The 72,089-nt window shown below is 36.4% G+C and overlaps 1 protein-coding gene across 1 annotated transcript; it reads left to right on the forward strand.

Annotated features, from left to right (window-relative positions):
- The first annotated feature begins 36,360 nt into the window (after positions 1 to 36,360).
- On the forward strand, positions 36,361 to 37,507 carry LOC131046380 (uncharacterized). Its single transcript, XM_057980117.2, has one exon. It carries the CDS (start codon positions 36,418 to 36,420, stop codon positions 37,417 to 37,419), a length of 1,002 nt encoding a protein of 333 aa, XP_057836100.2. The 5' UTR covers positions 36,361 to 36,417; the 3' UTR covers positions 37,420 to 37,507.
- The last annotated feature ends 34,582 nt before the right edge of the window (positions 37,508 to 72,089 follow it).

The raw sequence follows: 72,089 nt of genomic DNA on the forward strand, positions 1-72,089 counted from the left end.
AATAGATAATATTAAACATAATTTAACAAATCTAAAATTAAATTACTTGCATATTCCATCAAAAGAATACATAAAATAAGGTGTACAAAATATGATACCACATAGCTTTGTAGGCCAAAATTGATCGTTGAGAGTGTGACATTATCAATGTGGGATATTTGATCCCCTATCAACACCTACCAAACAAAAAAATTGTCAAGTATTAAAGAGAGTTAGTATATCTTATAATTTTTTTTGAATTCAAAGTACTATTCTATTTTTACATGTTACAAAATTTATACCTCGGGCATTGAAGTTGCAGCTGCAATAACTGCTAGAGGAATATCAGATGGTGTATTAACACTCGTTGTTGCATCCTAAAATGCATATTGCTTGTATCAATTTAAATCAATCTATAAATGAAAATTCATTTAGAATTACAAATTTTAAGTGACTAATAAATAAAATGTTATGAATTCAAATCAATACACCTGTCTCTATGGCTAATTAGAAAACACCATGTCCATCAATTCATCCATTAGTACCACATCCTCAATCATGTGGGTCTGACATCTACTCCCACGAATCGACATGGAACTATCTGCATTGGCCTCAACATCCATCCTTGTGCATATGCCTTAGCAAGTGGGACACACATGCTCAATGGGTTGACCAGTGCCAGTTGCCTTAGCTAATGGATCATCATCTGAGCCAAGAGGTTGTTCTAACTATGTCCCATATTGGATGATCACATTAATCAATGTTGTGGCTGCCTGAAGAGTCTCTAGCTCCATTAACTCTTTCAGGGCTACTGGGACCGTCATATGTACCTTGGGTTTGGGTGCTAGGGGAAAATGAATCTATGGGTCTAATACCCTACGGGCTCCAAGTCTATGTTGGCCAGAGCTGCCACCTCTACCATGGAACTCTCTCATATCAAAATAATTAGACCACTCATTAAGGACAAAATCACAATATACTTTCCTCAAAAAATATAATGGAACCTCAAAATTATTACAAGGTGGTTCGCCAAAGACCATCCACCACCTATTCTAAAAAATATTCTTCATCTGCACATTGGTACACCAATGTTTGGGAAACCTCTTTGCATTAAGAGGTAAGGACTCACTAGATCTAGGATTAACAAAAAGAGAACATATTTGTGCATTACTTATCTTTTTTTCTTTTCACTGCATCATATAATAACCCATCAATATAATAAGTGTGACACCTATACTTATAGTTTCCCCATTTTGTAATCTAACTCGAAACTACAGTGGCACCACTAGCCAATGTTTCTAGGCTAGTGGCACAGGATAAATGATGCTCAATATCAGATGTTTTCAATCTAGCAATTAGTCTAGTTACTTTATCAGTGTTTTGCCCTAACTGATTAAGCAAATCCTCCTATGTAGCTGCTTTATTGTCTAAAGGAGGAGCTGGAGGTGTATCCTGAGGGTTTTCTTGTGGGTTTTGAGGTGCGTCTTGTTGTGGTTCTAGATTTTTAGAATCTGACATTGATAGCAAAAAATTTAAAAAACTAATCAAAATCAACAAATTTAAATTGAAAATGTAAATAAAATTTATCAAATGTACAAAAAAGAAAAAAAAATGCATAATCAACCTCTTTCCATGGTGTCTAGCTGTGAAAATACATAGCCCATGTGCGGTTTGGAAGGAAAAAATCCCTTAAACTTGCTCTCAACTGTGGGATAAAATGATACAGTCAACTATGAAGAAAACAATTTATTGACAGGGACCGCGTACGCGGTCCTCTAGGAGCTAAAACTACATAGGGATCCTAGTTCCTAAAGAACCGTGTGTGCGGTCTAATTTCCTAAAGGATGGCATACATGGTTTTGTCCCTTTAGGCTTGGGCACAACAAACCTAACCGCGTACGGGGTTTTTTTTAATTTTAAAACCGCGAACATGGTTGTTGTTTTTTCAAAAAAAAATTGGTGTGCGTCCACTTTTTTGCACACCATCTTGGTGCACACACCCTCCATCACATCTAGCATAAAATTTTCCAAGGTCTTCATCTCTTTTAATGTAACATTTACTTCCAAAAAAATTTAAATATCTAACAGTAGGAGCATGACCAAACCATAACTCATAAGGAGTCTTACCAATATCACCTTTGATATTTACTCGGTTAAGAGTATATACTACAATACTCATAGCTTCTCTCTAATACACATGTAGAACATTTCCTTCAATCATCATAGATCTAACAGCTTCTTGAATTGTTCTATTCTTCCTTTCCAAAAACCCATTTTGTTGTGGTGTCCTAGGAGCAGATCACTATCTCTTAACTCCATTCTCTTCACAGTATGCATTAAACTCACCAAAAGTGATTTCTCCACCTCTGTCAGATCTCAAACATTTTAGCTTCATTCTAGCCTCTATCTCAACCATAGCTTTGGAAATCTTGAACTTCTCCAATGCTTCAGACTTCTCCCTTAAGAAAGTAACCCGCATCATCCTTGACTAGTCATCAATCAACAAGATGAAATATTTGTCACCTTGCAAGCTTCTCACTCTAGAAGGACCACACAATTCAATATGCACAAGATTCAATAATTCATTAGAATTATATTATTTTTTATTATATGTAACTCTTGGACCCACTTCCCTAATTGACATTCCTTGCATACCAGATTAGAAGGCTTCATCAACTTAGGTAGATCTCTTACTGCTTGAGTAGAACTTGTCTTAACCATGCTATCAAACTCTACATGACACATCCTTCTATTGTATAGCCAAGTTTCATCAATCTAAGCAATCAAGCAACTTTTATCATCAAGATTCAAATGAAAGATATTACCCATTTATCCTTAGTACCTGATCCAATCTTAATTTTGGAGCTACTCAAGATCTTACATTTGCCATCCTTGAATTGAAAGTTATATCCCCTATCAACCATCTGACCAGCACTCAAAAGATTATTCTTTAAACCTTAAACATATAAGACATCATCAGTGTTATGCTTACCTTGAAGAGAAATAGAACCTCTACCATGGATTACACAAGCTTTGTTATCACTAAATCTTACCACACAACCATCATACATTCCCTTATTCACAAACTTACTCTTATCACCTATCATATGATGTGAGAAACCACTAACAATAATGCATTCATCTTTCTCTTCAAATTTCACAGCTAGAGCTTTCTCATTAATGTAGCTAGTAGAATCTATAGTTACGAGATCATATTCCTTGATAGAAATGAACACAAAGTCTGATGAATCAATGGTGAACAGTTAGTACCAAACCGGTACTAAGAGGGGGGGTGAATCAGTACTGAGAAAAACACTTTTCCTTGAACCAGTTTGATTGAGAACACTGCACTTTGACTAGCAAGCAATAACACCAATCTAAACTAGATTACTACCGGTTAAACACAGTGAAAGACATAAACTGGTAACTCAGCTTTTGACACAGTATAACATCTTATTTCTACTTCACCCATCTGCATACACTAGTAATACTTCAATAGAAATGTAAAGACTTACTGGTTAAACATGCTTTACCGCTTAATAGAGAATAACAAAGCATCATATGAAAAGCATCACACATAACACACATATTTTTCACGTGGAAACCCAACTGGGAAAAACCACAGTGGGGATGAATACCCACAAGAAGTTCTTTGAACCCTTTTGAAGTTCGCTTTGTTAGGAGCCTGGTTCGGTTAAAGACTTTATAATAGGTTCTATTAGGAACCAATCCTGCTAGAGATCACCTGGTTAAGGGATGACTAAAAAACCCGGTTAAGGGTTAAACCCTGTTAGAGGTTACCTTGTTAGAGGATTTTTTTAGAACTCAATGATTTTGAGTTACCCTATTAAATGATTTACAACAAGTTGGTTGAAGCTACCCTATTAAGGGATTTTCCAACTGTTGAAGTGGTTAGAGGTCAATAGGTATTACAATGATCTAGTAACAGCACTCAATGCCAATGCAGATCCGCTTTAGTTCCTTCCTTCTGCACTCACACTTTGCAGGTATCTATTCTCTTATCTAGTTTAGCAAGAATCGTGTATCTTTGCACTTAGATATACACACACCATTTGCCAACAACCTCAACATGAAAAACAACATCGATCTTATAGGAAACAGATAGGTTGGTAGCACAAACTCTAAACCCTAAACTTTTAGGTTAAGAAATTCAGTCGGTTCAATCCTAACCATTGATCATATTGTATTGATTACAACATTCTTGAACAGATCTCAAGATGTTCATCAGCGTTCCTTCTTCACCACTTCTTGGAGGCTGATAACCCATCACACATTCTCCATCATTTATAGAGACTTCGCACATTCCCGAGGTAGATAGGATCAATCTCCTTCATGCAAGATCCTTCATGCGCACAAGGCTAATGTGGAAACACAATCTATTCTTTGTTACAATGCTAATCACACAATGTCATTGGTTGAATCACACATGCATAGAACACTTCATCCGGAAACTCTGAAGCTAAGAATACCAACCGGTAGTCATACCATACGAAACCTTGATACAAAACATTCCATATACTAGTTCACATTCCAACATTCCGGTTCACTTTTTCACATATACCAATTCACAACATCATATCGGTTTTCTTTCAAGTTCTTACTTCAATATACAAAACATTCATATACCAGTTCACATTCCAACATACCGGTTCACTTTTTCACATATGCTAGTTCACAACATCATACCGGTTCTCTTACAAGTGCTTACTTCAATATACCGGTTCACTCTTCATCATATTGACATCAATGACAACATACAATATCATCATGGCAACAATCTGCCCCTTTGGCATTGATGGCAATATACAAAGATATCTCTAAGCTTCACATCCTCTCCCCCAATACTATAGATATCTTCTCCGCTTCACATATTCTCCCCCTTTGACAACAATGCCAAAGTGAAGGCATAAACATCTATGTTCTACTATGCTGCTCCCCCTCAGGAGTAGCATCCTTCAACACACCAATCTTGAGAAAAATATATCAATTTAAGCCCTAAATGATGTGGAGCACACACCTTTAGTTCACCTCTTGAAGGGGAAGCACCCCTAATTCACCTCTCAAATAGGTAAAAGTAGCCTTTGGTAGAGGCTTGGTGAATATGTTTGCTAACTGCTCCTTACTAGAAACATGTTCCAGTACAACTTCTTTGTTCTAAACCTTTTCCCTTAAGAAATGATACTTAAGCTCAAAGTGTTTGGTTCTAGAATGTAAAACCAGATTCTTGGAGATGTTAATCACACTTTTGTTGTCACAAAATATACTTACTGGTTCAAATACAAGAACTTTGAAGCCATTTAATACATGCTTCATCCAAATTGTCTTGGTGTAATTCATAAGTGTTACAACATACTCCGATTCTATTGTAGACTGAGAGATACAGCTTTGTTTCTTACTCATCCATGAGACTAGTCTTCCACCAAGAAAGAGTGCACCACCGGTTGTGCTCTTCCGGTTGTCCATATTACCAACCCAGTCAGCATCTATAAACACTTTCAGGTTGAAATCATTATTGTATGGATACCATAATCCATAGTCAATAGTTCCCTTCAGATATCTCAAAATCCGCTTGACTGCTACCAAGTGGGATTCTTTTAGGCTTTTCTGGAACCGTGCAGCAATGCCCACTACATGTCCAATGTTTGGTCTGCTATGTACTACATAGTGCAATTTACGAATCATTGATCGATGTTCCTTCTCATTATCAACCCTAAGTCATCCTATTTGGATAATTTACAACCAGTCACCATCGGTGTACCAATCGATTTGTTGTCTTCCATGCCAAAGGTCTTTAACACCTCTTTGACATATTTGGACTAAGTGATAAAGATTCCATCTTTCATTTGTTTAATATGTATTCCAATGAAGAACTTAATCTCCCTTATAAGTGACATCTCAAACTCCTTTTTCATCTCATCTACAAAATCATGACTCATCTTGTCATCTCCTTGAAAGATTATTTCATCAAATACCTCGCAGATTAGAATCTGATCTCCTTTTGACTTCAAGTAGATATTACTATCCTCACTTGTTCTCTCAAATCCAATCTTCACAAGATGGGAGTGCAAGCGTTCATACCATGCTCTAGGTGCCTGCTTTAGTCCATACAAGGCCTTATGTAGCCTACACACCATGTCACTGTCTTCTGATAGGGAAAACCCATCTGGTTGCTCTATATACACCTCCTCTTCTAGTATTCCATTCAGGAATGCAGACTTTACATCCATTTGATATACTTTAAATCCCTTGAATGTTGCATATGCAAGAAGCATACGAACTCCTTCCAATCTGGCTACTGGAGCAAAGGCTTCTCCGTAGTCTTCTCCTTCTTCTTGGGCATATCCTTTACACACCAATCTGGCTTTGTTTCTAACCACTGAGCCATCTTCATTTAGCTTATTTCTGAAAACCCATTTGGTGCCAATGACATTTTTATGCTCTGGTCTGGGTACGAAAGACCATGTACCATTCTTTTCTATCTGGTCAAATTCCTCTTCCATTGCCTTGATCTAGTCTTCATCTTTATGTGTCTCTCTTAATGTTTTAGGTACAAATTCAGAGATCATGCAAGAGTTTTCTCTGATCTTTCTTCTTGTAAGAATTCCTGCATCCTTGTCTCCTATGATCTTCTTTGGATCATGATTCATCTTTATATACCTAGGAATGATTTTAGTTGTTTCCCCTTTCTTTTCTTCTTCATCCTCATCTTCATCAGCATCAGCATCTACCGGTGTAGGAGCACTGTTACTGGTTCTTGATTGTTTTGCAACTAGTTCCTAGAAGGTTACTACCAGTTCATCTCCTACTTGCTCACTGTCGGTTTCCTCAAATTTCTCAGAGGTTTCATCAACTCTAACATTGATGCTTTCAACAATTCTCTGAGTCCTATTGCTGAAAAATTTGACAGATTTTCTCTTTGTGGAATACCCTAGGAATATTCCCTCATCACATTTAGCATCAAACTTGCTCCGATGTTCACTCCTCTTGATATAACATTTACTACCAAACACTCTGAAGTAGCTTACCACTGGTGTCTTACCGGTCCAATACTCATAAGGTGTTTTGTCCTTACCCTTTTTGATGAGTACCCAGTTCATTATGTAGACTGTAGTGCTCACCACTTCTCTCCAAAAGGTGTGAGCAACCTTTCCTTGGATCAACATAGTTCTAGTTGCTAGTTCAACCATAGTTCGGTTGTTTCTTTCTGCTAGGACATTCTATTGTGGAGTCCGGGGGGCAGACAGTTACCTCTTGATGCCATTCTCTTCACAGTATTTTTTGAATTCACCAGAGATGAATTCTCCTCCTTGATCAGTTCTTAAGCACTTAATCCTCTTACCACTTTCTTTTTCTATAACTGCTCTGAAGGCTTTGAACTTTCCAAAAGCTTCAGATTTGTCCTTCAAGATTTTGACCCACATCATCCTTGAGAAATCATCAGTAAGAATCATAAAATACCTATCTCTTTGGACACTCCTAGTTTTCATAGGACCACACAAATCAATATGCACAAGATCAAGTAAATTTTGTGCAGTGAAAGGTTTACCTTTGAAGGTTGAGGAAGACATTTTCCCTAGTTGACACTCTCTGCACAAAGGATTTTTTGTTTTTCTCATCATAGGCAATCCTCTAATTTCCTTGATCTTACTGGCCTTCACAGTATTGTCAAAGTTTACATGGCAAAGTCTCCTATGCCATATCTAGCTATCCTCAAACTTAGCCATTAGACATGTACTGACATTAGCATTTACCTGAAATAGGTTACCTTTGGTTTGCATGTCGATAGCCATCAGTTCACCATTCTTTCCTTTGATTTTGCACACTCAATTTTTGAATTCTAGAGTGAGTCCATTATCATTCAGTTGAGCAACACTCAAAAGGTTGTGTCTGAGACCTTCTACCAAATACACATTGTCAAAACTGCTTCTTCCATTCAGAGAGATGGACCCTCTTCCTTTTACCATACATGGTGCATCATTACCAAAATGAACCACACCACCATCATACTCTTCTAGAGATAGAAACTTACTCTAGTCACCAGTCATATGGTGAGAACAGCCACTGTCAATAATCCACTCACTAGAATTATCAAAGTGGGAGATAAGAGTCATCTTGTCTGACACATCTTCCTTGACCACTACAAACACAATATCTTCATTTTATTCATCTTCTAATTCCTCATCAATGACACCTTCATCAACTGCTACAAAATAGTTTCTCCAGTTTCCTCCTTTCAACTTCTTGAACCTCTCTGGTTTATCCTTGATGTCCCCATTAGGGCAGTTTACAACAATGTGTCCTATCCAGTTACAAGAAAAGCATTTCAAAGGAAGCTTACCTCTGTATTTACCGGTTCCCTTGGGAATTATCTTGGCAAGAAGAGCTTCAAATTCCATCAGGATCTCCTCATCATCCATTTCTCTACTTTGTCTTGGTTCACCACTGGTACTAGCTTCTTTGCCTTTTCTAGATGGTGCAACAGATGTTGTGAAGGCTGATTCAGTCTTTTGAATACTACCATCATAATTATTTAGCTCATAAGTTGTTAACTTTGCAATGATGGAGTCCAGGGATACCTTTGTCTTGTCTACAGACCTCAACTCCTAAATAGCAGCAACCCTTATTGCATAGACCGGTAATAAAGATCTCAAAACTTTGCTAACAATAGTGGAATCTTCCATTTTACCACCTGCACTCTTGATATCTCCAAAAAAAGTTTTTTTTCTTATTCCATATTGTTGAATGGTCTCTCCTTCAATCATCTGCATGTCTTCAAACTTTCCCCTAAGGCTTTCTTCCTTAGCTTGTGTCACATGCTCATCACCGCCATAGATATTCTCAAGGGCATCCCATAATTCTTTGGGATTGTCTTTGTCCTGAACATCAATAAACTCCATGTCAAATAAACTACTAATTAGGGCTTCCATGACTTGCCCATTCTTCTAAATCTCTCTCTTTTGATCATCGGTGAGAGTAGCGGTAGGGATAACATAAGCATTCTCAACATAGCTCCAATGTTGAGCACCCATGCTTCTAATGTATATCTTCATTCTGTCCTTCCATATTTTGAAGTTGTCTTTGTTGAAATTTGGACCTTCCCTCTTCATCATTAGAGTAGGATCTTTACCTCAAGCGGTTAAGCTTACAACACAAAGGACCTGGAGGATGCTCTGATACCAATTGATGAATCAATGATGAACAGTTAGTACCAAACCAGTACTGAGAGGGGGAGGGTGAATTAGTACTGAGAAAAACACTTTTCCTTGAACCGGTTTGACTGAGAACACAGTACTTTGACTGGCAAGCAATAACATCGGTCTAAACCAGATTACTACTAGTTAAGCACAGTGAAAGACATAAACTGGTAACTCAGCTTTCCACATAATCTAACATCTTATTTCCACTTCACCCATATGCATACACTAGTAATACTTCAACAGAAATGTAAAGACTTACTAGTTCAACATGCTTTAGCTCTTAACAGAGAATAACAAAGCATCACATGAAAAAGATCACACATAACACACATATTTTTCACGTGGAAACCCAATTGGGAAAAACCACGATGGGGATGAATACACACAAGTTGTCCTTTGAACCCTTTTGAAGTATGCTCTATTAGGAGCCTGGTCTGGTTAAAGACTTTACAATAGGTTCTGTTAGGAACTGACCCTACTAGAGATCACCCAGTTAAGGGATGACTAAAATACCCGGTTAAGGGTTAAACTCTGTTAGAGGTTACCTTATTAAAGGATTTTTTCAGAACTCAATGATTTTGAGTCACCCTGTTAAAGGATTTATAGCAAGTTGGTTAAAGCTACCCTATTAAGGGATTTTCCAACTGTTGAAGTGGTTAGAGGTCAATAGGTATTACAATGATCTGGTAACAACACTCAATGCCAATGTAGATCCGCTTTAGTTCCTTCCTTCTACACTCACACTCTACAGGTATCTATTCTCTTATCTGGTGTGGCAAGAATCACGTATCTCTGCACTTAGATACACACACACCATTTTCCAACAACCTCAACATGAAAAACAACATTGACCTTATAGGAAACATATAGGTCAGTAGCCTAAACCCTAAACCCTAAACTTTTAGGTTAAGAAATTTAGTTGATTCAATCCTAACCATTGATCATATTGCATTGATTACAATAGTCTTGAATAGATCTCAAGGCATTCTCCAATGTTCGTTCTTCACCGCTTCTTGGAGGCTGATAACCCATCACGTGTTCTCCACCATTTACAGAGACTTCGCACATTCCTGAGGTAGATAGGATCAATCTCCTTCATGCAAGATCCTTCACGTGCACAAGGCTAATGTTGCAACACAATCTATTCTTCATTACAATGCTAACTCATCACACGATGTCATTGGTTGAATCACATAGGCATAGAACACTTCAACTAGAAACCCTGAAGCTAAGACTACCAACTGGTAGTCATACCATACGAAACCTTGATACAAAACATTCCATATACTGGTTCACATTCCAACATACCGGTTCACTTTTTCACATATACCGGTTCACAACATCATATCGGTTTTCTTGCAAGTGTTTACTTCAATATACAAAACATTCCATATACTGGTTCACATTCCAACATACCAGTTCACTTTTTCACATATACTGGTTCACAACATCATATTGGTTCTCTTGCAAGTGCTTACTTCAATTTACTGGTTCACTCTTCATCATATTGACATCAATGACAACATACAATATCATCATGTCAACATAGTCTGCACATATGCCAACAAAGTCATCTCTAGAATTTCCTTTATCAGATTCATCATCTTCACACATTCATCAGTAGAATAATAAGACTTCTTCTGGTATTTAGGCTTATAGGGCTTAAATTTCTTCTTAGGATTCCTATCTCTTTTCAAATGCCTTGATGCAAAATGTCCTATCTTATTTCATGAAAAAAATTTAAGAGGCAACTTCCCTTCATACTTACCGACACCTTTAGACAATCTTCTAGCAATAAGTAATTCAATCTCCTCAAGCTCTTTTTTATCATCTTCGATCTCTTTCTCATATCTAGATACCCTTGTAGAATTTTCTCCTGGATCATATCTCTACTTTTCAAAAATAGTAGCTTTGAAGGTAGATTCAGTCTTAGGAAGAGAGTCACCAAACTCACTTAGCTCAAAAGTGGCAAGTTTACCAACCAACATGTCTCTTGTCACAATCTGGATCTCATCAATAGTAGCAGATTTATGTTTGTAAGCAAGAGGCAAGGATCTCAACACTTAAGCAACAATCTCGGGTTCTTTAAGGACTCCACCAGCACATTTGATTCTACACACAAGCTCATTTACTTTTTTCATAGAAGAAGTAATTTTATCATCTTCAAGTTCTAATTTTTTCCTTTCAAGCTTTGCAACTTAGCAACTTTCACATGACTATCACCTTCATGCAAGGTCTCCAACTTTTCACAAATCTCATGAATGGTATCAAGATCCATCACATTAGTCATCTCAAAGTATATCAAAGCTTAGCTTGTGGATATCCAAATCATGAAATACTCAAACTAAAAGATTAGCTTGTGGATATCCAAATCATTTATGGATATCCAAATCATTTATGAAAGCTTGTGGATATCCAAATCATGTTTCGGGAAAGAAAGCAGTGTTGGGGGATTGTAGGACATTGGCTGATAAACTAAAATATTACCTTGTGGATATCCAAATCATGAAATACTCAAACTAAGGACACACATAAACATCCAAAATACATCACACGCATCCACAACCAGAGATATTATAATTCTAGTGTGCAACAAATAGATTCACCAAAACTGCCAATGTTGAGCAACTGAATAACCATCCATAATATTATATCTCATAACTTGATCAAATCATCATGCGGACCTCTGAAAATTCTACTAAATCAACTAGAGATGAGTATCTTGAAACCCATTAAATTGCTTCATCTCATCTACAACATACAAGCTCAACCAACTCAACCAATATGACTACAACATAGAAATACATATTGACTTCACATATGTTGACATCAATGACAACATATCAGCCAATGTCCAACAATCTCCCAACACTGCTTTCTTTCTCAAAACCTAATCCAAGTTTGGGGTTGTATGAGGGCTTGCCTTAGTCAATCCCTAGGTTGGGACTCAACCCTATAGAATTGATGAAATGGAATATAAGTCTGAATTTGAATACTTCAAAGGAAATGATTGAATTGAAACCATTATACCTCCACTTGTGATGCAATTCTCTTAAGATAAGTTCTCCATGTGTTGATGAAATAACATGATTAAAAAATCATGAAATCATAAATAAAACAATGCTTGAAGATACCTTAAAAAATCGTGTTGCTCCTTCAATTAGATCTACTCTTGAAGTCTTGATGATAAGATGCTCATAAGATGTGTTGTTCTAAAAATCTAGCTAAGAGAGAGAGAGAGACCTTTATACCTCATCAAGCATTTTAGGGTGCAAAACTTAGAGAAAGACAACATGAGAAAATATTTCCTGCCTAACCATGTTGACCATTAATTAGTTTAAATTTGAACCAAAACGTCAAGGAGTGGGGCACCTTGATCAGATTTCTCTCAGGAGAAAGACAAGTAGATGCCTTTACTCCCTCCAATATAGGCCCAAATTCAAACCCAAGGTCGGAAATGCCCAGGAGAGGTTATGATTAAATTTAAATTGGGTTGTGATGTTGGGGTGAAATATAAAAGGCCACACATGTTAAAATAGGGCCTAGATAGGTGATAAATGAGGAGATAAAAGAATTAAAGGGCATACTTATGATTAAGGACCCATGTAATATTTTTGTGAGATTTAACTGAGGACTTATAATATTAATTAAAATATTAATTTAAATAAATAAAAGGTCCTATAATGAATCAAATAATGATAGATACTAAAATGAGTGCAAGGAGAGTGTGAAATTAGACACCCTAATTTAAGGTATACAATTTACAACACTAGATTTAGCCCCCACTTTAGCGGAGTATGATCTTATGAGCATACTGATGGTAAAGTAGAAATGAAGAGATAGAGAATCTAAGAGAAAAGTAAACTAGGGACAAGATAACACTAAGGGATGATCAAGCCCCCAAGCATAGGTAATATCAATCCAGACAAGTAAAATTCAAATACACACAAAACAAATAATTTCAGGACTAAAACACAAGATACCAAGTCAACTAGTTGAAGAGACCTCTATAATCAAAATGTCTCAATCGTTAATATCATTCTTGATATGTTATTTCAAGAGCACATGTGAAGTTATAATAAGAACAAGGATGCACACCAATTGAAGGGAGAAGATACCATGATCCAATACTAGCAAAGTGTGTTATGCTATAAGCACATGGTAGAGAGAGAGAAATAAGAGTTGATGGGCCAGCAAGTTGTGTTATGCTAGTCACCTCATCTTAATAATATACACAACAAAGAGGTCAAATGGTCTAGCAATCTATATTATGCTAGTCAACCAATCCTAAGAATGACCAAGGCAAGCATTGTATCCAAGAAAAATCACTAAAAATGTTGTGAAGGAGAGTCATCGGGCCCTAGCAATTTGTGTTATTCTAATAGACTCATCCTAAAATATTTGAATAAGAATAATGAAACAAAGCACAATGGTAATTAGGAAATCCCATAATTAGCACAATTGGAGAGTAAATAGGATGAGTGGAGGAAGAATAGGATGTGAGATGTCACTTAAGGTTTCACTTCCTTTTGACAAGGGAGGATGTTGAAGATAATTTTAGCTAATTAAATATGAATAATATTTAATTATTTTAGCAATATGGTGATGAAATGGCATGATGATGTGGGAGGTGAGTTGTAAAGGTGATGTGAATTTTAGGATTGAAGAATTAGGTTAGATGGAAAATTAAATAATTAATATTATTTAATTAGGATATATTTTAGATGAATTATGATGAATTTAAATTATTTGATTAAATAATTAATAATTTATTTCAAAGAAATAAGATAATTGTATCAAATAAATAAATTATTCAATTTTTTTATTGATAGAGGTATAAAATAATTAAATAAATAATTAATATTTATCTAATTATCTCTAGTCATTTTTAGGTGTTTACATTTTGCCCCTCTTTAAGACTGTAGTGTCCTAACATTCCACCCCCTGCAATTTTGACCGCATTTTGGGCCCTTACCTTAATAGTCTCCTCCCCATGCTTAATCGGGACCTATTTATGCCTCTTTTATGCAACTAAGCTTCATTTTTCCACTTTGCACCTTGCATGGCCCCTGGTTCCTAGCCTAAATTAGGGTAGGACCAGGGTGCCACGCCCTAGTCCTCCCTAATCAGGACCTATTTTGGCCCCTAAGCCCTATCTCAAATTTCAATAGGAAATAAATCCACCATGTCGGCCTATGTTAGAAAATTAAATGTTTGATGATAGGTAGGTATATAAGGAGGTCTTCTCCTCTCATTTGTATGGACAAGCATAAGGTGAATATATATTTCATGAAGGAAAAATTGGATCTCAAGTGTTGAAGCATCAAGCATTCAAGCATTCATCATCTAGCATTCCTCAAGGCTGGATATTCTTCATCTATTCATTGGAGCAACATTACATCAATCATTTTCAAGTATGTGTGTGTGTTAGGGTTTTGTCATGTTCATACCATTTCATACAACATATGTGATTACATTTAAGAATCAAAGCACCGTCATCATTTATTGTAGATCTCAAGGTAAACCTTTCCATCATTTTTTTTAAGCATTTGCGGTATTTCATTCAAGGTTGATTCCAAACTAGGGTTTGAATTAGGAAAACCCCTATTCCCAACCCCTTTCTTCTTCTTTCTGTGTGCAGGAAGCAAGTGCACATCTTTACTTCTGAAATTAAGCTTTAATTGGAGAGACGAAAAAACCCTTTTCAATGCGTGGAAAGTTCAGAGGGCCGATAGGAGGGTGAACTAGTCCGGATGCATGGTCCCTATAACTTTTGGTAGATTTGGTAGAGTAGCTCCGATTTATCTCAAACTTCTCAGATCCAGGTGCACGATGAAGTCCTAAATCTATAGCTCACTGTTTATGCTTACTTTGTCTTCAATTTCAACACTTTACTTATTCAAATTACAAAAGAGGATCAAACTAATTTCAAACACAATCAATCTACTTAGTATTCAATCCTTGTATCATTTAGGATTGTATCTAGTAGATTCATCCTCTCGTTTGAATGTAAAGTCCTTTGAGTGAAAATCAACTTAGTGATTTTGGTAAGCCCCGACTTTTCCACTTTACATTTTGGTGAACCCAACTCCTTACACCATTAATTCTGATTTTTGTTTTCAGATCTGAGTGTATGCAATTTAAAATTCAAATTTTCAATTACAAGTTTGATTTTCTTGCAAATTTTAAGAATTTAGAGGTTAATTTCATCAAAACCCTAATTTTTATTTTCAAAATTGAGCTTGTGAATTGCTTAATTTGGATTAATGATTTTAGATTTGAACATTCATTCAATTTGCAAATTCAAATTTTCATTCACATGATAAATTCCATAATTAATTTTTAAAATTAAGTGGTTAATTTCAAAAACTCTAATTTTAAAATTTTAAAATTGAGCTCAAGTGGGTTGTTTAAATTTTGAATTTTCCTCTTCAAATTTGGTTGCTAAATTCAAATTCAAATTCAAAATTACATCCTTGGATCAAATTTCAACTTCAAATTTAAATTTTTAAATTTAGTAGTTAATTACACAAACCCTAATTTCTAGATTTAAATTAATTTTGGTGCATTTTTCAACTTTATGAAATTTCAAATTCCAATCTAGCTCTATTTTTAAATTTAAATTTTCAATTAAGTGGTTCTTTCTGCAAGATCCTAAATTTAAATTTAATTCTCTTGTGGATAATTTCAAATTAAAATTTTTAAAAATTAAGAGGTTAATTAAAAGAGCCCTAATTTTTAAAATTAATTTAATTCTTTCAATTCTCAAATTTCAACATTTCAAACTTTAAAATTAAGAGGTTATTTAACAAACCCCTAATTTTAAAATTAAATTTTTATTGGATAAATTCAAATCTCTTAGTGGGTAATTTTAAATTTAAATTAAGAGGCTATTTCAAGGCCCTAAGTATAAATTTAAATTTCCTAGGAGGTTGCATAATTTTTCAAAAATTGAATAATCCTTTTTTCTAAAATTTTGAATTATTCAAATTTCAAATCTCAAATTTCAAATTCTCATTTCACATTTATCAAAATTTAAAAAAAAAAAATCAAATTTGAATATCATCAATTTAATTAAATTAAGTGGTTTTATTTATAAAATCTTAATTTATTTTCAAATAATTTGCTTGAACTTAAATTTCAATATTAATCATGACAATTAATGGACTTGATCTATTTGCAATTTCACATATGATTACATTACTTTTTACGTACATTTATTATAATCATGTGTTGGATAATGGCTTCTTTCACTTCATGTTACTTCTTTTCCTTCATAGAACTTGAACATATTGCATTTTTCAGATTTCCAAGTTGATTCATTTTCATAGATTAGATCTCAAAGCTTTCATTTTTCATATATGTTGTGCTATGGTGATATTTTGGGGAAAATACATTTCATATGTAGATCATCTAAAAGCTTTTGTAGATCCTAATCCTAGAGATGACAATGAGAAACCTAATACTTGTACCTCCCCTAGGGTATCTAATGTGAATGAAGAAAGAGCTAATACTCCTATCAATGATCTCTCTAATGGGGAGAAAGAATTGAAGAGTAGCATGTCCCCATCTTCTTCTCATATACATACCCTTGTGTAAGGGGGGAAAGGTCAAAATATTGGTGTTTGCATCTCTCTAGATCCTCCTTATTCTCCTCGAGCCTATCTTAAACATAAAAGCATATGTAGAGAAGATGATGTCATGCATTTCATTCATGATCTCTCTCCACATATAAAATTAAGCAAAGATGAGGCCTTAAATGATAAGGATATTCCTTCCCAATCTACCAAAGAGGATATGCATGATGAAAGAAAGGAAAATCCTCCTTTATAGGATATTCCTTCTTCATCTACTAATCCTTTCATTCCTTCTAAACATCCTTACACTATAAATTTCAAATAAATTTATTATAATGTTCTCCCACCTTCTCAATTAAAATATTCTTATAGGAGTGGCTTTAACATATTATCAAAACAAGGTTTAAGAGCATAAGGACTTGGAAAATTTGAACAAGGAATTCGAGTCCCTATAAACCCTCCTACGCAAATAACTAGAGAAGGCCTAGGAAATGATAATAAATATCCTATGGATGAACTCCTTAGGATTCAAGACTTCAAAAAATCATCTTGCAAGATAAAAATCCATTAGTGCTCACAAAAGAGATTCCTCTTCAAAAGCTCATTTTTGTTCATTTCATCAAACCCATGATCACCATGTCGATAATTGTCCCGATTTTCAAAATTCAATAAAAGAACTTATTGATAGTGGTAAAGTTAAAATAATGGATGGTAATCCTTCCTATTCTAATAACAACTCTTGTCCTCAATCTCAAAAGAATTAAACTACATCTATTAATGATCAAGAAATATTAGCAACTAGAATCTTTTGTAGATTGAAGAATGATAAGAATATTGATTTTCCTTTCATTAGACCTAGTTACAATTATAAGCATAAGAAAGGTGATTTGCATTGTCTTTTTTGTAATTGTTATTCTCATTCTCTTGGAAAGTGTAAAGCATTGAAGCAATTTGTTCAAGAACAATATGATCATGCTCGTATATGTCTTTCAATAGATCTCTTGCTCTCTTTCTAGGTGAAAAGGTAGTGCTTTAGCACTCCTGTAAAGCGGAAAAATCAAACCCTAGTCGTTCTCCCCTCCCCAACTCCAAGGAGAGAGAAGGGAGAGTCACTAGGGTTGATGGTTTTCGCTTAGGGGAGACTTTACATTCAAAAGAGGGGTTGAAACCCACAAGATCCAATCCCACGCAATGCAAGATTGGATTCTAAATGAGTTTCAAGGGTTGTGACATCAAGGATACCCTCTTTTGTAAAGAATGTAGATAGAAAGATTGAACTAGGAATGCATGTAGAAGCAAGAAAGATTCACTTATAAATAGAGATATGGATATGGGATGAAGCTGCGGACCTGGAATTAGTAGTAAAATGTTGAGACGGTGTTGTTCTGCAAATTTGAGCGAAAGTTGACGGGACGATGGCACCCGGCGTGCACACGGTCCTCCGAAAAATCCGCGAAACGAAGGGGGATCTGTTCGTCTCTGCACAAGGATTCCAGATCTTCAATTATAGCTGCGTACCTGCAACCGACACACAGAAAAGAGAGGACGATTGGGGGGTTAGGGATGAGGGGTTTCCCTTTAGGTCAAACCCCGGTTTTGGAATTAACCAAGAAATGAGAATGTTGTAAATGTAAATGTTTGTAATGTAAACAAGTACTGATACCTTGTTGTAAGAATGTTTGTATTCTTACATACGAAGGTGTAATGTATGTAGTATGTTGTATGTTGTATGTGATCTCCTCTTCAATGGTTGAATCCTTGTCTTGAATGCAACACTTAGCCTTGAATGGAGACTTAGAATGCTCAATTGCTTGAAGGAATGCTTGAATGCTTGAATGCTTGAAGGTTTGAATATCGCTTCCGCATCTTGTTCACATATGTCTTCCTCTTTTTCTTCCTCCTTTCTAGGAGAGGAAAAGTAGTTTATATACTTGTCAATTAGGGCTGATAAACTGATTTTTCCGACCTTAGGCTGACTAGGAAACATTATTTTCCAAATTGCAAACTTAAAGACCCGATGCCCAAAAGAGACTGGGCCCAAAATAGGGCCAGGGACCAGGGCGCTGGGTGCCATGGTCCCACCTCCCGGGACAGCAGGGTGCAAGGAGGGATCATGCCAAGGTGCAGAAAAATGCAATTTTTGGTGTTGTAAGCAGGTTTCGGGGTCTCCATTCAGGTTCAACATTGTGTCGCCATCGTGAAGACCCAAACACAGTCGAAATTGCAAGTGTCACAATTTTACGACGCTACATTTAGCCCCCACTTTAGCGGGAGTATAAGCGTACGCTCATACTTCCGGTAAAGTACAAGGAGACAACATTGAAAAAAACTTTCACCACGTCAAGGAGGCAAGATACACCAAGCCCCCAGTGGACTAAGGATCTTACGACTTTGATTGACAAAGTAAAAGGGAAGATCACGAGGGAGAACCATGACTGTCAGTAGTAAGGTTCCCTCACTATGAGTCATGCAAGAAAGATATCAAAAATTTTCAAGGCAAAGTTAAATTTGTCAAGAAATTTTCAAGTATCTTGAAAAGATATGGACGGGATGTATGCCCCCCTATGTTAAAGTGATCGCACACGCCTCACCGGGGGTGATTGCTTTAAGGTAGTGATACATATAAGAAATGAGAAAGGAGCAAATTATCACAAGGATTTAGCCCCCAAGTGTGAGATAAGCCCAAGGACAATAGACACAAAACACAAAGAATGAGGTGACTTCACTTTCCTCGAGGTCAGTATGTTGTATGATAATTCATGTATATCATATGTATGTATGCATAATTGTTCTTCATTCCCCAATCAAGGAAGATCACCTAGAAGAAGGGAACACATGTGTCTTTTGACTCAACATGAGAGAGACCAAAAGAGATCTCAATGTTTTGCATCATCCTCAAGTAGACAACACTAAGGACAACAAATAGAAGAATGAGAATAACACATAGAAGAAGTAACAAAAGAGAGGAGGAGAGAGTCTGCTATGCTAATGAACTAATCTAGCACGTCATCTACCCCCCGATCTTGTTGATCAATATTTCGGGAAGGCAGGAAACACGCTAGAGGAGGAACATCCAACACAGCAGATGGAACTATCACAAGATCCAAACAAGGGCTATGTTCATATCCCAAGCCACGGCGTTCTTGTCTAGGAGCTAGGATAAGTGCTTTAGAAAATTCGTTAGATAAATGGTTATCAACATCAACATATTCATATTCACTATCAGAATGAACAGGAGTAACATTTTCATCATGAATAACATTTTCATCCATATCATCATCAAGATTTATAAAAATAGGATCTTTAACTCGCACAGGATCAAGACCATTATGCATCTTATGTTTAGGAGATTTTGGCTCAATCGTTGGCTGAGGAGAAAATGGAATAATATTGCTTGAAGGTGTTTTTGGGGATTGCAAAGTTTGAGAAGCAGCTGGCTGAGCTCTAAGATGACGCTTTCGTTGGCGTTCACGTGCAGAATGATTTCGTCTAGTCTTAGTAGGGATTTGCAAAGATTGAGGAGGAGGAATGTTCTCATCCTTATCACTTGGGTGTTTAGGTTGGTCTCTTAGGTTGAACAATAGGAGAAGAGGAAGGTCTCTTCTCTCCATAAGAGGAAGGAGGAGGAACTGCTCCATATAAGGGAGGAATATTTGGTTTAGGAAGGAGACCAAGTCCATTATGACGAGGAGGTATAGGTCTACTTTTAGGAAGTTTATTAGATATAGGCATAGTCACATTCATAGGAATGGGTTGGGAATCTTCTTGAGGAAAGACATTAGTTTTATCTTTCAAAGGAAGAACTTCCTTCTCAAGAACGATAGGAATGTCAAGTTTTGGTGTTCTAGGTTCACTTATAGATAGGATCATATCTTTCTTCCACTTTTGATAAGATTTGAAAAGATGATCACTTCTCGGAGGAAGAGATTGGAATTGTTTAGGCCAAAAGTAATCAATAGGAATGCTATAAGTTCTTTCCGTAGGTTATAAAGAGGCTATGATTGATAGTAAAAACTTCACCATTATGGGGAAATTTCAAACACTTGTGAATAGGAGAAGCAATAGCTTTCATGGAAGACAGCCAAGGATAGCCTAGCTTCACATGAAATTGTTCGGACGATGGAATAATAGCAAAGTCCACATCAAGGGATTTGTTATGAACCTCAATAGGCAATGTAATAGAACCAATTGCAGGAGAAGAAAATGCATCAAATAGTTTCACAACCACATTTGTTTCATCATAGATCACTTGATTCAATTGCAAAGTAAAAAGAAATTCTTTAGTAATGATATTAACCATACAAGAAGGATCAATAAGCACTCCACGGCAAGGTGTATTCTTGACTTTTGCAACTATATATAAAGGACCATCAAGTGCCCTGATAGTTTCACTAGAATCAAAGGTGATGGAAGGTTCTTTACGGATTTTCTGCTGCTCTACAAAGTTAATCACATTCGGAGTCATAGACACAAGATCATCAGGTGAGATAGAGGAATCATTAGTATCAATCGCATTAGAGGTATGAGAATGCAATGGATGAGTAAAAATCTTAAGATTTTGGTTAGGAGGAGCTACAGATGTGTTGCCTTTATCATTCACATTAGAAATAGAGATAGTATTATTATCAATCAAATCTTGAATTTTACCCTTTAAAGAGAAACATTTTTCAGTATCATGCCCAGGTTGACGATGAAATTGACAAAAAGATTTGTTATCAAAATAGGGTGAGTTAATCTTTGCAGGATCTATTTACCTTATAGGAGGAAGAGTAAGCACATTTTGTTCCAATAACTTATTCATAATACTATGCAATGATTCATTCAAAGGAGTAAACTTTCTTTCTTTCTTGAAAAACTTAGAAATAGGAGGCACACCTGATGCCGCATTCACATTGTTGTTGATGATGTTTTCATTGAATTTAATGGACTCTCTATTTGGTTTAAACTTCCCAAATGGTTGTTGACTACTATCACCCTTATCACTCGGAGCCATAGGATTTGCTTGTTCCATTTGACTCATAGTCAGTTGATAATTGTGAAGAGTTGCGCACAACTGTTGGAAAGAAGTAAACTCAGAAAATAGAAGTTTTTGTCTAATATCTTTTTGGAAATTAGAAAGAAAGATTCTTTGAATATCATTGTCAGGTACTGGAAAAGAAATTTGAGCATACAAATGCTTATATCTACCAATGAAATCAGTCACTTTTTCTTTAACACCTTGTTTACAATGCATTAAATCAATCAAAGTAACTTTAGGACTTATATTGTTTTGAAATTGTTGAATAAAAGCATTTGCAAGTTGTTCGAAAGAAGTAATAGAATAAGAAGGCAACGAGCAATACCATTGTAGGGCTTTATCTCTCAATGTTCTAGTAAACAGTTTTGCAAGCAACCTTTGGTCATAAGCAAAATCGGTACATATTGTTTGAAAGGTCTTAACATGTGTTAGAGGATCACCCTTACCATTATAAAGCTCCAAATGCAGGATTTCAACATGTTTAGGGGGGATAGCTCGAACAATGTCAAGAGAAAGTGGGCTCGCAACATCAAATGTGGGCACACTAGTCTTAGATTGATTCATAGAGGCAATTTGTTGCTGTAAAGAAGAGACAGTTTGTGCAAGATTGTTAATGGTCGCTTCAATCGAAGAGTTCATATTAGACGTGTTAGATTGTGATGGAGGTATTATGTTATTGAAAGAAGGTATTGATTGAGAGTAAGGTAGTGGGACACTATGATAGTTAGTCATAGGAGATGATTGGAAAGGAGGAACACTACAAGGAGGAATGGAAGGGTTAAATGAATTGCCCCCTTGTGTCATGTTTATTTGTGGAGATATAATAGGAACACTCATTGAAGGAATGAATGAAGAAGTCGGATTGAATGAAGGAAGAGGGTTGATTGAAGAAGAAGGATTGCCCCCATGATTAGTGATCATAGGAGGAATGTCTTGTATTGAAGTAGTCATTATGTTTGATGTAAAAGTAGGTATACTAGCAATAGGAGTTGTCAAAGGAATAGAATGATTAACTTGAGTAGGAGGTTGTGTATAACCTAAAGTTTCGGCACAACTTTTCATAGGCATCACATTTGAATCCACAATGTGTGCAATACCACGCAAAATATCAATTCCATTCTTATCACTTTGAACCATACGTTTTAGACCCTCAATTAATGAAAGAGCTTGACTATCGGGGTATTCTTGAGACATCCATTGTCGAAAATCATCAAATTGGTTATCCAATTTTGAAAGTTGTTCTACAGAAACCTCATGGAGAGCTTCTTCATCATTAAGAGGATTAGAGGAATTACCCATGTCCTCGTTAAAAAGGCCATTCAAATTAGGTTCCATCTCCTCAGTAATTAAACCTTGGAAGGACTTAATTCTAAGGCTTCGTCTAACGGGAATAGTGTAAGTAGGGCTTATTGTTGTAAAACTCATGCACTAAAGAGAGAGAGAAGATTTTGAATTTTAGAGGTAGCAAATTTCAATAAAATCAGCCAATCTCCTAGATTTAAGCTATTAAATGCAATCAGGACAATCTCTCGAAATTTCGAAAAAAATGTCAGGGACCGTGGTGAACGGAGTGCACACGGTCCTTGCAACTTTTTTCAAAATTTTCAGGGATGAAAGTTATGATGATTTTAAAGCTAATCTGAAAAAATTGAGTGATTTTATGATCTGTAGATAGGCCAAATTAAAGTTGCAATCTCAAAATTGAACCCTACCAAGATTGTTGAAAAATTGCAAATTTTGAATTTTGAAAAAGAGAGGGAAACTGAAATTTTGAATTTTATGATTTTAGAGGGAATGCTGAAAGCAATGCAGGCTTTGAAATTTAAAAATTGACTCGATTTCATGCAAAATTCGAATTTTGAAAATGGAAATCAAAGTTGTTGCAATTAAACACTTAATTTCAAAAGTCACAAACTGCAAAAATTTGAATAAAACACTGAAATTCCGAATGAATGCCAACACACTTTTCAGATTTAAGACTGTAAGAAACACAATTTTGATATGAATTTTAATTTCAACATATTTTGAATGATTACAAGCCTCAATCCAAGCAATCGCTAGACCAACTACGACTTTAATTTTGAAGGTGTTAAAATTGATAAAATCAGCCAAAATTCTGGATTTTAGTAGAAAAATACAATAAGATCTAGCTCCCGAAATTTCGGAAAAAATGTCGGGGACGATGGCGCTCGGGGTGCACACGGTCCTCGCAACTTTTTTCCAAATTTTGAGGGATGAAAGATATTGTGATTTTATTGCGGAATCCAAAGTTACAGCCGATTTGGAGGTGTTTTGATCAATGAAATTATCAGTCAAAGGTTGAATCAAGAAGGTCTTAAAAATTAGGGTTTTGACATTTAACCACTTAATTTTCAAAATTAAAGCACAAATATGAATTGACAATTTGCAATAGAAGGGTAAATCTGAAACAAGCATTAACAATTAAACATTCCACAAGTTTAATTACTAAAAAGAAAATTTTAGGGTTTTTATGCAATTAGCCTTTTAAAATTTGCAAAAGATCAAACATGGAAATGTAATTAAGGAAGCAAAAAATTTCAGATCTAACCATGAATAATCAGAATGAGGATGTTCACGTCAGGTTCACCAAAGTGTAAAGTGGAAAAATCGAACCCTAGTCGTTCTCCCCTCCCCAACTCCAAGGAGAGAGAAGGAAGAGTCACTAGGGTTGATGGTTTTCACTTAGGGGAGACTTTACATTCAAAAGAGGGGTTGAAACCCACAAGATCCAATCCCACGCAATGCAAGATTGGATTCTAAATGAGTTTCAAGGGTTGTGACATCAAGGATACCCTCTTTTGTAAAGAATGTAGATAGAAAGATTGAACTAGGAATGCATGTAGAAGCAAGAAAGATTCACTTATAAACAGAGATAGGGATATGGGATGAAGCTGCGGACCTAGAATTAGCAGTAAAATGTTGAGACGGTGTTGTTCTGCAAATTTGAGTGAAAGTTGACGGGATGATGGCACCCGGCGTGCACACGGTCCTCCGAAAAATCTGCGAAACGAAGGGGGATCTGTTCGTCTCTGCACAAGGATTCCAGATCTTCAATTACAGTCACGTACCTGCAACCTACACACAGAAAAGAGAGGATGGTTGGGGGGTTCGGGATGAGGGGTTTGCCTTTAGGTCAAACCCCGGTTTTGGAATTAACCAAGAAATGAGAATGTTGTAAATGTAAATGTTTGTAATGTAAACAAGTACTGATACCTTGTTGTAAGAATGTTTGTATTCTTACATGCGAAGGTGTAATGTATGTAGTATGTTGTATGTTGTATGTGATCTCCTCTTCAATGGTTGAATCCTTGTCTTGAATGCAACACTTAGCCTTGAATGGAGACTTAGAATGCTCAATTGCTTGAAGGAATGCTTGAATGCTTGAATGCTTGAATGCTTGAATATCGCTTCCGCGTCTTGTTCACATATGTCTTCCTCTTTTTCTTCCTCCTTTCTAGGAGAGGAAAAGTAGTTTATATACTTGTCAATTAGGGTTGATAGACTGATTTTTTTGACCTTAGGCTGACCAGGAAACATTATTTTCCAAATTGCAAACTTAAAGACCCGATGCCCAAAAGAGAACGGGCCCAAAATAGGGCCAGGGACCAGGGCGCTGGGCACCATTGTCCTGGGGGACCAGGGCACTGGGCACCATGGTCCCACCTCTCGGGACAGTACGGTGCAAGGAGGGATCATGCCAAGGTGCAGAAAAATGCAGTTTTTGGTGTTGTAAATAGGTTTTGGGGTCTCCATTCAGGTTCAACGTTGCGCCACCATCGTGAAGACCCAAATGCAGTCGAAATTGCAAGTGTCGCAATTTTAGGACGCTACAACTCCTTTCACCCTCATGTTTCTCCTCACCCTATTACATAAGTAGTGAACTTAATTGGGGGCTCTATGTCATTAGAGATGATTCTTCTACAACATCAAATATCTTAGGGATAGCAACATGATTTTCCACCTCTTTCTCTCCTCTTTTTAAGGTTTCACTATTTTCTTTGTGATTGCATTATTCATAATTTTATGTCCTTTCTTGCATGGAATTATTCTTCATGTGAGCACATGTTTGTTTCTTTGATGGAACCTATTTCTTTCTTGAAATGGTACATCTTTTATGAATAATATCTCCTCAAAGAACTTTTGTAAACCTTTTTCTTCCTCTTTTTAAAAATTACCTCTTCTTTTGTGTTGTTTTATTCATTGTGTGATGCCCTTTCTTTCATAGAGTTATCCTTCATGTGAGCACATATTTTTTCCTTGGTCAGCACCCATTATTTGTTTGAAACAATGTGTCTCTTATGAATAACCTCTCTTTAGAAGATGTGTAAGCTCCCTCTTTGTCATCTTGCTTGGGGGGCAAGGATGGTTTTTTCTACCTCTCTCTTTCTATCTAATGTATCACTATTCCCTTTAGGGGTTTCTTTTTTCATGTGTTGATATCCTTTCTATCAATGGTATGTCTCTTATGAATAATCCCTCCTTGGGGGAATATGTGATATCTCTCTCTCTCTCTCTCTCTCTCTCTCTCTCTCTCTTTGAAGATTACCAATTCTTCTAAGATACATTTCACATAAACTATTTGTTGGCATAACTAATGGTGTTGGCACAACCAGTACATCAGTTAGTATTGTCATTGATGATCAACACGTACCAGTGAATAAGGCCAATCTCATAGGCAAGAAGATGTGCTAAAAATCAATGGTTTAATCATGGCTACAAACAGTATGGAGGATTTATTGCTTCCCCAATATGCATCATTGGCACACTTAAGCAATGTGTTGTTAGAAGAATAATCACTTGATGGTAAAATAGAGTATCCAACCGGTTAGTGAAGCACTTGATAGGTATTGAGATCTGTTTCTTCAAACTGGCATATGAAATGATGATGCAGTCACAAGAGGTGATTCAGATTATAGTTTAGTATTCTTATTCATGATTAGAACACTCTGGACAAATAGGTGATCAGTCTAATTGATGATCACTGACCGGTGGAAAAAGGTGAAGAGTTACACCGGTGAACTGGTGATACAGTTTCAAGGATGGTATCCTCTGGGAATCTCAAAGAAATGATCGGTAAGCTGGATGTGATGACCAAAGGTGTCATTCATGGCGAGATATCATCAAGAAAATGGATAGTGAAGCCTACTACAGTTAACAATCAATTAAGGTGAGATTTGTGTGGACTTTTCGATTCGCATTCAAAAAATAGAAGACGGCCCAGAGGTTGGTGAAATTATGAGTTACAGAGGCAGTCCAGGATGAGTTGTTGGTGAGATTGATGGACAGTGCACAGAGAGAGTGCGAGAAGATTTGGACTGAGTTTTGTATAAAGTTTTCTAGCGAAAACCAAAAAGTTTGATCGTAAAAATTGTAAAGTGCAATTCTAAGGAGAGGTGATCTAGCAAGATGAGAAGAAGGTAGAAATACTAAGTGAATAGCAGAGTGGTGATGAGAGTATGCAGAGCTTGGATAGTGTGAAGAGCAGAGAAAGAATGCAGAGCACTAGAAGAGTGCAGAGAAAGTGTGATGCAGAGCACCGGTAGAGTGCAGAGCAAGAGTAACCGGTGGTCAAACTGAAGAGCTTCATTTGAATCTGATTAAGCTAAGAGTAGCTATTATAGTAGATCATTCTCTCTATTGTTTTCCAATAACTACAATAGTAAAATCCCTTAACCGGTTGGAATTTAACAGGTCTCTTTGTAAAATCCCTTAACCGGGTGACATCTTAAATGATGATCCTAAGCCCTTTAACATGGCTACCTCTAACAGGGAAAAGGTTCTAACAGGCCTTAAAGAAAATCCCTCAACTAGGTGGCACCTAATAGTGTCTTTGTAATCTTCTAACAGGGATGTCTCCTCATCAGACGTACTCCAGAAGAGTGCAGATTTTGTAAGTTTCTACTCACACCGTGGTTTTGTCCCATTTGGGTTTCCACGTGATAAATGTTGGTAGTCTTGTGTGTTACATTTTTGTGTGCCTATTTCTTATCAATACTGCTTATACTGATAAGTGTTAAGTTTGAATAAAAAGTTTTAATTAAGTTTAAATCTATAATAATCAGTATAGTGTTGATTCACCCCTCCCCTCTCAACATCAGTTGGGACTAACACTTGGTATCAGAGCCTTGGTCCTTAGATTCAAAAGAGCTTAACAACTTAAGGAAAGATCCAAGATGATGCAAAATGAGGGCCCCAAGTTCTCGAAGGAGAATTACATATTATGGTGTGGTAGAATGAAGCTCTACCTAAGAACCCTAGGAGATCATTACTGGAATCATGTAATCATAGAGTACAATGAACCTATAGGGGTTCTCACTGCAGATCAGATCAAAGAGAAACAAGATAACATTGCAACTATGGGTAGGATTGCTAGTTTTCTATCTGATAATGAGTATGTTGAGGTTCAAGATCTGAAAAAATAGCCTATGAGATGTGGAATAAGATGAATAATGTCTATGGAGGAGATCATCATGTACAAAAGGATAAGGTGGATAGTTTGAGAGGCAAATTCAATGAGATGAGCATGCAAGAAGGATAAAATATAGAACAGTATAGCAAAAGAATAAAGGATATGGTAAATTCCATCAAAAGTGGTGGAGGAAAACTTGAAGAAGATGATGTGGTCAGCAAAATATTGATAACCTTGCTATCACAATATGCCATAAGGGTTTCTGCAATTCATGAACTTAGATCTTTGGGAATAGTTAATGTTACACTTGACTCCCTGATCGGTAAGCTGACTTCCTTTGAACTAAGCAACTATGATAACAGTATGCCTAAGATTGATGCTTCCTTCAAATCTTCCATGACACTTGCACCAACAATGAGAAGAAAGAAAATGGAAATAGTTCTGCTACAAGAATAGGTCATTCTTATGAACATAACAACTTGTTATCTAAATATCAGGAACAAGATGAGCTTGAAGCCCTAATAGAAAGAAGGTTTCTAAGAGGAAAAGGGAAGTACAGAGCTAAACTACCCTTGAAGTATTTCTCATGCAATAAAATAGGTCATATTGCATCCAGATGTCTTGACAATGATTGGAAGGATAACTTCATAAGATACAAAGAGAAGAGAAAGGACTGCTATCTTGTAGAAGAAGGAGTTACCGATGAAGAATCAGAAAGATATGATGGAGAAGGGATTGCATTTGTAGTGGTAAAGGAAGATAGCAAGTGATATGGCAATCATATCTAGTTCAAATCGGTGTAGAGACTGGGTAATTGACAGTGGTTGCACTCACCACATGACTGGTGACAGGAACAAATTCCTCAGCATGGAGGACTATGATGGAGGACTAGTGATATTCAGTAATGATGCTCCTCATGTGGTAAAAGGTAAGGGATCTATAGCTCTAAATGATAAAACCAATTATGAAGATGTTTACTAGGTAGAAGGGCTAAAGTATAGTTTGTTAAGTGTTTCACAACTTAACAATAAGGGTTACCAGTTGGAGTTTAATGAAGGAATATGCAAAATAAGTGATAAATTAGGAGGTCTAATTGCTACCAGTAAACAAACCAAAGGTAATTTGTTCTACCTAGACACCACTGTAGGAAGTTGGCTAATGGAAAATGTAGAAGACAGTTGGTTGTGGCACAAAATATTGTGTCATGTTAATTTTGATAGCATATCAAAGGTTAGTAGAATGAAGTCTATCAGAGGTATGTCTGACAATATGAAACCTGAGAATGCTATGTGTAAATATTGTCAGCTAGGAAAGTTGACCGGATATAGTTTTAGCAGCAAATCTTATTCATCTGAGAATGTGTTGGACCTAGTGCATACAAATTTGTGTGGTCCTATGAGGACTAAGAGTTTCTATGGGGACTAGTACTTCATGTTGTTTGTAGATGATTTCTAAAGAATGGTGTGGGTTGTATTCTTGAAAGAAAAATCTAAAGCCTTTCACATGTTCAAGGTCTTCAAGGATCGAGTGTAGAGAGGAACTAGTAAGAGTCTAAAATGCTTGAGATTGGACAGAGGAGGAGAGTTCAACTCTCAAGAGTTCATAAATTACTATGAAGAACAGGGGATTATGAAGCAGATGTTTGCACATAGAGCACCTCAACAGAATGGAGTTGTTGAAAGAAGAAACAGAACTCTAATTAATTGTGCAAGAACTCTGATGATACAAAAGGATATTCCACATGTCTTCTAGAGAGAAGCAATGAGTATTGTTGTGTATATCTTGAACTGGATTCAGGTGAAGAAGGGGACAAATAAGACTCCCTATAAATTATGGTGTGGATATTCACCTAATGTGAGTTACTTCAAGGTATTTGGAAGAAGGTATTACATCTAGAGGGATTAGTACTCTGGAAATTTTGATCCTAAAAGTGATGAAGGAACCTTCTTATGTTACTCCACAAAGAGTAAAGCATACCGGTGTTTGAACAAAAGGATCAGTAAGATTGTGGAGAGTGCAAATGTCAAATTGGATGAGTTCTCTTAGAAAAATGAACAGGATGGCAAGAATGAACCAAAGAACTATCAAGGATTTGTTTACATTATATCAAACAAACCTACTATAGAGAATCCTAATGTAGCTGCAAATGAGGAAACATGTGAAGTAGAACCTACACAATCGGTAGAAGAAGCTCCAAGAAATGAACCAGTACAGCCAAGGTATGTCAGAAATAATCATCTTGCTAACAATATTATTGGTGATAAAAATGTAGTAGTATTGACTAGAAGAAAAACAAGGGAGAGTACTTGTCTGCTCTCTAAAATTGAGCCCAAAATAGCAAAGGAAACTCTAAAAGATGAAGACTAGATCAAAGCTATGGATGAAGAAATGGAGCAAATTGAGAAAAATGAAACTTGGATCCTTGTGCCCAAACTGGAGAACAAAAATGTAATAGGCATGAAGTGGGTGTTTAGAAACAAAATGGATGAAACCGGTCAAGTAGTAAGAAACAAAGCAAGATTATTTTGCAAAGGGTATGCACAGGAAGAAGGTTTGGACTATGGAGAGACATTTGCACCGGTGGCCAGACTGGAAGGAGTCAAATCTTGCTTTCTTATGTTGCCTATAGGAAGTTAAAGGTCTACCAAATGGATGTCAAATTGGCATTCTTGAATGGTGTTCTAGAGGAAGAAGTGTACATTGAGCAACCGGAAGGGTTTGCTTCAAAAGATGGAAGATACATGGTATGCAAGCTAAAAAATGCTTTGTATGGGCTAAAAAACACCAAGAGCTTGGTATGAGAGGCTGCACTCATACCTGATAAGTATAGGTTTCATGAGAACCAGTAACAACAGTAACTTGTATTTAAAGATTGGACAAGAAGGAAATCATTTGATTGCAAAAAAAATTGTAGATGACATCATCTTTGGAGGAGATGATGAAATGAAGAAAGAGTTTGAAATGTCCATGCTCGGTGAAATAAAATTCTTCATTGGCCTGAAAGTATCTTAGCTAAAGAATGGTATATTCATTAGCCAGACCAAATATATAAGGGAAGTATTGAAGACCTTTTGAATGGAAGATTCCAAACCTATTGGAACTTCGATGGTTATAGGTTGAAAGCTCTCCAAAAATGATGAGGCTAATGAAGTAAATGAGACATTATATCGACCCATGATCGGTAAGTTGCAGTATGCAATACATAGTAGACCGGATATAGCACAAGCAATTGGCTTGGTTGCTAGATTTGCTGGATATTGAAAAGAGACTCATATGGTGGCGGTTAAGAGGATATTTAGATATCTTAAGGGGACTAATTAGTATGGTCTCTGGTATCCACATAAGGGAAATTTCAACTAAGTGTCTTCATCGATGTAGATTGGGTAGGGAACATTGACGACAGAAAGAGTACGAGTAGAGGTGCATTATTTCTTGGAGATGGCATTGTGTCATGGACAAGCAAGAAACATAATCGTATCTCTCAATCCATAGTTGTGGTGGAGTATGTAGTTGTTGTAATCAACTATATATAGGTAGTATGGATTAAGTAGATCTTGAAAGGTATCCAAGAAATGGTGACTGAACCAGTGTTGATACATTGTGACAATACAAATGTCATTAACATATCAAAAAACCCGGTAATGCACTCTAAGACCAAGCATATTGCAATAAAATATCATTATCTTAGGGAACAGGTGTAGGAAAAAGAAGTTAGACTGGAATATGTGGCAACCAAGGAATAGGCTGCAAACATATTCACCAAGCCACTACCTAAGGATACTTTTGAGTATCTCAGAGGTAAGCTAGGGGTAATTCCCCTGTATACTCTAAGGTAAGTGAAGATCAGAACAACATCAATCTGGTATGACTTTCCTGAAGATTTTATGTATTTAGATTTATGGTTATCGACCACTCCTGTTAGGGGGAGCAGTCATTGTAGTATGTGCATTAGGTTATCTAGACTACACCTTTGGCATTGATTTCAAAGGGGGAGTGAAGCCAGATGTAACATGAAGGACATGAAGGAAGATGAAGTCAGATGTGACATGAATGGAAGCCAGTGAAAGGGGGAGTAAGATCTTTACTCAAGCACAACAGAAGAAGAAGTGATTGGTTGCTAAAAAGAGAAGTTTCCAGTGTTTCCATCAATGCCAAAGGGGGAGATTGTTGGCATAACTAATGGTGTTGGCACAATCGGCTCATCAGTTAGTATTGTCATTGATGACCAACACTTACCAGTGAATAAGGACAAGCTCATATGCAATAACATGTGGTAAACCTTAATGGTTTACTCATGGATGCAAACAGCATGGAGGATTTAGTGCTTCCCAAATATACATCATTGATACACTTAATCAGTGTGTTGTTAGAAGGCTAATCGGTTGAAGGGAAAAGAGAGTAACCGTTCGGTCAGTCAAGAACTCGATAGGCATTGAGATCAGTTTCTTAAAAATAGCAGATGAAATGATGATGTGGTCACAAGAGGTGACTTAAATAACAATTTAGTAGTCTTATGCATGATCAGAACACTCTGGACAGACAAGTGATCAGTCTAATTGATGATCAATGGCCGATGGCAAAAGGTGAAGAGTTACACTAGTGAACCGGTGATACCGGTTGAAGGATGATATCCTCTGTGAATCTCGGAGTAGTGACCGATAAGATGGATGTGATGAAAAAATGTGATTGAATCATGGTGAGATATCAGCAAACAAATGGATAGTGAAGTCTACTATAGTTAACAATCAGTTAAGGTGAGATTTGTGTGGACTTTTCGGTTTGCATTAAAAAGACAGAACATGACCCAAAGGAAGTTAAGGATGAGTCATTGGCTATGTTGATGGAGAGCGCACAGAGAGTGCGGGAAGATTTGGAAATTTTTTAATTTCAAATCTACTGAGTTTTGTATAAAGGTTTCTAGCAAAAACCAAAAATTTTGATTGTAAAAACTGCAAAGTGCAATTATGAGGAGAGGTGATCTAGCAAGATGAGAAGAGGACAAAACTGTTAAGTAAATAGTAGTGGTGAAGAGAGTGTGCAGAACTTGGATAGTGTGAAGAGCAAAGAAAGAATGCAAAGCACCAGAAGAGTGCAGAGAAAGTGTGATGCAGAGCATCGGTAGAGTGCAGAGCAAGTGTAACCGGTAGTCAAACCGAAGAGCTTCATTTGGATTTGATTAAGCTAAAAGTAGCTATTGCAACAGATCATTCTTTCTGTTGTTTTCTAATAACTACAATAGTAAAATCCCTTACCCTGGTGAAATTTAACAGGTCCCTTTGGTGAAATTTAACAGGTCCCTTTGTATAATCCCTTAACTAGGTGACATCTTAAATGATAATCCTAAGTCCTTTAACAAGGCTACCTCTAATAGGGTAAAGGTTCTAACAGGCCTCAAAGAAAATCCCTCAACTGGGTGGCACCTAACAGTGTCTTTGTAATCTCCTAATAGGGATGGCTCCTCATCAGGCATAGTCCAGAAGAGTGCATATTTTGTGAGTTTCTAATCACACTGTGGTTTTCTCCCATTTGGGTTTCCACATGATAAATCTTGGTAGTCTTGTGTGTTACATTTTTGTGTGCATGTTTCTTATCAATACTTCTTATATTGATAAGTATTAAGTTTGAATAAGAAGTTTTAATTAAGTTTACATATATAATAAATGGTATAGTGTTGATTCACCCCTCCTCTCTCAGCATCGGTTGGGACTAACACTAATGTATTTTCTTGCATTGGATATTTTCTCATTATTCTTACACTTGGGGGGCAATGATTGATTTCTCCTCCTCACTCTCTCCTCTCTAAGGATCTACTTTCCATTTGTGGAGTGGTGTTTTTTCATGACTGGGTGTCATTCCTTGTGTGAAGTTATTACATTTGCTCAAGGATTCTCTCTTATACAAGAGGTGTAAGTCCTTGGCTACAACCTCTTCTTCACGTGGCAATGTATATCTATCATAAACTTACCCCTCACTTTGAGTCAAAAGTGTGTCATCCTTAATCAAGAATCACTTTCACCTAGCAATAGGAGGAAGGTATGAATTCTTGTTCTCCTTCCCTTATTTTCGGTAGAATATGTTATGGAACTACAAACACAATGGAAGAAGAGAACATGTGCCTTTTTTAGTCAATATAGAAGATATCCAAAAAGAGATATCAATGCTTTGCATCATCCTAAAGTAGACAACATAAGGAACAACATATAAAATAAAAGAGATACAAATAGAAGTATGTTATGATAGATTCGACCTCTTTATTATCTTGCACCAACAGAGTAACAAGGGTCATCCAAACAAAGCCTAACATAACACAAAAACATATCAATCAACACATCATGGGGGAAGCATATTACAAACAAGCAAACAAACAAGAGAGGATCTAAGGGACGAATGAAGCTAATCAAGAAAATCATTTTCCTCCCAATCTTCCTGAACATTATTTAGGGATGGTGGACAAGATGCAAGAGGAGCCACTTCAAACATAGTAGATGGAGCCACTGGAAGTTCCAAACAAGGACCATGCTCTAATGATGAGTCACTTTGTTTGTCACTAGGAGCTAGGGTTAATTATTTATAAAAATGTGAAGATAAATTATGATTAACATCAACAAGCTCTACATATCATCAAAATCATTAGAATCAATATTGTTAGCATGAACAACATCATCATCCATATCATCGTCTAGATTGATAAAAATAGGATCTCTAATGCGAAAAGAACTTGAACTATCATTTTTCTTAAGCATTTTTAATGTTGGTGATTTAAGTTGAACTTCTTCCCTAGGGTTAGGCGAAGGCTAGACAAATGAGATCAAGTCAACATTTGGTGTCTTTGGGAAGGAAATGGTTTGTGAAGCAAGCTCACAAGCCATAGCATATAGATGTCCTAGATGATTATATTGAAGTGATTGTTATTTTTTTATGCACCCATCAAAGTGTCCTAATAATTGATCATTGAATTGTAAAATAATCTAGGATGAGAGACAATAGGAGAGGATAAATGAATAAAATTGGATAACTTTAGATACTATGTCATAGTAATTATTCATACAAATATTTTTTTTAGTTGGCTTAAATGGCTAGTAAAATTGGTTAGAGTATGTTAAATTATATAAATATGAATTTAAAATTTTGGGGGTTAAATATTTGGACAATAGATCAATCCACACAATTTAGAATTATCTATGTAACAAAATAATGAAGTCTATGTAGAAAATATTTGTCTCAATATAGAGGGGATGCAATAAATGTAAAAAGTGTCAAAAAGTGTTTACCTATAGATGAGATAAGATATTAAAAATATGAAAAAATGAAGATTATGAAAATGAGTCCAACTTCAAACAAAATTGATCTTTTTATTAATATATAATTAATTTAAAAAATTATCAAATGAAACTTAAAATTAAATAAAAATTGACATAAATATACAAATTTAACCGTTATAATAATTTATTTTAAAATACTTAAACAAATATTTAGTAATAAGACTCATTATAAAGTTTCATATGCCTTTCATAAATCATTGACTTGTAATCTTCATTTTGTTAATACTTTCCAAGTCAAACAATCAAGATTAAGAAATACTTTTAATTAATTATTAATCTTTATATAACATGATTGACAAATAAATAACCAGGGGTGTAGTCAGACACAGTGGAATGGAATGAGTCTTCCAGCTTACCTGTTTGGAAATTTCGAACTCCTCAAGTCATCCTTATTTCCCACCTCACCTGTAGATGGAAAAGTCTTACCATTCTCTCTTGCAAACCAGCGGAGGACCAATTCTTAAAAAAATCGATGGTGGTTTACGAGCTTCATGGATGCTACCAAGAAATCTACGCCTAAATGATTAGGGGTTTCCCAATTCTACACGGTGGAATGGAATGTGTCTTCCAGCTTACCTGTTTGGAAATTTCGAACTCCTCAAGTCATCCTTATTTCCCACCTCACCTGTAGATGGAAAAGTCTTACCATTCTCTCTTGCAAACCACCGGAGGACCAGTTCTTAAAAAAATCGATGGTGGTTTACGAGCTTCATGGATGCTACCAAGAAATCTACGCCTAAATGATTAGGGGTTTACCAATTCTACACGGAGAACTATAACTATCATTCCATGTTCATGAAAAATTCGTGAGCCCAAATTAAAAAGCTCTGGTGAGACTGCTTGAGATAGTAGATTCCAAACCAGAAGACTTTCAATGGCGGAATTCAACTTTGCAAGCGCAAGAGAGATTCATCACTTCTTCCATTCTCATATCCTGGAGCTCACTACATTCCGAGGGCAAGGGGCAATTGAGAACTACTGTAGAGGATGCATGAGACCCATTGGGGAAGGTTTGGCCTACCATTGTCAGCCCTGCAATTTTCTCCTTCACTTGACCTGCTCACAAATCCCTCAGCAAATCACTCATCCAGCTTGTGGTCACGTTCTTCATCTGCTGTCTCAGCCGTGGAATTATGCACCCTCAGCTTGCAGATGCAACGCATGTTGGCAACCCATTACCCATGGCTTCTCCTTCCACTGCTCTATTTGCTGGCTAGATCTGCATCCTTCGTGTGCAAATCTGCCCAGGGAAATCAATCATCCACATCATCAAAGACATAATTTGTTTCTCTTATTCATTCCACCCTATCAAAATAGACTTTTTACCTGTAATGTCTGCCACGGAGTTGGAGGTTCGTGGCACTATCACTGTTCTGAGTGCAACTATGATTCGCATGTGAACTGCACACAAATACCTTCCATCAGGGAATCTCTGCTGAATGAAGCTTCTGAAGCTGTAAGCCGGGCATATGTTAATAATGGTGGAGGGCATATGGGCCGGTATATGTCTACAAGATCAGGCCCCAGTCATATGGAGAGAGGTTTCTGGGAGCAGCAGCAACGTCCGCCACTCCAAGACCCATATATTAATTATGGAGGGCATATGGCCGGGTATATGTCTACAAGATCAGGCCCCGGTCATTTGGAGAGAGGTTTCTGGGAACATCAGCAACGTCCGCCATTCCAAGACCCATATAATAACACGAGGGGTAATATGTTTGTGAGGCCAGTGATCGGAACCATTATGCATACAGTGCTGGGGAGTATTTTACAAGCTTTTATGAATCCAGGTGGAGGAGGAAACGGATGGGGACTCGATAGTTTTGGGGATTTGTCTGATATTATTGGATCTCTGTTTGGATATGGATTCTATTAAATCAAGTTATGAGTGTGGTATGTATACATTGTCTTGCGATTGGAAAAAATGTCTGTACTCCATTTAGGTATATGATAGTTAGTATTATAGGGGGTTAATGTGTTTTGTAAGTTGTTTTTCATAAGGTAATTTTCATATGTATAGTATCATTTTACATAATTTTGCATATTCAACTTATCTTGTCATGCATGTTCATTGTAAGTGGTATCAAAGCTCTTTCTAGGGCCATTTTTATAAGAGCTTTATCCATTTAGGGTAATAGGTATTTATCTACTATATGTTCTCAACTCACTTGAGAGAGATCTTCATGGTCAAAAAGTGGTTACAGCCACAATTGCACTGAATCTATTTTCTAAGTTTTGCCAAAAAAAAAAAACTCTTCATAATTAGTTTCACTCTTTGTATAGTTTAGATCTTATGCTAGATATTTTTTAAGTATATTTAGAGGGGCTATCATTCTTGAATAAGCTAGTTTCTTTATAAAATGTCTATTGAAGTGAGGTGTGTTTTGAAACCTATATACAAGGCATAGATAAACTTTGTATATAATTGTGCGTTTCCACATACCATTGTGTATATTGAAGAAAATAGGGGGGCTTTAATTCATATTGTGTATTGGGAGGGGGTGAAAAAAAAGGAGTTTAGGGCAATTTTTTTGAAAATAGGGGGATTTTTTAGTATGTCATGAATGCACATGATATAACCCAGGTTCACTAAGTGAAGCCCCTGTGATTGAAGAGATCATAAGGACTTTTTTACAACTAACTCTCGATCATCTTTGACCGTATGAATTTCATAATTCCCTCATACTATAATCGATGGTATGTCTTGGAAAAGAAACATTTCCCTCCTTCATTATAAGCCTTTATGGGGAATCTAGTTATTCCCATAATGATATATATTTTGTGCTTATTTTAAAAGTCCCAAAATGTGGTTTCTTTTTCTTCAAAAAAAGAAACTAAAAAAAGAGGAAAAAACCAATGTTCTTACTATTGTAATTATTTTTTTGGTCATCAAAACCCCAAAAGGGTGATGTGAGAACATATGATGGATAGTCATATAAGCTTGGAGAAGAAAAAGTTTTAGAAAATTAGGTTTTCACTACAGCAAATATGGCTCTATAAAAATATTTGGTACCAAATGTGAGGAACACCCTACAACATATTAGCCAAGCATGAAATCTAAGAAAAAAATGTTCAAAATAACAACATGGAATATATTACTATATTGAATTCAGTGGAAATTTGCTACCAAATATCATTAGCCTCTTCAAAGGGAAAAGTTCATTTGAGTAGCACCAAATAAAATATTATAAATAGATATTAAGTAGCATACATCCTATATTTATACTAATTCTCTGAAACTAACTAATATTTCTAATGCGTATGGAATCAATCAAAATAGCTCAAATGATGACTTGTAAAACATATAAATTCAAGGTATTATAATAGTTTTAAAAGACTTAGGACTAGGTTGTCCTAAAAACATGTGATTACCGATAATGATATCATAGATTGGTCTAAATGACCAATAGAAAATAAATAAACCCACAATTCTACATAACAATTCATCATATACTTGGCCACACCAATAAAATATTTAGGAATTATACTCATGGTCTTAGAAAAGTGTTAACACACACCTCACCAAAGAAAATTTACAACATAGGTATATTGGAGCTAGTACGATCATCAATGCACATCTTAGCAGCTACTCACCTTAAGAACAAGAACATTCATAGTAAATTAAAAACTATCATTGATAAAAATGAGATATGATGGTCCATGAGGCCTCCATGCTAACACAAAACAAAATGAGGTTAAGATGATTATTTTTTATAAGATGGGTTTTTCATAGGGCCCAAACCCTATAACAAAACCAAAGCCCTACCTTGGAACAAATAGAGCTCAAGAAGTATGTTAGATATCCATATCAAATGATAAAAATAGTCTATCAATCATACACTAGAATATCATTCAAATTCAACCAAGATCCCACCCATAAAAAAAACATCCATATCATTAAAATATCAAATGGTTCTATGGCCCAAATAAATTACATTATATATTTACTAAATATTTCTAGTGGACCAACCACAACATGACAACACTTCACATTAATCGCATAGTAAAGAAATAATGGGCCCAATAATTGTGACTTGGTGTCTCTATGGCCAATGGTGAAATGATAGGCTTAACATGGGAACAAGGTGAACCTAGAGATCATATATTCATCATTTGTTATCATAGGTCAACATTATCCAAAGAGAAGAGGAAAACCTTATGATCTAATATTATGCAACCATTTCTACTGATGTTCTACTTTTTCCTTTTTACCACCCCTTTTTGAGGATTGTATGTATTAGTAGTCCCCATCCATATAATACATTTTTCAAAGAAATAATTAAATTTATTTTATCATATCATCAACCATTATTTGTTTTAATATTTTCAATATATTTGTTGCTTCAATTTTTAACTATTTAGAATTAAAAAATTTTAAAGTTTAAGATCTCCATCCTTATGTTGGAGATTGTACCCATATCTTCTTAGAAAACTCATGTATAAAGGTTAGATTATATTTATCTCCTCCTTGTGGTTGAGAATTCATATGCCCCCTATGCATAAGCTAAATAAATTATAAATCCCTTTTTATACTTCTCTAAAATGGAATTGTATCCTCCTTTCTAGTCATGAATCCTTAACAAACATATATATGTGGATTTATACAATTAATACCAAGAAACAAATACTTATTTGATAAGCAAGACAATAATCGATGTTTTAAATGCTACTTTTAAGTGACCATAAATCTTTTACAAACATATGTATGTGGATTTACATAGCTAATACCAAGAAACAAATATTTTCTTTGACAATAAAGATGAGAATTAATATTTTAAATGCAAAAGAAATTGATGTTGTAGTTCACTTGTTGAGCTATGAATCCTTGAGAAAAATTTATTATAAACAAATGTTAAATCTAATATGTATTACACATTTTAAATTGTTCCTATAACCAAAACATTGTATCAATTTTTTGCATTCTTAGTCTAACATTTATCAAGACAAATTTCAAATCTATGACCATTTTAAGTCATTTTATTGACTAAAACAATATTATTTTTAAATTTCACACAAGAAATACATTCATAATTTCTTAATATTTTTTATATTTTTATTTAATGGGAATTTTTCCAACACCTTAAAAAAAAGTAAAATATTGCCTCCTAAAATGACCTTTTGGGAACCTTTATCTTCTCTCAAGAACTTAAAATAGTCCATATTATATGTCATGTTTTAACTTGCTCTTGAATCAACATTCCAAGCATCTTTTGACAACCCATGTGAAACTAAAAAACCAATGCAATTTTATATCATTGTTTTCTTGCAAAATAATTCGATTTCTCTAGTTGAAATATTATAAGAACGCCTCCTTTTTCTTGTGAGATTGATCCCATTTCTATCCTACATAATTATAAAAATAGCATCTTAAAAAAATTTCTTTGATTACTACTAAATATTGGATTATGATTCTTTTGTTTTCATGATTATAGTGACATGGGGTTCCCTTATTTCTCTACTTTATTGTTATTAATTTATATTTATTGACAAACTTTTTCTTCCTTTTATCCACTGAAGTTTGTCCACTATTACATGGCTCACTATTAATTTTTTTAATTTTTCCCTCTTCACTTATCAAGGTTCTACATAACTCTTCAAGTTTCATACATCAATTAATTTTCCTATTAATTCAAAGTTAGAAATTTAATCATCATGTTTTTTTAAAAATATTTTCAACAAAGAAAACAAAAAATTTGACAACCTTTGATTTTTTACATTTGAAATTCAAATTTGCAATTTGATTCATCATACTCTTTTGTTTGATACGGTGTGATTAATTTTAATCCTTCTCTTAATTTAAGACAAGTTCATTATTTTTTTAGATACAATTCTATTTTAAATATCTTTTCATATATTTTTTGCAAAAAAAGGCATAATTTTTTTTCGTAGTTTTTAGACATTGAACATGTTGAACTTGATTCGAACATCAATTTTCCATAGAATATTTGCACAAATATTTACATACTTATTTTCTCATTAAAAAAAATCATTAGTATCATTAAGTTTTTCTTTCTAGCGTAAGGTCCCATAATTTCATAATTTTTTGTTTGTAAAATTAACATCATCTTACTTTTTGTTTTTCATAATTTATTTCTTTTAATGTTTTTGACATCATGTGATTCTCATGATTAAACATTAATACTTCTTTAGAAAATAAACAAGAGGAAGAGAACACAACAAAAATATGGAACCCAATACAAAACTAATTTCTTTCAAGATAAACTCTACAAACATACCAAAAAATAATATTGTACTATTTTTCCTTCAAAAAAATTTATTATTAGTCCAAATCAAGATTTTAGAATATTTTTTATTTAGAATATAACTATCAAGAAAAGTGGCATCAATATATTCACCTAATTTACCCCTTTATTATGAGGAAATAATGACACTCTAATAATAAAAAGCATAATAGTATCAACATATATACTTTCCTAGATAAATTATTTGATTCATTTGTCACTAATCTATATGTAAGAAACATCTTATTTACAATATTTATCTTCCAAAAATCAAATAATTTATATAACTGTCAACAATACTTAAACCTTATTAAAAACAATAAAATAAACTACCTTTAAAAGAATCCCTTTCTCAAAAATAGGTTTCAATACAAACTCATTTCCCTTTTGTTTTTCTTAACCTCTCTTGTTGAGAGGATCATTTTTAAAATGAAGGAAAACATCCTTTTACACTCATGTCAAAAAGAAAAAACCATTCGTGAATTTTTTTTAAATCACAAAATAATCAAGGTGTGATATATAGTGTCTTATAATTAAAGACATAAACCCCTTTTTAAGAGGCAGTTAACTTTTTCTTATTTGCAAAATTATACACTTGAATTAAGATTAGTATATGTGATTATTTATATATGACAAAATGTTTACAATTCATATTTTCATAGAAAACTTACATTTTTATGAATTAAACAATGAAATAATAAATAACTATTATATTTTTACTAACTAAAAAAATTATTTTTGATCATTAAAGAGAATATTGCTTAAGAATAAGCACAAACATCTAATATATTTTTAAATTACTAGATATCTTTAAACTACTAATACTTCATATATAACCACTAAAAGAAACACAAAGACACCACATTTTAAAAAAACATAAATTTTAATAAAACTATCAATACCAGATGATATGACCTTTTCAAACTCGCCGATCAACAGCTCACACTACAAACCACATATCCCAAAATTTATCATATCAGAGAAGGAACCTAGAATGATTTTATTCATACCAGATACATATAGCCTATTGTATAGTCGATGTACAATAGCTATCATTAACTTACAATATAAAATTTACTTTCCTTTCCACTGGATAAAGTATGGTAATGTAATACCCTAAAAATGGTCATCTAAACCATGAGCCCCTAATCTCGACAACATCACCAAGGTCCTAACCAAAGGCAATTAAATCAATCTTGAGCACACAATTAATTTCTAAAATCATCAAATGTCACATGGCAAATTAATCACTCAATATTAATTGAATATTTATTTAATTAATTAAATCATTCCAAGTAAATCATTTTTAAAAGAATTATCTTATTTATTTTATTTTAAACATCCTAGCATATTTAATTAAATAAATCAATTTGCCATTAAATCATCAAAAAGAGGAATTAATTTGAAAAATAAATAAAAATTGTCATAAATATTCAAAAAAATGAAACAAATCAAGAAAGAGGAATTGGAAATTATGAGCACAAATCTTCAAAAATGGAAATAAATCAAAAAAGGAATTAATTGAACAAAAAAGAATTAAAAATTTGAGAAAAGAAATCATTTGAAGATAATCTTGAAAAACAAATTAAAAAGTGATGAATAATCTCAAAGAAAGCAATTAAAACAATTAAATATTAAAATTGAATGAAATAGAGAATAAATCAGTTTTTCTTGATTTTATCTTAATTTTAGTTCAATTTCCTTTAAAACTGAGAAAAGCATCCAATCACATCAATTCACCTGGATTGTGCTTCCTCTTGGAAAATCTTGACCACTCATCACCATTTGATCTCAACCTTTGGTTTCTTTTTGAATTTTCTATAAATTCAAGCTCTCATCTCTCATTCAAAAAAAAAAAGGATCCTGGAGAATATATTGTTATTATGTTGATTTTGCTCTAGGTTCATTGAGAATATTGCATACATATTTAGATCATTTATCTCATTTATTTCTTAAATCTTGTTAGATTAATCTTGCATCCATCTAGCATTAATATCATGCTCATATAGATTAAAAATCCTTCGTTTAGGTGTTGTCTAGTCACTGGATAGCTTAGCAATCTGAGAGAAATCTAAACTCACATCTACTAGAAGGCAATGGATCGATTTGTTATAGTTTTATTATTCATGTTTGTATCTGTCTAACCATGCATGTAATGACTTAATTGAAGTGTTGTGCTTATAGATACAAGTCCACTTTTCACACACACATTTCTGGCGCCCACCGTGGGGCAGGAAACTACTTTTTCGGCCTTAAAATCATTCTTTTTATCTTGCAGGTTTCGTCCGTACAATCTCTGCGAAATATCATACAAGCAGTTTCACTGCATCATACGACATTATATTGAAGCCTGTAGTTTATCTTACAACATAATATTATACACTATAATTTGTCGTATGAATCAGAATATGGACTTGTACGACATATTGTTTCTAGTTATTTGATTTTATCCTCTGTCATCCTATGCTAATTTCTGACTCGTACGATAAAAGTTTTTTGTCGTTTCATTTTATGAGAATTGTCATACGATTATGTTCTCTGTTAGATTAAAAGAAAGTTTCACTTTTCGGGGTTTTTTTTAAATTAAAATTGGATTATGCTAACGCTAACCCTGAATTGTCTTTTGTCTATCTAGTATTTTCACAGCTTGACCAGTTTCTTGCAGGACACTTGTCAAAGAATTTATCAATCAAACATATGCCTGTCAAAGAATAAAAACAACATGACTACTGATGCGTTATTTTTGCAGGTTGCCTAAAGAGAAATCAATCAAACATCGTGTATTCTTTAATTTTTTCTAGGCACCTAACTTGCTATCTGGGTAATGAACAAATCTGTCTTTTGTGTTTTTTTGGAAAATTCTGAGAGGTAGGAGAGTATGCTCTTGTCTTTTTAAGACAAACAGAAATCTAGACCCTTGAGGCTTTTTCTTTGTTTGAGATTTGTACATCTTTAGCAGGCCTGCCCTCCCGAGGGGTTGAAAACTCTTAAAGTCGTTATGGCTGGTGTGAGGGGAACGACCTAAGTGGGAATGGCAAAATGCCAAGTACTCCAACCCACTATAAAATAAATGTGATTTGATGAAAATCAAGTCAACAGTGGTGCTCGAGAATAGCTCTCCTTAGTACCTTCAGGTATATTGAACCTTGGTTTTCAAGTCTGGGAGACCTCTTAATTGAGTTTATACCTCGACACGCCGAACGGAACCCTTACTAGATCCAATTAAAATTAGAAGCTACCTGATTCACCTCCAAAAGGTTGATAATCTTTGTGCAAGAGAGATAGTAACTCTCCCAAGACACTTGCCATATCGTGCCCCCATTAGCATTTGGAGTCGGCTAATACGGCGTTGAGAATCCTTTGCATGAGACTCAGCAACCATATTCTGATTAGCTATTGGGTGTGTACCTAAGTCAGCAAGCAAAGTTTTTCTTCTCTAAGCCAACTTCCGTAGGGTTTGCATGTTGTGATTAGAGTTACTATTCATACTACGTGTTTTCTGTGTTTTTCATCCTTGAAACTGAAACTAAAATACTAAAACTGGAGAAAACAAATCAACAACTCAGTGATAAACTCTATCCATGTCAAAACTAGTCTATCTCGGTCAAAAATCAATCCACCTCAAAATTGGTCATACTCAGTTGTCAAACTCAGCTATTGAAAAACTCTGAATTTTTATCTCTGTCCTATTAAGAGTCGTACGAGCCTGATCATTTGTCATCCTACATCATATCCTGTGTCGTATGAGTCTACTAATTTATCGTTCAAAGCTAATCCTCTATCGTACGAGACCCAAAAATATGTCGTTCTAAGCTAAATACTATGCCATACAAGACAGAACTGCACAAAATCATTTGTCATTCAGGACCTGCCCATTTGTCATACGGTACTAGGCAGAAACTCGTACGAAATAGAAATGTTGTTGTCCTGAAGCTGTTATATTGTTGTATGGTCTCAGATATCCTATCGTACGAGTCTTTGATTCTGCCTGTCCAGAACAATCAAACCTATCCAAAACAGTCTACAGTGAGCCTAAAACTGGTTATCATCCTCCTGAGCATAAACAACCTTGATAGTGTACCTCTGTCGTTGCATTGCACGATTTTGTTGATCATCTCTCAGCTAGTTCAAATAAACATCTTATCAAACCTAAGTTAACTTACATAATGTCTTACACAGGATAGATCATTCCTAAAACCAAACTAGATCTTAGTTACTTCTCTCAATCACTATGTTAAATGAACTACTAGCTACAATTTGATCTTGACTTCTGCAAAACATTTGGCTCTCGATCCTGTCGGTTACAAATGCCTGTTCAAACCAGAAATTCTTGTAGCAAAAGAGACAAAGAAAAAGAAACGCCCTTTTTGTCAAAAGATAATCCATTCTTTGTGGAAAACCCTTTTTATAATAAACCATCCTCGTCACAAATACCAGTTTACGACATACCAATCTTTGGTCAACCCTTATCTCCCACCATGTCTAGGGAAAGACAAGAAAGAGAAGCTAATAAATGAGACACTCACGATGACTTTAGCAATCATGCCACTGACAATGATTCCTCATCAACTGAATCTAAGCTTCCTGAACCTCCTAGGCTGAAATAAATAAATGTCAGAATGATAAACAATTTCGAAAAATAATGAAGGTCATCATGGCTAGGGAAAAGGAAGACTATTTCCTAGAATTAGCAAAGCAAGGTGCCAAACTCCCTACTAGTTATAATGTGGAGGCCCTTGTCGCTAAAGAGGAAGAGACGCCATGGGGAAAAATAAGCAAACAAATGCAAGCATTACAAACCGCGGTCACAAAAATAGACGACAAAGATAAAACACCAAAACAATATTCTCTGGACACAATATGCCCATTCCCATTTGACAAAAACCTTTACATGTCTCCATTTTCTTCACGAGTTGAGATCCCAAAATTTGACAAATATGATGGTACCTCAAATCCTCAGGATCATGTCAGAGAGTTTTGTGTCACCTGTATGGAGTTCATGCACGATCAAACATACCTCATGTGCCTTTTCCCAAGGAGTTTAAGTGGTCAAGAAATGGAATGGTTCTCGAGTCTACCCAAAGGGATAAAAATGTTTGAAGAACTAATCCAACTATTATTGCAACAATACTCATACAACATTCGACATCTTGTGACTATGATAGATCTTTGCAATACTAAACAGAATACAGGGGAGCCTTTTCTCACTTTCCTCCAACGTTGGAGAAAGATGTTCTCTAGGTATCCACAACATATCCCAGACTCTGAAAAAATGGATATATTTGTCAATAACCTAGTCCTAGAACTGAAATATAGTATACAAATGCAAGTACACCCATCATTTAACAAAATGGTAGATAATGCTATTCAGATGGAAGAAGTGCTCATAAAAAAGGGGGATATCTCACCTTGGAAGGAAACACAACCAGGATCTAGCTCTAAAGAGAAGAACAAGTATTGGAAATTTGGCAAAGACAACAATAAGAATGTATTTAATGACAGAGTAGTAGATACTGTTAAAACCACCTCAAATCCCACAATATTCAACTTAGCTAGTGGCACGCAAGCACTCAAGGCAGCTGAAATTGAGGTAGAAAATCCTCTGAAGAAAACAAGAGAATGGTTTAAAGAAAAGCCTTGGCTTTCAAAACCTAAGCATGATTTTACTCCTCTAGATGAGTCATATGAATCAGCTTTCAAAACCTTATTGGCAAATAATCTGATAACATTGCCAGACAATTCTAGGCCATATGACCCAGAAATTAGACCCAAATGGTGGAGAGAAAATGAATATTGTGACTACCATCGAAACAAGGGACATAACATAAACAACTGCATGAAACTCTGACATGAAATCCAAGATCTCATTGACGCAGGCAAGATCATTGTTGGAAATCATGCGACTAATGCTGGTCACAAGGTCTTTAAAGATCCCTTACCCACTTATGAACAAGGAGATCCCTCAAAATCCAAGGGAGGAGATAGGGTCATTTATACCTACACTAACAACGATAATGTGATCAACATGATTGAATCTATTCAACCTGAATATTGCAATGTGATCATAGTCTAGGATCACCAAAGTCAAGCACAAACTGCTAATGTCGTGACTTGCGCTCAAAAGAAGATCACTCTCCCAGGAGCTAGTTCCTCAACCTTTGATCAAACAACATCAAATCTACCAAATAGACAAACAGAAACAATTATGGCCAAATCAAAACAACTAGGTTCATCATCTTCTCCTAGTTATAGTATTGACAAACAATTGAAGAAAGCCAATGCTCAAATCTCCATCTTAGAACTACTTAAGATCTCTTTTGCTCATAAAGAGGTCCTAGACAAAGCTTTACTTACTACCAGTGTCCCTAAAGATTTAGACGTAGATCAGTTTCAATCTATGGTAGGTCACTTGACTCCACCTCATTACCTCACTTTCTCTGAAGAAGATGATAACTCACTGAGTCACCTGCATAACCAGCCATTACACATTGAAGCTATGATCCATAAACACTGAGTTAAATGTGTTTTGATAGATGGAGGTGCTGGGTTGGATATTTGTACCTACAATCTACTGACACAGCTGGGATTTTCTGAAAATGTTATTGATCCAACAAAGAAGATAACAATCAAGGCTTATGATGAAGAAGAAAGAACTTCTAAGGATCTGGTACTATTACCAATCAAAGTAGGACTTGTAGAAAGAGATGTCATTTTTCAGGTCCTGGATCTTCATCTTTCATACATCTTACTAGGCAAGCCATGGATTCATGAAATGAAAGTAATACCATCTACGTATCATCAATGCCTGAAATTTCCTTATAATAGAGTTGAAGTCAATATTCCTGTCGATACAAGCTATACCTACAATGCATTAACGCAGAGTTGTAATACTTTTGTTCCTCATAATAGAGCAGCTTCTACAATTGAAAGTTCAGAATCTTTGCTGAAAGATTTACAAAAGAAATTGAAAATCACAAACACTGGCATGGATGGCTACAAGATAAAGCCTATACTCTCACTAACGTCTCTTCCTCCATCACCAAGACAGTCAGGAAAACCATCAGAGGTTATGAAGCCACAAATTTCAACTCCAAAAGTCATTTATGATGGTCTCTTTATACAGTCCTCTACTTCTCTTACAAATGAAATAGAAGAGGATGATGTCCTCAAATCACTTTTCAAAGAGGATAGTGCAAACAAAGAAATACGACATTGTGAGATTTCCCCGACACAATATGGTCCAGGATATAAGATGCTTCAACAATGGGATATTCAGGTGTTGGTCCTATAGGCAAGCATCAACAAGGCATTATTGAACCCATTCAATTACAAACAAAGTCTGTCAATGATAAAGCTGGACTGGGATATGATCCAAGAAAGCAATCAGATCAGAAGCACACATCTCACCATCAACATAAGTGGAAGAAAAGGGTACTACCTTTAACAACACAAGAAATTAAAACTCAACAAACTCAAGAAGAGTGTGACAATGAGAAAAAAGAATTGCCCACCCAGAGAGAAGAAGCAAATGGTAATCAAATTCCAAATATATCAGCTATAGTACCACAAGAAGTAGAAATCCCAGAGGATATGAGAGACGAAGTATATAGGATTAGAGATTTGTTTGCACCACTAAAAGTTCCAGTCACATATACTGGCAGACAACAAGTAGATGATTCAGAAACTGATTCAAATGAGTATGAATGGGGTCCAAACCACATCTCAGATACATCTACTACAAAAACCCTTGAAGAATCCAGTGATATCACAGATGATGCACAAGAGCTGATACGCCTAAGAATGCAAAAGGAAATAGAAGAAATCAGACTAGAAAGACAAGAAGACTATGAACGATAGTTGGAGAAAGATCAAACACAAGCAATTTCTTCACCTACCAACCCTCCTAATGAGATAAGACAAATCAGGTACGGAACTACAAAAAAAGACCTAGAATCTACAGAAATAGAATCAGTCATCAGTCCAGAGGAAGTTGAATGGAACAGACAACAGGGATTAACAGAACCATCAAGGTTATGTCCACAAGTATGTCAAATACAAGTAATCAATGAACCAAATCACGAAGGAACTTGTAGCATCAAAGATGTGGGTATTGATACTATAGATAATTTTACTAAGCCACTTGAAGATGAGTTAGAAACTTCATCCTATGACTTTGATGACTTAGACAGGAGCTCTATTTATAACAACAACTATTCAACAATGCATTATGACTACTTTATCATGAATGATGAGATACTTTCTACTGATCCTGTTACTGTTACACCATGGTATGTAGTCCAGTCTGAAGTAGGTGACGACGCTAGAAGTAGGTTGGTTGGGTTAGGTCCAATAAATACTAACATGAATTTCAATAATCATGTCGTAACTCTTCCTGGTCTCAAGACACATATGCAAGGTAGTCTTCTGGAACTCGACTGGTCGGTCCAAAGTCATGATGAGAGTACCGTGAACTCCCTTGAGCTTGTTCCAACCTTATCCCTAATACATCCTGAATTGATTGATTGTACTCTTTATAACCAACCCTTGAATGTACCTACCTTTGCCAATGACTATACATTAGCCTACTATCTCAATGAAGTCAAACCCATGTACTCTTCCACCAGCAAACAGAATGAAAACATGACCGAAGCGAATATCAAGTATCTTAGTCGCAAAAACAAGAAAAATAAAAATAAAAGATCTGGTGGTGAAAACCACGTTGTGGTGGTGTTAGAAACAAAAAGAGAGAAAATAAAGGACGTACCTAAAGGTGAAAACCTCTCTGAGGCGCTTGAAGGTGAGATACTTGATATACTACCAAGTCACTTCCAGGAGAGATCTTCCATATTGATCGAGCCAACTCAACCAGTGAACATTGGGAGACACCACACATCATTCCTTTAGCTCAATTACTATCAGCAGAAGAGTTAAAATATTTCAGCAACCTTTTTGTAGAAAAGAAGATCAACTTTGCATGGACATACTCAGATATGCCAGGACTCGATCCTGATCTCATCATGCATCATCTCTCTATTACACCAGGAGTTAAACTAGTCAAGCAAAAACTCCGTAAGATGCATCCTCATGTGGCACTGCTAGTCAAAGTTGAGCTAGAAAAATTGTTAAAATCTAGATTTATCACTATCAGAGCTATAGACTACGTAGAATGGATATCAAATATAGTACCTGTATCAAAGGCAGACAAATCTATTAGAGTTTGCACAGACTTCAGGGATCTCAACAAGGCATGTCCGAAAGATGATTTTCCATTGCCCCACATTGACATGATAGTAGATATGACTGTTGGATATGAGATGTATTCATTAATGGATGGATTCTCTGGTTACAATCAAATCAAGATAGCACCTAAAGATCAAGAAAAGACAACTCTCACGTGCACATGGGGAACCTTCTGGTGGAATGTTATGTCGTTTGGGCTAAAGAACGCGGGAGCAACTTACCAAAGAGTGGTAACCACTATCTTCCACGATATAATGCACAAAAACATGGAAGATTATGTTGATGACACCCTGGTAAAGACTATGAAGAGATCTATGCATATTCAAGAGCTAGGCCTCATACTAGATAGAATGGAAAGATTCAAGCTCCGGTTAAATCCTAAAAAGTGTGCATTTGGGGTAACATCAGGAAAATTTCTTGGTTACATAATTTCAAAAAAAGGAATTGAGGTTGACCCTGAAAAGGTCCAAACTATAATGGAAATGCCTCCACTCAAGAATATCAGTCAAATGAGAAGTTTACAAGGCCGTCTTCAGTGAATAAGGCATTTTATATCTCAACTAGCAGACAAAGCTCAACCCTTCATGAAGGTATTAAGGAAAGGAGTTCAATACAATTGGGATAAAGATTGTGAACAACATTTACAACAAATCAAAGAATATCTTTCTAATCCACCCATATTAATGCCACCGATTCAAGGTAAGCCATTGATTCTATACATATCAGCTACAGATACTTCACTAGGGGCACTTCTGGCACAATAGGATGACAATAAAAAGGAATGAGTTATCTATTACATTAGCAGAACATTGGTGTCATATGAAATGAACTACACTATAATAGAGAAAGCATGCTTGGCATTGGTCTTTGCATCACAAAAATTGAGGCACTATATGTTAGCACACTCCATTAAGCTGGTAGCCAAGATTGATCCACTCAAATATCTTCTCAGTAAAGCAACACTTACAAGGAGACTGGCCAAATGGGTCATGGTTCTTACCGAATTTGATATTGAATACATGTAACGTACGGCCATCAAAGGACAGGTTATTGCAGACCAACTTATTGAGGCTCCACTTGAAGACAATCAACCTCTGCATATAGAATTCCCAGATGAATCAATCATGCACCTTACTGAACAATCATGGAAGATGTTCTTTGATAGGTCTTTCACTCAACATGGTTCTGGTGCTGGAATACTTTTTATTACTCCCCAAAAATACTCAATCCCCAAAGCTTACAAGATTCTCTTCCCTTGCACAAACAACATTGCAGAATATGAAGCTTTGGTAAACATGATCAAACTGGCCATCAAATGGAAGATTGTTGAATTACACATCTATGGATATTCGCAATTCATCATCAACCAAATCAATGACCTGTATCAGACAAGGGATGAGAAACTGATGCCTTATAAGAGAATGGTGGATGATCTCAAGAAATAATTTACCTTCGTATCATTTCAGTAGATCCCTAGAATAGCAAATAGAGCAACGGATGCAATGGCCACCTTGGCATCTATACCACAGCTACAGGAGTCTAATTTTTTCTTTGAATTCCAGGTGGAAGAGTTACATTACCCTGCCTATGATTCTCCCAAGTCCCAGATAGTCTGTTCTATTATTGGACATGACTCATCTCGTTATAGCCACATTTACTCTTACCTGCATGACCAAGTTGTCCCCGCTAATCTTTCCCGAAATGAAAAAAGGAACCTAATCCAAAATGTGTCACGGTATGTCATCATTGCTAACGACCTATTCAGGCGAGGTTTAGATAATACTTTGCTTAGATGTTTAGAAACTGAGGAGTCCCTGTAGACACTCAAAATTGTCATGTCTAATTAAATAAATAGGGTAAGTTTATTGTGAATGAATAGGTTGTGAGTGTGTGCAAAGTGAAAGGATGAAAATGAATCCTGAAAGAGGGAGGATTGGCGAATGAAAGTGCGGCGTTGGTTGTTCGATAGATCGGGAGGTAAGATATTGTCGCGAAGGTATGTGAATATGGAACCATATAACTGGGATTCAAGACCAACAACACATATCATTTCCGTAGGAGTGATCTCATATGACGGAATCAACAAGATTCACCCTCCTTCTTCCAATGGACATAAATTCATTATCATAGCCACAGAATATTTCACAAAGTGGATTGAAGCCATGCCTCTCACACAAGTTACTGGGAAACAAATCGCTACTTTCATCCTGAACTACATCATTTGCCGATACGGGATTCCTACTTCCATTATCACTGATAACGGGCGTCCCTTCAAAAACCAGGATGTTCGTGAACTCTGTGAGTGCTTCCATATCTCTCATCGTTTCTCCACACCATATTACCCCCAAGGTAATGGCCAAGCTGAGGTGTCTAACAAAACAATTCTTAAAATCCTTAAAAAGACAGTCGACGATGCTGGCCGTAACTGGCATGTTCAACTCAATCCCGCACTTTGGGCCTACCGTACCAGTGTCCGCACACCTACAGGAGCTACACCCTACTCACTTGTCTACGGCGCTGAAGCCATCTTGCCTATTGAGGTCGAGTTACCTTCTTTACGGGTCTCTTTAAGAAACATAATCAACGATGAAGACTACAGGGTCTCTCGCTTACAAGAACTAGAACTGCTGGAGGAATGAAGACACACTGCTTTTAATCATCTCAAGGCTTACCAACAAAGAATGAGTCGTAGTTACAATCACAAGGTCAAGCCTCGCACATTTGAGGTAGGTGACTTAGTCCTCAGAGAGAACCCCAAAAATCAGCAAGACAGAGATAAGAAGGGCAAATTTGAACCCAACTGGCTTGGTCCTTACATCATTACAGCAGCATATGGATCTGGGGCATATCAGCTCTCAACTATAGAAGGTGAATCCTTGGAAGATCCTATCAACAGCATGCACCTTCGCAGGTTCTACACATAAGCTCTTTTTGAATATCCTAATGCAAAAATACAAAAAAATCAAAAAAGTTCAAAAATACAAAAAAATTATAAAACAAAAAAAAATCGTTACATGGTGAAAACCTGGCAAACAGGCACCTTGTGACAACAAAAAAAATTGAAAAATCAAAAAAGTAAAGAGAAATAATTTCGTCCAACGGTGAAAACCACTTCGGTGGCGCCCTGGGCAAGTACCATGGTGAAAACTGGGTCACCAGCGCCATGCGTAGGGACTTTGCTCCTCCCTCTTTCAGGATTCATTTTCATCCTTTCACTTTGCACACACTCACAGCCTATTCATTCACAATAAACTTACCCATTCCCATCAGGGCTTGTTATTGATCTACCTAAGATTGGTTAGCCATTCATAACCCTCCCTTTTCACTCCCTTTCCATCCATAATAAATCAGATCTTATCTGTGACTACGGCCAATTCCTACGTCTAGTAATGGGTGTGGAACTAAGAACATCACATGTTTTGAGGAGTGCAGTTTCTTCTAGCTTCCTTCAAGTCTGTCCATGCACAATCCACAATAAAGCAGCATTTGCATCACAGATCCGCAATAAATTTTCATCTTCTCCACAATAAAGTATCAGTTTCATGGATTCAGTCAGTTTCAGATGAGACACAACAGCAACAATGAGCTTCAACAAAATCAAATCTTTCAATAGACTCAGACAACATTATGGTTCAGTGCTATCTATCCTTTTTGTGAAAGTGAACATTGTGACCACAATCAAATAAGACTTATACAAGTGACAAGAGACACTAAACTTGAGGACTACAGTGAATATTGGTGTCGAGTCTTGGTTTTCTTTTGATTTTATCTTTTTGGTGACATGTCTTTTAGCTTTTCCAGGATGTCTTTGACTAGAGATTCTATCTCCAGGATGTCTTTGGCTAGAAAGGCAAGGATGGGGTATCGTCACCTATTTGCATTTACTGTCTGTGGATTGTCTTTTAGTAATGCTATGACTTGTCCAAGGATATGAGGACACTGTGAGTCTAGTATGAACTGGGGCATTCCTTGTTTGTGACTGTCTTATCTCCATGCAAACAGGTACAATGACTTTCTGGGCCGAGCATATGCCTCGATTGTCATAACCTATTTTGCCATAATAAGCTCAATGATGATAACGCACAAGAAGCTCTTTCACATTCATATCTGTTGTCTTCCATCCCCCTTTCTTGATTGACTTCCATTGTCCTTCTCGACTCCGCATAGCCTGCTATCACATGACTGAGTATAATGACACACCAAAAACATTTGCATTTCATATAGTCGCATCTGCATCACCACATATAAGCATTTCATACATACATATAGATATCACAATTGCATCACATCCTGCATACAACACATGTTAGCACATCTCACATTTTCATTATGTAAATAATCATTTGCATTATCATATTCATTTGCATTACATACATTCACATTTGCATCATGCATCACATATACAACATAAAAGAACAAAAATATATTGCATTGCATCATATAAGCATCCATATCATAAAACATGTATCACATAAGAACATTTCATCACATAAGGTACACATGCATATAGCTGCCGCAAAATGAATCATCTCTCATATATAATCAAAAGTGTCATGATACAATGATGTCAAAAGAATCATATGGCTACAAAGAATCACCCGCAGGTGTCTACAATACAACGATGGTACATATACTGATACAATGGGAGCCCACTATAGCTATGAGGAACTCCCTCCCTCGGAGCCGCCTCGCCTCGACGGAGTCTAAGCTATAGATGGCCCCGCCCCAGGATCCCCCTGTCTCTCTGGTGGTGGTGGAGGCCCCATGACCCCACCGCTAGATGCCTGTCTCCTACGACTCCCTCCCGTAGCCGTCGCTGTGCGCGACGATCTATGGAAGCTCCTAGCCCGCTGATCTGCTGGCACGGTTGCATAGTATAGATCCCTCCAGTAGGCGATCTCCTCTCCGGCTCGCAAAACATATGCGTAGCTTGCCCCTGCATCCTCTGCTGCTCGCCTCCTTGCCCTCAGAGCTGTCTCGACCTCTGTGTATCTCTGGATGGCCTGATCCCTCTCCCGCTCTGTGTCTCTGACCCTGATCCTGAGGTGGTCTCTCTCCCGCACCAAATCCTCAATCTCATCTGCCTGGCCCTGGCAGATCTCCCACAGCCTCAACACCTCATCCTCCTCAGAGTCTCCGCTCTCAACCTCTACCTGTGGCTCCTCCCCTACAGGTGCCTATCCCTCAGCCTCTACCTGCACCTGTCCCTGTGCCTGTATAGGTACCTGTGCCTGTACCTGTCTCTGTCCGTGTGCCTGTACCTGTCTCGGTCCCTGTCTAGGACCCTGTGCTGCTGGCACCTGTAGGGGCAGTCCACCCCGACCCCTCACCACTGGAGCTGCCCTCTCCTGTCCTCCCTCCCTCCGAGGTGCCACCCACCTCTCTCCCACCACTCCCCTCCGCCTTCGCCGGCCCCTACCTCCATCCCCTCCTCCATCATCATCATCTCCTCCACCCTCTCCATCCAGTGGCTCTATCGGATCTGTCAACCTAGGAAACGGATGCTCTGCCCAATACGCAGAGTACTCTGCATCCACCCCTGCATCGTCTACCTCTGGCCACATGTCCCATGGCATCGGCATCATCTCCACTAGCTGCGTCACCGCCTGATCATATGATAGTAGTGGGCAAAACTGCACCTGATCTCTGACCGTACGGGCATACATGCCCGAGCCCCGTGGCATCCACTGGATCCGCCCAAACTGCCTGCACACCCTATCAACAAGCTGCCTCTCCAGAATATAGGGTGTCCGCCCAATCAGATACCTGCTCCTGAACACATAGGGTAGCTCTAGCGCGTCGTCCTCCCACTCCTCGCACCCCAGGTACGGCCTCCAGATGACCATGTCTATATCATCAATGACTCACCTCCAATGCTCCAATCTCCCAATCCGAGGCTGGGATGTGATCATGTCATACAGGTGCACGAAACTCCGTCCCTGTCCTCTGCCTCTGAAATGAATGGGCCGTGTGATGGGAAGGTGCTCATAAGCCCACACCTGCAAGAGAGTCACGCCGCAGCCCAAACCCACTGATCTGTGGTAGACAAACTGATGCAGCTCATAATACAAATGTGCCAGGACACATGGCCCCCATGCATACCTAGTGTGCTCTGCCATCAGCGTCTCCAATGCCCCTCCCCAGCCCACTACCAATCCTCGTGTGGCCCTATCTGGACACAAGCACCCACTGATGACTCCCCCAACAACTACCGGCAATGCTAAACCTGTGGCAGTCATGGTATCCCAGGCTACATGACCTGCTCGCATCTCCAAACCGGGATCCTGAAAAACTCGTCTCAATGCCTCCCTGTCACCGTCACGGTCATAGGGAATCAACTCTCCATCTATGGGGATATGCAGTATCCTATAGACATCCTCTAATGTCACTGTCATCTCACCCATCGGTAGGTGAAACGTGCACGTCTCCGAGTGCCATCTCTCGGCCAACGCAGTCAGTAACCCCATGTTTGCCCGAAACTCGGGCACATAGAGCATATGTGTGAGACCCATCTCCTCAATGGAAATCATGTCCTGGATCGACAACTCTGGTCGCAGTCTCTGAGTCGACGGGAATCTCTCCCGTGACTCCAACATCGGCAAATACTCCTGCAGTCACACAATCAATCTTGTCAGTTATCGTGGCATTCACTGTTTATCACAAAATGCTACTTGCTACCTAAATGCATTTGGTTATCTATCCTAGTGACACTCACTGTTCATCACAAAGTGTTGCTATCTACCCTAAGTAGTGCTCCCTGTTCATCATAAAGTACTATGTGTGTGACATTCCCTGTTCATCACAAAGTGTCACTCACATTCGCACTCCTTGTTCATCACAAAGTGCTGCCTATCCTGGTGCTCCCTGTTCATCACATAGTGCCTTGATCTATCCTAATCTTTCTAGAGGACCTGCTTGAGTGTATCCTCTCAGCAGCTTATCCAATCGACAGCGTATGTTCATCACAGAACTGCCGATTTGACCTAAAAGACTAAAACCATGCATTTAAACACACAAACGCACTTTTACAACAAAAACGCGCTTTTAACTCCTAAACATGCTTATAGACTGCACAAACGCGCTTCTGCGACACAGACGCGCTTTCTGAACACAAACGTGCCTATGACAGACACAAACGCGACCAGGGAACGCAGACGTCCCTACATTACATAAACGCTCCTAAAAAGCACAGACGTTGCTACATTTCACAAACGCGTCCGTATTCAACACAAACGCGGTTCCAGGCACAGACGCGCCTGGACCCGACACAGACGCGCCTGTTGGACACAGACACGTCTGGCGCTGACACAGATGCGGTTGCGCGTTTTTGCACTTTTTAAATATCCTATTCCTAGCGCATTTATTGCTCCTAAACATGCATTTATGACAAAACTCGAAATGCGTGAAAGTACGAGGAGATTTTTGGGTACTTACCGGCTCTCCTGCATCGGCTGGTCGCTGGAATCGGCGAACACGGTCGAATCTATGAATGAATGCCATCGCTGCTGACTGCTGCTGCTCTTTTCTCGCTCTGCACTGTGATCTTCTAAGGGTGTGGATGACAATGAGGATGTCTTTTGCCTGTGGCCTATCTTATAGCCTACCCTAGCCCTGGCCTTCATTTTTCGAGTCAGTCTTTCTCATCCCGTGACTTTGTCACTTTATTCGCTCAATCCATTCTAGCCTTTCTTTCTTATCGAGAGATTGTCTGCAATCTTTTCAGACATTTTCATCCAATCTCTCGAGGGGGCATATCATTCCCATTTTGGGGCAACTCTGTATCAGTTCATCTTATCTTCTTTGAAACAATGCGACAAGCCGCATTGTCTCAAAGAGGGGCAAAATGTAGACACTCAAAATTGTCATGTCTAATTAAATAAATATTTTATTTATTTAATTATCTAAGCCTAATTCTTCTATTAATTAAATAAATCTTTATTTATTTAATTAATTCATTTATCCCCTTCTAGCCTTATTTCTCATTTAAATAAATACATTTATTTATTTAAATTATCCCTTTCCTAAATTAAATAAATATTTTATTTATTTAATTGTCCTACTTCTTCTATTAATTAAATAAATCTTTATTTATTTAATTAATTCATTATCTTTTTCTACACATGACACATGTCATTCATCTCTTAATTCCTACACTACCTACCCCTTTCATTATTTTATTATTTCTTATACCTACCCTCTAATCCTAGCCGACCTCTCTTTTTACACCTCTCAATCTTAACCCTCCATTTCCTATTGTGTCTTCTATTTAAGGAGATGCCTTCTTCAATGACAAACCCTAATGACTAATTTTGGAGTACTTGGCTACACTACAATCCCACTTGCAACCACATTCCGTTCTTTGTTGAGCTCTTGTGCATACAAAAATCTGAGAGAAAGCATATCAAACAAGATCAATGGAGATAGGAAGAATGGAGATCAAAACCCTATTGGACATGTGATGGTATAATCTTTATGATTTTGAGTTATTTTGCATTGTCTTAGGTTATCTTCATATGTTATGGTGGATCTTTGTTCATTGTTAGACTAGGGTTTTGTGGTTGAATCCATTTTAGTCTTTCAATATTGTTGTTATTTGTTATCCATTTTCACCATAAACAGTCCCAATGTGCATTATATGAGGTTCATGAAGGTGTTTGTGGATCTCATTCGAATGGTCTAACTTTAGCACAGAAACTACTAAGGGCTGGATACTACTGGCCAGATATGGAAAAAGAAGCTATAAAATTTGCTAAAACCTGTGAAAAGTGCCAACTACATGGGCACCTTATACACGCTTCTGCAAGGGATCTCATTCCCTTTGTGACACACTGGCCCTTCCAACAGTGGGCATTTGATCTAATTGGCCAAATATATCCTGCATCATCTAATGGACATTAATTTATTATCACTGCCACTGAGTACTTCACTAAGTGGGTAGAAGCGGTTCCACTCATCAAAGCAATAGGAAAACAAGTAGCTCTCTTTATTCTTAATTATATCATCTGCAGGTATGGTATACCTTCATCCATTATAACTGACAATGGAGGACAGTTCAAGAACAAAGATCTACATGAACTTTGTGAGAAATTTAAAATCAAACAACATTGGTCATCAGTATATTACCCTCAAGGTAATGGACAAGCAGAGGCATCTAACAAAAACCTACTAACTATCTTGCATAGAACAGTGAACAAATCCGGGAAGGATTGGCATCTACAACTCAATCCTGCATTATGGGCTTACAGAACAAATATCAGAACACCTACTGGGGCTACACCTTTCTCTTTGGTGTATGGGTCTGAAGCAGTATTACCTATTGAAGTAGAAATACCATCTCTCAGAGTTTCCTTGCAAGGTCTTGTTACTGATGAAGACTATAGAATATCTAGATTGCAAGAGCTTGAATTGTTGGATGAGCGTCAGCAAGTGGCGTTTGATCATCTCATAGTGTATAAAAAGAAAATGTCTAGAGGATATAATAAAAAAGGTTCAGCATTGAGAATTTTAGGTTGGTGACCTAGTTCTAAGAGAAAATCCTAAAAATCAATAGTTTTGAGACAACAAAGGGAAGTTTGAACCTTACTGGGTGGGTCCTTATATCGTTACTGCAGCTTTTGGCTCTGGTGCTTATCAACTCTCAACATTGGAAGGAGAACAGCTCCACAAACCAATCAACACCATTCATCTAAAGAAAGTCTTCACCTAAATATTCTCTGTTCCAGCAGCCTATACGGCTAAAAAGTCCTGAAAAAAATCATAAAAATCAGAAAAAGTCCTAAAAAATAAATCAGAAAAATCAGAAAAAGTCCTAAAAAATCTTTAAAATCATAAAAAGTCCTAAAAAAATCCTAAAAATCAGAAAAAGTCCTGAAGATATCCTAAAAATTAGAAAAAAAAAATCTTGAAGAAATTCAAAAAAAAAAAAAAAAAAGGGAAAAACAGAGAAAATGCCTTGGTGAAAACCTGGTAAACAGGTACCTTGGTAAAAAAAAAAAGAAATCTATGCCAAGTAGGTGAAAACCTGGTAAACAGGCGCCTCTTGTACTCAAGCACTCCATCTATCAACGCAACATTGGCATTCTCGCTTTCTTGCATATTTGTTTTTGCTTGTACATATTTCAATCACTTTTGTGACATCCTAGTTCGTTGGAACCCTCATGGCTTGAAACTGATCAATGTCCTAGTCTTAGGTAATCAACAAGAGCACATTACATATCCTAAGCAATATCAACCAAGTCAACCTTACGTTAGTGAAACCTGGTCATCCACTCCAAGTCAATTACCTGTCTCCTGACTACTGAAGAGTTTTATCACTAAGTACACAAGTAAAACAAAACTGAAAACAATCATTGAAGAATTTGAGCTATGCATAAAAAATTTCTTTGTGTGCTGTCTTTATTGAATTTCAATTATTATCCCTCTGAGTAACTCGAGGAAGTCTATCTTGACTAAGAGGAGCAAGGATTGGGGGCATAATATTTTCTTTGTTTTCTACTTGTAGGAATGATTCCAATGATCTGGAAACATCTAAATTAGTTGGGTGTCTCTGATAAGAGCCTTCACATTAAGGTGAAATTGCCACACATAGCTCGACTCCGCTTATTTGTATGCTAGAAGGAGGTTCCCATCATTTCTTTGTCTGTTTTGAGAGAATTTCTTTATTGTGCAATCCGGGTCCATGCATAATCTGTCCAAGGATATGATCGAGGAAAAAGGGTCATTGCGGACAAGATAATTAATATTGCACCTGAAAAGAAAGGAACTCTAATCTGCCTGCTATGTTTGTAAAATGCTCAATGATGAAAATTAAGCTTTTCAAATCCAATGACTAGGTTTCAGTTGCATCTAATTTTGCATCTCATTTTTCCTTTCATTCTGCATCTCATGAATTTAGAGTGATTTCGATATGGTAACAATGATTTCTTTATCTTCTGAATGAGAGTTTGAAGTATCCTCATTTCTTCGCTAAGTGGTCTCTTCTTCATCATTTGTCCGATCAAGTACTTGTGTTTTTGAGATGTTAGCTGCATACATAAGCATCTTATATAGATTCATACATTTCATTAATACTCATTTGCATTTATCTTATTGCATAGAAAACTAAAAACATTGCATTATTCATATCTCTCATACTCATTCATTTATGTGCATATGAAAAGAAACAAAAATAGACATCAATAATCATTTGCATTACATTCATCCATGCTAAAAAAGAAATGCATACATATAGAATAAAGCATATAGAACAACATCTCATAATCAATCAACACAAGTATGATGAAATCAAATCAAGAGCTTGTAAATCGGCTGTCCTAAGTCTATTTTTGGGATCGAAATCGAAATCTGATGTCAACTCTCTCATCAAAATTTCACAAAATTTGGACCACTTAGCGCTTTTCATCAAAAACTTATTCTCTCTTTTAATTGCACTCAATTTCTTGCGAATCAACGCTGAATCTCAATTTAATTTCTACAAATCAACTTTGCGCTCAATTTCTCACTAAATTTTCAAAAATTCCTCTGAATCAATTTGTGCTCACAACAACTTATCATCGCTAAAAATTACCTATAATCGTGTGCCCTCGCTATCTTTCGATTTCGCTCCCGAGGGGGCATACTCATGACCTTATGACCTCACATCTTCAATGTCGAGAAAATTTTCAAATCTTCATCAAAAGTCGAGCAAAAATCTTCTCAACTAAAGAAAATCAAATAAGACCTCATCGCTAGGGGCATCTCAGTTTCATCGCTTTATATCAAGTTGAGATTTCTGAATCAAATCAATCGCTAGGGGCATATCAGTTTCATCGCTTCAAATCAAGCTGATATTTGTCTTTTATCTGAATCAATCTCTTAACGTTAATCAGTTTCATCACTTTTCATCAAGCTGATTATTCGTTTAAACTCAATCAAGGGTTTAAAGAGTTTCTTTGATCACACTCAATCTAAGTAGGTGTTCAATATTCGTTTCTTGATCAAGCTAGACAGTTTATCTTCATCGTGTCTTGATCAATCAAGTTCAAGATCAATTTTTTTTATCATCACTCACTGTGTCTAGATCAATCAAGTTCTAGATCAGTAAGATCCGCTTCTTGATTAATCAAGTTCAAGTTTGGTATCTTTGTTTTTTATCGTTCTTAAGTTCAATCAAGTTCAGGATCGATATCGCTTTAATCAGACTCCATTCAACTTTGTCTCTTTGAATCAAGCTAAACACCTCGCTTTCATCTAGTTCGTGATCAATCAAGTTCAAAACTGGTATCTCCTAGACATCAACTATTCTTTGAACCAACGTGCTACTCGTACATTAATTCAAAGAGGGGAAAATGTAATACCCTAAAAATGGTCATCTAAACCATGAGGCCCTAAACTCGACAACATCACCAAGGTCCTAACCAAAGGCAACTAAATCAATCTTGAGCACACAATTAATTTCCAAAATCATCAAATGTCACATGGCAAATTAATCACTCAATATTAATTAAATATTTATTTAATTAATTAAATCATTCCAAGTAAATCATTTTTAAAAGAATTATCTTATTTATTTTATTAAATATCCTAGCATATTTAATTAAATAAATCAATTTGCCATTAAATCATCAAAAAGAGGAATTAATTTGAAAAATAAAAAAAATTGTCATAAATCTTCAAAAAAAGGAAACAAATCAAGAAAGAGGAATTGGAAATTATGAGCACAAATCTTCAAAAATGGAAATAAATCAAAAAAGGAATTAATTGAACAAAAAAGAATTAAAAATTTGAGAAAAGAAATCAATTGGAGATAATCTTGAAAAACAAATTAAAAATTGATGAATAATCTCAAAGAAAGCAATTAAAACAATTAAATATTAAAATTGAATGAAGTAGAGAATAAATCAGTTTTTTCTTGATTTTATCTTAATTTTAGTTCAATTTCCTTTAAAACTGAGAAAAGCATCCAATCACATCAATTCACCTGGATTGTGCTTCCTCTTGGAAAATCTTGACCACTCATCATCATTTGATGTCAGCCTTTGGTTTCATTCTGAATTTTCTATAAATTCAGGCTCTCATCTCTCATTCAAAAAAAAAAAGGATCCTGGAGAATATATTGTTATTATGTTGATTTTGCTCTAGGTTCATTGAGAATATTGCATACATATTTAGATCATTTATCTCATTTATTGCTTAAATCTTGTTAGATTAATCTTGCATCCATCTAGCATTAATATCATGCTCATATAGATTAAAATCCTTCATTTAGGTGTTGTCTAGTCACTGGATAGCTTGGCAATTTGATAGCAATCTAAACTCGCATCTACTAGAAGGCAATGAGTCGATTTGTTATGGTTTTATTATTCATATTTATATCTATCTAACCATGCATGTAATGACTTAATTGAAGTGTTGTGCTTACAGATACAGGTCCACTTTTCACACACATGAGGTTTTTCTAAATGAGCAGGAATTGAAACTTATGCTTGGAATATTTACAAAATTCCAATTGATCTGCCACTACAAAATCATGTTTTCTATTTTAACGTCCTGTTGGTTCAAAAAGGTAGGAACTGAGAGTAAACTCTTCAAATTCTCCATTATTTCTTTTTACTTACGTACTATATGTCTCTAAAGCTTAGTACACAAAATCTACTATAAAGACAACCTAAAGCATAAACAAACCCTTTTGAAAGGTATGTGTAATTGTCAATATGTTCTAGAACGAATTCAACAAAATCTAAAGCAAAACATAGATCCAAGAATACGAGAAAAATCTCCCAAACCAGTCAAATTCCACAAAATATCCAGACCATTGCCTCCTCCTCCTGAACTGATCATATTCAAAATACTAGACAAGTCCTCCGATCTGCCCAAACCATCTCCTCCTCCTCAACCCATGATACTCATAAAATCAAAAGTATTTTATGAACCACCCAACAAATTTTACATTATGAGTTCCATTCCTACCTGTCTAAACATGTCGTAATTCATGTTCCCATTACCATATGCAGATGGAAATGGTGGACGTTGTTGATGTCACACAGAGGAGCTGTTAAACATAGATGTATGATTTAGACCAAAATATAAATCAAAATACCTAGGATTTCCCATGGGTATAAGCATTAAGACTCTACTTCAATTCTTCAAGGCTCTCAACAAGTCGCCTTAGTTGTTCACTATAATTCTTAGTAAATTTATTCATCGGATCTTGTTTGAGAGAATGGGTGTAGGTCACATGAGTTAGGATGAAGAAATGAATTTAAACAGCAGATTAAAATAGAAATATAAACACACAACACAAACAAATGAGACACATAGATTTTATTGTTGTTCAGCAATTGCCTACATCCACACTTGAAGCAGGGGAATCAATCAATTAATAACCAATCTAGTTTACACATACACAGCTACAAGCAGCTCTAGAATTAACCTCTACAAATGAATTACAATCAACTCTTAAAGAGATTGCAAGGAGAAGTTGAAGAGACAAGAGTTTTGGTGGCAAGAGGAAGGAATCCATTGGGCTTCACTTCCAACAATCTCCCACTAAAGACCAACGAACTACTGCAACAAGTCGACTCCCTCTCTCAGTCCTGCTATCAGTTATTGGAAAGGCCGAGAGAAGCTCAACAAAAATCAAACTTCTCCCACTTAACTACTTTAGTGAACACATCAGCTGGATTCATGTCGGTATGAATTTTATCTACATGAAACTTGCCTTCTTCGACCATATGGCGAACATAATGACTACGAACATCAACATGTTTTGACTGTGGCTGAGATGTCTAATGTTTAGTCATAAAAATGTCACTATTGTTATCACAAAATAAAGAAAAATCTGATTGCTTCAACCCCAACTCGCTGAACAAGAGTTGCAACCATACCATCTCTTTTGCTCCTTCAGAAAGAGCTATGTATTCAGCCTCCGCAGTCGATTGAGCAACTGTATGTTGCAATTTTGAAGCCCAACTAATTGCTGCCCCAAAAAATGTGAAAGCATAACCTGAAGTAGACTTTCTTTTGTCTAAATCACCGGCAAAATTAGAATTGGTAAACCCTTGCAAAACTGCCTTGTCCTTTCCAAACCATAAACAAAAATCAGAAGTACCCTTGAGATACCGCAAGATATACTTGACCGCCTCCCAATGTGATTTGCCTGGATTAGCCATAAATCTACTTACCAATCCCATGGCATGAGCAATGTCCGATCGAGTAGACACCATAGCATACATGAGACTTCCAACTGCAAATTTGTATGGAATTTTATCCATAAACTCCTTATCTTCTTGTGTTTGTAGACACAATTCAGAAGACAACTGAAAATTAGAGGCTAAGGGTACACAAACGGACTTAGCATCCGCCATACCAAATCTGTCCAAAACTTTTTTAATGTAGTCTTGCTGAGATAGTTTGAGTTCTCTCTTTTTCCTATCCCGAAAAATAGTCATTCCTAGAATCTTCTTTGCTGTCCCTAAATCTTTCATGGCAAATTCCTTTGCTAAGTGAGTTTTAAGTTCACTCATAATCTTCATGCTTGTGTCGGCCACTAGCATATCATCCACATAAAGGAGAAGAATGATCCCTTTACAACTAGTCTTGCTCGAAATATTTTGTGACCATCGGCTTCATCTTTTAGTTTATACACCCACTTATTTCTTAATGTCTTTCTGTCATGCGGAAGTGGCACCAAATCCCATGTCTGATTTCGCAATAGTGCATCCATTTCTTCGCACATTGCAATGTGCCAGTTATCACAGTCTGCAATTTTACAAGCTTCTTTGTATGTTGCAGGCTCTGTTTGATTAGAGATGAGCAAAGTAGGTTCAACTTCTTCACAAAACAATAAGTCATAATTGGAGAAATTTGCAGGAGGTCGCCTTTGTCTAGAAGATTTCCTCAATTGAATCTCTGTTTTAGTAGCAGAGTCATTCAATTTTTGTGATCCCTGTTTATGCAAACTGATATCTCTCCCATTTTTAATTAGCTTGGTAGTTTTAATGTTAATTTCCCTGTCTGCAGGGCAAACAGCGACCTGTGGATTTTTTTCCACATAGGTTGCAAACAAGTCATAGGACAGTGGGCCTGCAGAGGTGTCTTTCTCTGCCTACGTTGGACATATGGGCAAGGAGCTGGGATTACGGGAGGAGCAAGGTCTAGCGGAGGAGGCTGCCACATCACCGTTGGCAGAGAAGCCATGCGGTGGTGGCACGAGCCCCGTGGAGGCTTGGGAACGCAAGGGAAAGTGTAGAGAGAGCCTGTGGGGTGGAGAGCCCATGGAGGGAGGACCTGTAGGGAGCTCATAGGAAGACTACAGCACTGGCTGCTTTGAGAGCCCAGCGGGTGTGTGTGAATGCCTTACGTTTTGGTGAATGAGTGGTGAGTAGGGTGGGTTATGTTGTGCAGAAACTAATGGAATTGCAGACCACCGTGGTTCCTTCATATTTTCTACGAAAAGGGTGCTAGTTTGGGGAGGATGTGCTATGTTCTGTAGACCCCCAATTTTAGAATTAAATGAAGACTAAACATTATTAGCACTTTCTTCATTATTCTCAATCTGAGAATTGTATTCAACTAAGGTAGATGTCATAGGGGCTCCCACTGAATGAGAGACCAAAGGCAGAGTGTTGGTAGTCAAATTTTGAAACAAAAACATAGGGACATATTCTTCCTTTGATTTTTTTGAATCTTGTAGTGCGGGAAAGGAGGTTTCATGGAAAATTACATCCCTACTGTGAACAATCTTTTTGTGAACTGGATCCCACAATCTGAAACCAAATTGCTCTTCACCATACCCAACAAAAATACATTTCAGTGACTTTGGATCTAATTTGGTTCGCTTCTCCTTGGGTATATGCGAGAAGGCTTCGCATCCAAACACATGAAGATGCGAGTATGAAATCCTCTTCCCTTGCCATTCCTCTTTGAGAATACTAAAATCCAATTTCGATGATGGACTTTGGTTGATTAAATGCACTGTTGTGTTACATTCTTCTACCCAAAATTCCTTGCCTAAACCTGCATTTGACAACATACATCGTGCCTTTTCAAGAATTGTTCTATTCATCCTCTTGGCTGCACCATTTTCTTGAGGAGTGAAAGGAACAACCTTGATTCTTCTAATCTCATTATCAGCACAAAAATCATCAAATTCATGTGAACAAAATTCCCCACCATTATCAGTTTTTAAGCATTTAATCTTATGCCCAATCTGATTTTCAACTAAAACCTTGAAAATTTTAAATTTTGAAAAGACTTCATATTTCCTAGAAAGCATATAAATACATACTTTTCTTGTACAATCATCAAGAAAGGTTACAAAATAGTTAGCTCCTCCAATTGAGGTTACCTCGATAGGCCCAAAAACATTCGAGTATACAAGCTCCAGCAGTGTTGTCTTTGTGTCACGCCCACCTTTCAAAAAAACTGACTCTCTTTTGTTTGCCATAAAAGAAATGTTCACAAAAGGCTAAGTCAACAAGTTTGAGACCCGGAAGCTGATTTCTTGTATGCATAACATTAAGACCTTTTTTTCTAATGGGCCCAAGTCTTTGATGTCAAAGATCCACTTTGCTATCCTCAATCACCATTGCAGCTCCCACTTCACCATGAGTCTTAAATATGTATAAAATACCCACTTTATTACCGTTTGCAATCAGCATGGTACCATGAGTTACCTTCAATGTATCCGGGAGAAAATTCACATTAAGACCTTGATCAAAGAGTTGTCCAACGGATATCAAATTCCTCTTCTATTTTGGGACATGGTGAACATCTTTGAGCGGCCATGTTTAACCACCTTCTAATGGCAGTAATACATCCCCTGTGCTTGTAATTTCACAAGCTTTGTTATCTCCTAAGAAAACATTGTCAAAATGACCTTCATGGTAGTTAATGAACGCTTCAAGACTTGAGGTAGCATGATGGGAGGCGGAATCAAGCACCCATGAATTCGTAGTAGTGTCGGTTGTTGAAAGGATTAGTACACTATCATCTTTATCATAGACTATATTTTCTTTATTGTCCCGCACCCTCTCTTGTGCCCTTTTGAAGTTTCTACAATCCTTCTTCACATGACCAGCTTTGCCACAAAACCAACATTCACCATTTATGTTTCTAGACTTCGATCTCTTTGCTGATTTCGAACGTCTATGGTAATTATTTTTGTCTCTATTATGACTTCTACCTCTATTTTCGGTGCTGACCACCGTTAAGGCTTCACCGGATGAAGGTTCATCATTCTTTCTTCTCAAATCCTCGTTGAGAAGAGTAGTTGCTACATCATTGAAAACCAACTTATTTTTACCGGATATATATGTGCTAACTGTTGTTACAATGCCATCCTAGCTGCTTGGTAAAGAACATAATAAGAGAATAGCCTTGCTTTCATCATCTTATGTCATCCCCACCGAAGTCACTTGACTAATCAATGTATTGAATTCATTGATGTGGTTTGCCATAGCACAACCTTCCTTCATTTTCAGTTTGTACAAGCACTTCATAATAAACACTTTATTTGCAGTCGATGCCATTTCATACATGGTTGTGAGTCTATCCCATACATCTTTTGTTGAGAACATTGTTGGACATCAAGAGAAAAATTGTCGCTCTCGCCTTCTTGTCTAATTTTTCTCATTCGTCATCAACCATCGCAGTTGGCTTCTTTGCTTTCCCTTCAAGCATGAGTGAAAGGTCTTGCTATATCAGCAAGGACTCCATCTGCACCTTCCATAACTCGAAGCTCTGACCGGAGAACTTCTCTATTTTCGATTCTTCCATGATTCTGGAATTTCAACCACCAAAATCTAAACAGCGATCTAACCTCGCTCTGATACCAATTGTTAGGATGAAGAAACGAATTTAAATAGCAGATTAAAACAGAATTATAAACACACAACATAGACAAATGAGACACACAAATTTTATCGTGGTTCGGTAATTGCCTACGTCCACACTTGAAACAGGGGAATCAATCGATTAATAACCAATCTGGTTTACACATACACAGCTGCAAGCAGCTCCAGGATTAACCTCTACAAATAAATTACAATCAGCTCTTAACGAGCATGCAAGGAGAAGTTGAAGAACCAAGAATTTTGACGACAAGAGGAAGGAGTCCATTGGGCTTCACTTCCAACAACATGGACGTCGTACAGGCACTCTGAGCAGTGATAATCCGCACTCCGTTCATTGCAGACACAGCAAGTGAATGATTTGTCCTCATAAGGTGGAACGAAATACAGCTTCAATGTGAGTTCAGGATGATGTGGTTGATTAACTTCCACGGGCAGATTCGCACATGAAGGGATGCAGATCTAATTTGCAGAGACTACAATGAAAGGAAAATCCATCTCTCATCTGTTGCCTACATGCATTGCATGCACAAGCTCCTGATGTATAATATAATTGCTCAACTGCTGCTCCTCCATTCCAGGTGCTCAGCTCCAAAATATGAGGATGGTTGAAATGGTGAAGCGCGCTACCATTCTGCCAATTGAATCCCGCCATGCTATACTGAACCACTTCAAGCTAATATGAAATAATGCAAAGCTTAAGAATCGCTTACGTTATTTGTAGCAGTAGATGAAAGTTCTTGATAATATCCTAATACATTTTTTCAGTTTCAACGCTCAATTTTTTATTCATACCAAACTACCATGAAACCCTCTTGATAGATATTGAATTAGTATTAAACTCCAGATGAAAGTTCCTGGGATATTTTAATACACGTTTCAGTGTCAACCTTTGGGATTTTTCATTTGAGATTTTAAATACCTTAAAATGAAGAAAATGCAAACAGTTAAAAAAACGCTACTAGTTTTTCAAATGCCTTTCATACATCATTGACTTGAGGAAGAGATTAGTCTAATTGATAGTAAAATTCGAAGCAGCTCAGCTCTTCATTTTATTAATACTTGCCAATTCAAAATATTATAACCAACAAGTTGTCAATCTTTATATATCATGAATAACAAATAAATAATCAGAGGTGTAGTGAGACTTCAGTGGAATGCAGTGAGTCTTCTCCTTCCCTGTTTGCAAATTTCCCGGCTCAGTTGCATATGGAAAAGTCTTACTATTCTCTCTTGGAAAAGAGCGAAGGACCAATTACCAAGAACCTTACAAGACAGTTGAACTTTCCTAGACAATGATGGAAGTGAATCTTACATCTAAATAATTAGGGGAATCCCAGTTCTATACGGAGAGTTATAATTATCATTCCATGTTCGTGAAAAAATTCCTGGACACAAATTAAAAGCTCTAGTGAAACTGCTTCAGATATTTAATGTGTATATGACAGAAGGAATCGTTTATAGCATGATTTTATATATTATGATTAATTAATGATTATATAAGCTGTTACAGTAAATTGATTATTTTATATGTACGCTAGGGAAAGAGTTGTATTTAAAATGATTTTATATATTGCAATTATTCTAAGTAATTAGTTATTTCATTGTTGGACAAGTGTAAAGATATCTGTGTTAATAGGAAGTTGGAGTTCTCTCCTATCTGGTAAGCTATTGGTTCATGTTTTGGGTGGGAGAGTATGTTTTTTTTGTTGTTTTGTTGTGTTTGGTTCTGCCTAGTTATCAGTTTTAGTCTTTGGGTTTGTTAGTGTTTTCGTTTTTGTTGGATATGGTTAGCAGCAGGTTTTTGTTTATGGGTTCTCACTCCTCGTGAGTCCCTAATTTTGTCACCTTTTGCTACGGATATGTAAGGTTCAGATCACTCCCAGTTTTAAATATTATCAGAACTAGTCATCTTATTAATTCATTTAACATATGAGATGGTAGGAGTGATCTTTAACAAGACTTTATACATTGTAATCAATTTCTAGATGGAACGTATCTTGGATATTTGTAATTGAAGTGTATGTTCTATTGGGAGATTGTCCCTCAAAATGATACCATAAAGACAATAAAAACATTCTATTTCTCTCATTTTATCTAGTTTTGCATGCTCGACTTGTATTCTAGTTTTAACCATTTAGAGATATTGTATTTATTCACTATATGTTCTCACCTCACTCAAGAGGGATCTTCACGATCAAAAAGCAATTACAACCACAATTGCACTGTACTAA

Source organism: Cryptomeria japonica, chromosome 8 (genome assembly GCF_030272615.1).
Source record: "Cryptomeria japonica chromosome 8, Sugi_1.0, whole genome shotgun sequence".
NCBI lineage: Eukaryota > Viridiplantae > Streptophyta > Pinopsida > Cupressales > Cupressaceae > Cryptomeria > Cryptomeria japonica.

What these genes read in the sequence shown, in the direction of transcription:
- LOC131046380 (XM_057980117.2), top strand. Translation starts at nt 36,418, where the DNA reads ATGGCGGAATTCAACTTTGCAAGCGCAAGAGAGATTCATCACTTCTTC.